This window comes from Oncorhynchus nerka, linkage group LG12 (assembly GCF_034236695.1).
Source record: "Oncorhynchus nerka isolate Pitt River linkage group LG12, Oner_Uvic_2.0, whole genome shotgun sequence".
Lineage (NCBI taxonomy): Eukaryota > Metazoa > Chordata > Actinopteri > Salmoniformes > Salmonidae > Oncorhynchus > Oncorhynchus nerka.
Window position 1 is genome coordinate 52,312,395 of NC_088407.1, and position 72,089 is coordinate 52,384,483.

General features: G+C 44.5%; 1 protein-coding gene across 2 annotated transcripts; it reads right to left on the reverse strand.

The window, feature by feature from the left end:
- Nucleotides 1-2,848: 2,848 nt before the first annotated feature.
- spata17 (spermatogenesis associated 17) lies at nt 2,849-58,477 on the reverse strand. Of its 2 annotated transcripts, none has more exons than XM_029675123.1 (10): nt 58,238-58,477; nt 57,843-57,927; nt 56,816-56,897; nt 55,488-55,538; nt 52,057-52,160; nt 46,690-46,813; nt 44,609-44,818; nt 38,262-38,410; nt 28,412-28,547; nt 2,849-3,102 (listed from the first exon to the last, which is right to left on the reverse strand). In XM_029675123.1, the coding sequence occupies exons 1-10, from the start codon at nt 58,278-58,280 to the stop codon at nt 3,022-3,024; spliced, it is 1,065 nt and encodes a 354-aa protein (XP_029530983.1). In that variant the 5' UTR covers nt 58,281-58,477; the 3' UTR covers nt 2,849-3,021. The 2 variants fall into 2 exon arrangements, with proteins under 2 accessions (XP_029530983.1, XP_029530982.1); XM_029675122.1 differs by having other exon boundaries at nt 57,843-57,932.
- Nucleotides 58,478-72,089: the final 13,612 nt, after the last annotated feature.

The following is a 72,089-nucleotide window of genomic DNA, read 5'->3' on the forward strand; positions in this document are numbered from 1 at the left end:
TACCCACCCTAATGTTTCTGTCTACACGTCCATTAAGAGACCATTACAAAACGCTCCATCTCTCCCCTCACAGTCTACCACAGACCCAAGGGACTGGGAGGGACTTGGGAGAGAGAAGAAGGGAAAGAGAAGAGAGAGGGAGGGAGAGAGAGAGAGAGAGAGAGAGAGAGGGAGGGAGGGAGGGAGGGAGGGAGGGAAGGAAAGATAGAGAGAGGAGAGAGAGACTTTTAAAAACGGTCCAAAGTCATTCACATTGCTCCACACAAACATGCTAAGTGCTTTCTATGGAGACTGAGACGCTGGGGCCTGAATGCTGTCTGATCAGCACCCATCCATTAGCTGCTTTATAATAAGCCAGACTGGGGTCAAATACACACACTGTCACATATACAAATCTCAAAAACATGTCCACCTGGATTAAGATAAATGTACAGGTCATTTCTGCTTGGATTTCAAGATGGGATTTGACTGAGTGTGTGTCAGTGTGTCAGGGAATGTGAATGTGTGTGTTGGTGTGTGTGTGTGAGCGTGCTGCGCCTCCTATCTGCCAGGTCTGGCAGCTGTTACTGACAGCTCGATGGAGACCAGAGGAGGGCATGCAAATGACCCAGCCTGACAATGATCTCATCCCCTCCTCGACCCGCCCTTTACCCTCCTCGACCCAGCCAGATCACCGAAAATAGACTTGGATTCCGGAAGTTTGAAAAGATCCTGAGAACGTGGATATATCCACTTCCTCTGCACTCACAGAACAATAATAAAGACTCATACCCAGCACCGGGCGTGAACTGGTGATGTTCAGAGCCAAAGCCTGCTGCTCAGACCACTGCACCCCCACTGGTGGCAACACTCGAGTAATGACGTGAGAATAATTGATGATACTCGTTGGTAAGAGCGAGTCATTTTTAAATTATTTTGTTTTAAGCGTTTCTCAAACCATAGCCCTAACCCTAACCACGCTGAAACGATGCCTAAACTCTTAACCTTTGAGTTGTTTATGTTATAAACCTGTAACCACACGGAATTAAATAGATGTTCATCTATTTTTTTTTGCCTTTACCTCCCTTATCTTACCTTATTTGCTCACATCCAGTGTTAATCTGCAAAATTGTAATTATTCGCCTACTTCCTCATGCCTTTTGCACACAATGTATATAGACTCTCTTTTTTTCTACTGTGTTATTGACTTGTTAATTGTTTACTCCATGTGTAACTCTGTGTTGTCTGTTCATACTGCTATGCTTTATCTTGGCCAGGTCGCAGTTGCAAATGAGAACTTGTTCTCAACTAGCCTACCTGGTTAAATAAAGGTAAAAAAAAAAACATCGTATATAGACTTGTTTATACTGTATTATTGACTGTATGTTTGTTTTACTCCATGTGTAACTCTGTGTCGTTGTATGTGTCGAACTGCTTTGCTTTATCTTGGCTAGGTCGCAATTGTAAATGAGAACTTGTTCTCAATTTACCTACCTGGTTAAATAAAGGTGAAATAAAAAAATAAAAAAATAAAAATACGGAACCTAAGAGATCGTGTTGCCTCACCCCGACTCAGCCTGACAATGATGTTTTCCCTTCTCACCCTCTTTAACCCTCCCTTACTCAACCCATCTCTCTCGCTCCACAATCAACAGATCATCAACAGATTATTAACAGATTATTAACAGATTATCAACAGATTATTAACAGATTATCAACAGATTATCAACAGATTATTAACAGATTATTAACAGATTATCAACAGATTATTAACAGATTATTAACAGATTACAAACGCTTAAAGATGATTTTACACACAACAAATGAATAACATATTGCATGAATTGGATTCATAACATATCGTACAGATTGCACAACATCAACAAGAACGGATATGACGTAGTACAGCATTGGATGACGTAGCACACTAAAAACGGGGTGCCCGTTTTGGCTCGTGAGCACCACTTTTAAAACTACCGGCTGAAATTACACAAACGTTCTGGAGCATCACTTTAACAAACACTTTAGAAACTGAATGTGTCCGACAGGTGAGACGGGCAGGTGGGGTGGTGGGCAGGAAGGGTGTGTGCATGTGTGTGGACTGGAAGGTCAGGTGTGTCAGGAACGTGTGTGTGTGTGTGTCTCTGACGTTCTCCTGCTGTGAGGCTGCAGTGTGCTGAGACAGCCCGTCACTCCCCTGTCACACCCCTGACCCCGTATCCCTACACCCCCCTCCCTGAAACACACACACAGAAAATAGACCCCCCCCCCCCCAAACCAGCGTGCTTGGACTACACACTCGTGTGCGTGCACATCCACATATAAAGACACACACACACACACACACACACACACACACACACACACACACACAGTCAGCACAGGCTGAGTTATTGGGAAGTGATGGACTAGGCCAGAGCACAACAATCCCTCTACTGAATCTCCAGATTACACACTGGTGCCCTGGACTCATCACCAGACAACACACACCCGCCCAGACAGAACAAAGCACTCAGTATGAGGTGTGGAAATGAAATCAGGGAGCTATAGGCAGATGAGTTGCTCCACTCTCTCAAATTAAAGCACATTTATTTTGGGCCGCCGAGTGTGGCCCCGCTCTGTGGGAAAGCGTCCCCATTAGCCTGATTCCAGGATGGGAAGAATGAGCAGAGGGATGAGGTAGTCGGCTTTATGTGCTCATGTGCTGTGTGTGTTTGTGTGTTGGGATGGCGGTTGACAGAATGAGGCGTTTCTTGGAAGAGAGAGGTGTGTGTGTGTGTGTGTGTGATTACATTGCTACTGTATAAAATGCATGGCATTATTATAGGTTAAGTTGAACTTGAACATAGGTTGAAGAAAATGCTCATCATAACATTATGGTACATTTCTTGTGACCGTGAATTTAATTAATTTTGTGAATTTCCGTCCATATACAGTAAGACACACAAACGAAAAGGGATACAAGGGAATACAGTTACCAATACAAGTCCACACTTCTCAGTGTGATAATGTTGAGTTGAATTTTATTACTGAACGATAGTTTCATACAATCTTCCCAGCGTTGGAGTAGAGGCGTCCAAATTTATCAAACACATGACAAGTGGTGAAGACTGTCTTGAATGGCTGGAGAGAGAGAGAGAGAGAGAGAGAGAGATAGAGAGAGATAGAGAGAGTGAGAGAGAGAGATGGAGAGAGAGAGAGAGATGGGGAGAGAGATAGATGGGGAGAGAGAGAGAGAGCGAGAGAGAGAGCGAGAGAGAGAGAGAGCGAGAGGAAACACAAAGTTACTCACTTCCGGTTTTAGCGGTCGTCATCGAGGAGTAGCTATAAGAGATGTCAAAGTGGGAAATAAACATAAATCTGTCATTATTCAGAAACATATTCAATGAAGCATTAAGTCCCCATACAGCATGTTCTCCTCATAAAGCCTGTGTGTGTTCCTGTGTGTGTGTGTGTGTGTGTGTGTGTGTCTTCGGCAGTGAATGCTCTTTTCATGAGTGATTGTGACAGGCCTGTCATCGGCCCCCCAAGCCTCTCACAGAGGGCATGGACGTACTGCTACAACACCCCAACAACCCAACACAGAACACAATAACTACACACACACAGACTCAGGAAAATAACTTCATGCACACACACATACAGGGTTGGGGAGTAATGGACTCCATGGAATCCGTGACATGTAATAGATTACAAAAAAACATAACTAAAATCTGCTACGTTACCAGCACCAATATTATAATCAGATTAAAAATACTTTTGAAAAAGTAGATGATTACTTCGACGATTACTTTTCAATTATTTTAAACTGCCCGTCATTGTTTTTGCGACCTGTGGACAGCCAGTGAAAAATGCGCTCTTGCAACAGCTGCATAGTACAGATCCCAGCCTATGGAATAAACGTTTGAGGGAGTTCCTCCCTTCTAAACTCTTCAGTGGTATTGTCCTCCATAACGTCAACAATATGTTTCATTTAAGACGGCCACGAGTGGGGCTTCGGTTGCTCAATCTCCTTCGTGCCGATAAAGAAAATGTCCATAGGCCTAACGGACATGCTCAAACTCGCACACTTTTGCTAGACTTCAACAGCTTATCGAGACATCAACGAGTCACCAAACACAAAGGTAAACAATAGGCCTGTTGTAAACGCAGCATTTGACCTGCAGTCTTCACATACGGCACTTTTTGAAAATAAAAGGTGCTATCTAGAACGTACTGTCAAAGGGTTCTTCAGCTGTCCCCATAGGAGAACCCTCTGAAGAACCCTTTTTGGTTCCAGGTAGAACCCCTTCCACAGAGGGTTCTATATGGAACCCAAAAAGGGTTCTACCTGGGACCAAAAAGAGGTTCTCCTGTGGGGACAGCCGAAGAATCCTTTTGGAACCAAATAAAGCAACACCTCACGGCACAACGCCTCTCCCCCATGTGACCAATTTGTTGTGTTTATGTAATGACATGTGTGGAACTGATAGATGCGCACACACACGTACACACACACACACACACACACACACACACACGTACACACACACACGCGTACACACACGCACGCACACGCACACACACACACACACGCACGCACACACACACACACACACGCACACACACACACACGTACACACACACCTGTTAATGTTTTTAAATGTATGTAAATTGTAAAGTGTTTTGTCTGTAATGTATTTTTAGTTATGTGTCGGACCCCGGTAAGACTAGTTGTCACTAATGGGGATCCTAATAAACCTAAATCAAATATAGCCTAATTGTATTATTCAATGTAGTAGAAAGCGATGGGTTAGAAGAAACCTACATAACCAACCCATAAAGTTAAATTGAACATCCATATATGGCTATGTAACCTTTAACATTGATCTTTTTCCTGCAATAGATGTCGTTCAAATGGTAATATTCATTTTTGTCTTCTTCTAATGCCTCTTAAGGGGAAAGTAATCTAAAAGTTACTGAAAGTAATTAAATTACGTTACTGAGCTTGGGTAATCCCAAAGTTGCGTCACTGATTATAATTTTGTAGTAACTGTAATGGATTACATTTAGAAAGTAACCTACCCAACCCAACCCTGCACACACAGACACTCACGCATACACATATATACACACACACACACACACACACACACACACACACACACGATACAATCTGTCTCTCGCTCTCTACATCTCTCTGACCATGCGACCGCTTGTTCCTGTAGGAGCAGAACCGTAACATGGCCGTAACCTCTGGCGGTCGATGGCGCTATGGTCGGTGCGGAACGGTAGCAGAGTGGAGCGGCTGCTGAAACTAACCGGGCCCTTAATCACGGCTGTAACGGGCGAATTACCGGCAGCGGCAGCCCGCTAATGATGAATGCAGAGTCTCCGCTCAAACCCTGACCTCCTTTTCTGCTGTGCTGCAGAAAAGGCTGCCGGGGTATTTATAGCTGGGCCTGAGCCCACTTTACAACTGGCCTACATGCTAGGGAACGCCACACTGCCAGGTAAGTGTGTGTATGTGTAGTTGTACGTGTCTGTAGGTGACTGTGAGAGTGTGTGTAGGTATATATATATATATAAATATATATATGTGTATGTGAGTTCCTGTGTAGTGACTGCGTGTGTGCATTTGTGTGTGTGTGGTCTGATGTCCATGCCATCCCCCGCCTCCACACACACACACACACACCAGAGAGTGACCTGGTGTGAACTCTGACCCCCTCGTCCAGGCCCTGTGATTACCCAGCAACCTTTGCAGTACGGCAGCGGCCACAACCCAGAACAAAGTGGCGCCTCGGAATTAGAGCTGGCCGCTAAGGGAAGGAGGGAGAGAGGGAGGGAAGGGGTTTAGTTATTTATTTCTATATGTAGTTAGTAGAAGTTGAGGAAGGACAAACTAATGTCAGAGACTGGGGCGCTGTGTACTTCCTGCTCTCGGGGTAAACATGTGATCGCCCTGTCACTCACACTCCATCGCCATGACAATCATCGCCATGCCGACCGACGCCTGGGGGACGGGGACAAGCATGTCCTTGTAAACAGGAGCCCCCCTCCGCACACTGACACTAACGACGGAAGAGCAGTGCGCACACACACAAACACACACACACATGTGCACACACACACGCGCGCGCATGCTGTCACCACCAAATACATATATCCTCTGCAAACTGATCATACAGTGAAAACATCTAAGACAGATCTATCAGTCAAAATCCCTTAGACATCAGAAACACACCCAAATATTGGCTAGTAGCACGATGTGATCTTTGACTAACTTAGGGCTCTGAAAGGTCAATCACTGGATTACTAAGTGGATTTTGTTCCCGTTACTTGTGATGTGTGAAGCTGACCAAAGTGGCCAGTTTGGTGTCACTACGGTAATGTGTTTAATGTGCGTGTGGATGGAGTGCAGTAGACTGCATGTCAGTGTGTGTGGAGATATGTGCCATGCGGATGCGTGCGTGTCGGTGGAGAGTGTGTGTCAGTGCGTGTGCGTGGCCCCATCTCTCTGTGGTGTGGTAACCTGTGGGTAGTAGGCAGGGACTTGTCAGGCTGAGGCAGAAGGCAGAGAGGACCATGACTGGAGCTTCGTGTGACAGCTTCCTTTGCACCCGGGTGCCCCGATCCCTCACGCACACGCACACGCACACACACACACACACACACACACACACACACACACACACACACACACACAGCCACCAGAGCTGTGAAAGTAGGAAGAGAGACACAGCAACGCTCCTGGAATGCAACACAAACATAGGGGGAGGGGGGGGGTCAAAGTGTCATATCAATTTGTGGCTGTGGTGGCATTTCTTGAAGAGGCTAACCACTGTCACTTCAGTTTAGTTTAGCTTGACACTGTCTGTCTGTCTGTCCAGCTGAAGAACTGACCGCACACTGGAACACAGCTGATAAATCACTACTACAAAAGGCTTTAGTATACGGCTTTAACTTGCATTGTCCTATTCTGGGTTGGGGCCATCCTCAATTCAAGGATAAAACACTTAAATATTCATTGAAAATGAATGACAGTTATCCTGAATTGGATTTCGATTCAACTCTTCAAGTCCCCGAATTTCAGTCATCTTGTCATTCACTGCCTGTACTTCTCTGTGTTGATTTTGGTTTGGCAGAGGATAGGTGGTGTAGCCTAATGAGGGCTAAATGCTAATACCATGGTAACAGCATATTTTGAAATGATGAATAATGAGTATTTATTGTTTTTCAAAGGACTTCACGTTCGTGTGAGCCTGAGGTAAAGCCCTGACGTACTGGAACGGAAACCCGTAGGTTTAGGTCACCTCATCAGTCCAGAGCACTTTAACCAGACCCCTCCATTAACACCCTAGATATTGTTACCTCACGGGACCAGTGCTCTAACCAAGCATTTATCCTCTCTTTCACTCGATCCCTCCCGAGCTCCCTCCCCCTCCTCTCTCCCTCCAACTCAATGAGAAAAGACAGGGGAAAAAATATGAGATTGATTTATTTGCTTCAGTGTTCTTTGGGTTGAAGTTTTTTTCTCTCTCTCCCTTTCCACAAACTGAAACCAATTAGTGGGTCTAGCACTTGTAGTGTGGAATGTAGGTCGACCTGAGGAGTAATAAAAAACTATTGACTTTCGGTGACTGTAAGCGGCGTGAAAGGGGTGCCGCGGCCTTGTCCAACATGAAAAGAGCTCCATTAATTTCACTTATTTCACGAAGGGCCCTGTCAAGTCCTAATGCGTTCCGCACACTTCTAGCATTCAGACACCCTGACACCAGCCCCGGCCCAGCCAAAATGAGTTACTTTACTTCAACCACTCAGAGAGAGAGAGAGAGAGAGAGAGAGAGAGAGAGAGAGGGAGGGAGAGAGAGAGGGAGAGAGAGAGAGTTGACAGAGTAATTTCTAATTTCCTGGTTGAGGCTGGAACTGAGGCCTTTCATACATGGCTAATTCTGCCTCAACCTCTCCCTCTTCATCCCTCTCTTCTCTCTCTCTTTCTCTCTACATCTCTCTCTTTCTTTCTCTCTCTCTCTGTCTGATTGCCAAGCATGTCCAGGACACTGTGAGACAATACAGAAAAGACAACACATTATTTTGAGTATAACGCACGGGGCGTTCTCAGAACATTTCTCCTTTAAGCAGTGACATAACACACCTCTCGGATCGACCGCAGAATGTTGAGGCCTTAAAACAAAATGAACGTCTGGACGGAAAAACGGATCAAGTTCAGTTCAGTGCATGACAATGGTTCCTATGTGGCCATCAAATGTGTACAGTGTACGTGACTAAAATACAGGTCATTCTACCAAAACCAACCAGCTCCAGATTAAGGTCGCTCTTGCAGTAAATGGCTGATTTAATTTGGTTATCATGGACATGTGTTAACCTAGCATTGGATATAACTAAGGCTCATTTAACAAAAGTTCTCAGAGTGTGTAGTTCAGAGGGCTGTAATCCAAGATTAATCTATATCTCATCTCCTAGTCCCTGCTTAACTAAACCTGAATTAGGCCTTTCCCTGGATCTACATCTATCTAATCCGAGGCTGGGAGAGTGGGACGTCATTTCAGGGAAATGAGTCTATTTCACTGGCTTTAGCAAGTGTGTGTGTGTGTGTGTGTGTGTGTGTGTGTAGAGGAGGGTAGAGGCTATCTGCAGACAGAAACTAATCAGTGTGTATGAGATAAGAAAGCAGCCTTTATGGTGCATGGTAATCAGGCCTAACCCTGCCACGGCTATGCATAATCACTCACACGTATTCACATGATTGATGAAATATGCGTTTGTGAAATCCGAGCTGCCTTTGTTATCATCCTGCATTTTTCTCTCTCTTTTTTTTCCTCTCCCTCTCTCTCGTCCACACCAGAGGGTTTCGCAGAGGGCCGAGCGAGGCGAGGAGCGACACGACGGAGCGCCACAAAAAACAAGAAATTACACGCACAGCGAGGGGCCTTCGTAAAAATAACCAAAAAAACACACACACCCACTTGTTTTTTTTTGTTGGTATTCCGTAATATATGAGATGCATGAGAAAACAAAGTCCTCTGAAGAAGTGAAAGAAGAAGAAGAGAGAGGAAGAAGAAGAGAGAGGAAGAAGAAGAGAGATGAGAAGGCGAAGAAGGGCGGAAATAAAAAGAACATTAATTGTAATCCCCCCCCCAACAGAAGTGTAAGACGGATAAGAACCAGATGAGAGAGGGAGGAAGAGAGACGGATAGGATTGATAGAGTTGTGTTCACTGACACGCGATCACATTAATGAGCAGACTGAAACAGAATACTAAACTTAAGTTACCATCTCAGACCAAGACGCACGTCTACAAACACATTGCAAATAACAATCCCAGTCACATTAACCCCATTCCCTCATGGTAAAGCCTGTTCGCCCTTATTTCCACATGAAATGTGGTACTGATGTTTTAATAAAGATATCACTGGTTAATTCTTTGACAAGCCTAATTCCTCCACAAAATCAGGCCACTCTTTATGTTAGCTGTGTGGTCTAGATTAACACTGTGTTTTCCAATGTGAGCATCCCAGCTGATCTCAACATCGACAAACGTGCTTTACTGGTCTACTGAAGCTAAAGCTACACTCTTAGAGCAAAAGGTGCTATCTAGAACCTAAAAGGGCTCTTCAGGCTGTCCCCATTGAATAACTATTTTTGGTTCCAGGTAGAACCATTTTGGTTCCACGTAGAACCTTTTTGAGTTCCATGTACTGTAGACCCCTTCACACAGAGGGTTCTACCTGGAACCAAAAAGGGGTTCGCCTATGGGGACAGCCGAATAACCCTTCCGGAAACCTATTTTCTAAGGGTGTACCCTCCGTGATGTGTGGCTGGTTGCTGGGGCGTTATTAGGGACAGATCCACAGACAGACAGTTAGCGCTGTAATGAGAAACAGAGAGACGGCTTGGTCTGGGCGCAACACGCCTGTCTACCCGCCCGTCCGCAACACACAGACTAAATATGCACAATTCCCATGCAAAGCAGGCGGCAGCGGAGGCGATGGGATTAGATGGAGACGGCTGATCACAACGCTGGGCTCTCTCAGCCAGGGTTAGCGGCCTCATTCGTCAACACACCTTTTAGCATGACACAATGGCCATTTGCAGCTGTAAGTGTTTGCGATTGCTTCCCCCCTAGTGCCGTGTGTCAGTGTGTGTGTGTGTGTGTGATCAGATCTCATTCCACTCTACCATACGGAAGACACAGGTTCAACAGGATTCTGGTCACATACTAAAACAACAGCAATGTTTACCAGGCTGGGAATTACCAGGGATATCACAATACTTACTGCATTACGATTCTCACAATTCTATATGTACAGTATTGTGAGTTGATACTGCGATTTTATTGCGATTCGATGTTCCAATAATTATTGCTCACCATATGTCTGCTGCGGAAGGAAAAGAGAGAGAGAGCATGAGAAAACGAGTGTTGATCAGTCATGGAAATAACTGGTGAAAACTAATGGCCTCCCTTTTTAACAAGAAGATGGAGAACATGCTGTGTAGTTTTCATGCAGGTGCAAAAATAATATCCCGAAATGTAAATCGCATCAATTTTTCCCCCATCATTAATAATAGTACATTTATTGCAATATCTAAAAGTGGGAAATATAGGATGCCACAATGATAGCAACACGCTCATCTTGTGCCCTTATGACACAGGAAAAAATGGACACAATTAATGAGTGCTTTAAAAGAGAACAAATACGCAAGCAACGCAGCAAATACATGAAACATGGTTTGTTTTCTGTTTATTGTGACATGGATGTACTGTCTTTTCTCCTTGAGTGTTCAGAAGTGTGTACGTGTGTGTGTACCTGCATAGACTTGCTTAATATGTGTGCGAATGCATGCTTGTGTATTTAATGGGCGTGTGTGTATGCATATGTGTATCCTGTCCACAACATCCTGCATGTCTAGAACTAAAACAGCATCTACATTTTCTCTCTCTCTCTGTCTCTCTCCCCTCTCTCTGTCTCTCTCTCTGTCTCTCTCTCTCTCTCTCTGTCTCTCTCTCTCCCTCTCTGTGTCTCTGTCTCTCTCCCTCTCTCTCTCTGCTGAACTCTGATCATAGACACAGTCCATATGAAGGCTGTCATGTTGCTGTTCTAGTGATGTGTCTGCTGCAGCAGAATGTGTGTCAGGGCCGGCCAGGGAGAGGGGATACAGACAGGCTAGTATTGTATGCTTCACTGGAGCATAGCCCCTCTCACAGGCCTGCTGGCTCAATTAAAACACACCTAGTCTTATCCTTATGGCTCTGTTTTGAATCTACACTGGGTGAGATATCTCCCATATCTAAATATACCTCCAACATCAAGTATATGACTTCCCCTCCAACAACCTGCTTTTATTCAGGAATTCACAGGTTATTCTACAGCTAGTTTTGCGTATTTCGTACCATAGTATACGTAGCCATTTGGATTTCCATAGAATATGGGGTAAATTGCTTTTATGTACACTGAACAGAAACATAAACACAACACGTAAAGTGTTGGTCCCGTGTTTCATTAGCGGAAAATAAAAGATTCCAGAAATGTTCCATATGCACAAAAAGCCCAATTGTTTCCATCCCTGTTAGTGAGCATTTCTCCTTTGTCAAGATAATTCATCCACCTGACAGGTGTGGCATTTCAAGAAGCTGTTTAAACAGCGTGTGATCATTACACAGGTGCACCTTGTACTTGGGACAATAAAAGGCCGCTTTAAAATGTGCCGTTTTGTCACACAAAGAGAGAGCGCGCAATTGGCATGCTGTCTTCAGGAATGTCCACCAGAGCTGTTGCCAGAGAATGTAATGTTAATTTCTCTACCATAAGCCGCCTCCAACATTGTTTTAGAAAATTTGTCAGTGACGTACAGTGACGAACCAGCCTCACAACCGCAGTTTGCTGATGTCAACGTTGTGAACAGTTCCTCGTGGTGGCGGTGGGGTTATGGTATGGGCAGGCATAAAGATACGGACAACGAACACAATTGCATTTTATCGATGGCAGTTTGAATACACAGAAGTACCTTGAATAGATCCTGAGGCCCATTGTGAGGCCCAGTGTGAGGCCCACTTTGAAGCGACATTGTGAGTCCCATTTATTAAAGTTATCAACGAACAACAGATGCATATCTGTATTCCCAGTCATGTGAAATCCCTAGATTAGGGCCTAATTCATTTATTTCATTTGACTGATTTCCTCAGTAACTTAGTAAGATCTTTGAAACTGTTGCATGTTGGGTTTATACTTTTGTTCAGTAAACAAAATGCTTCACCTTGAAAATAAATGTTGAGGGTGAATCTTCTCCGCGTCTATTAGTATATTACCGTGACGTGCTGAGTAAGGGCTATAAATTATTAAAACATTTTAATTGCAGCAAAAACACCATGCCTAAATATATGTTAATATTATGATGAAATTATTATCAACAAAATGTAAACAAGTGCATTCTAAAAATATATATATTTGGTAATGGTAGATATGGTAGTGATTTTTGATCAGATTTCACAATGCAGATGATATTCTCAGCACAGATTGACAATGTTAGCTCTGTTTTTACATGGACCCATTTTAATATGACAGTGAAAGCTGTGATATCTATTCTACATGCTGCTGATGGCGGATCACTGCGTGTATAAAAGCTGCATCCCGTGTCAGAGAGGGACCCCTTTTAAAGCACCAGGCAGCTATAACGCCTCTGGCCTCTCCTCGTCTCCTCTCCTCGTCTCCTGTCTCTGCCTGGTTACTCAGTATGCAAGTCTGGAGGGGGAAATGCTGACATAATGGAGAAACGTGTGGGGTTAATTGATAAATATACGGGGAAGAGAAGGAAGGAACATGTCAGGGGAATGGTTTATTACACTGCCAATGAAGGAGTAGGGGAGTTTTACGCCGCAGTAAAACCGTTATGGTGAATTAGCCCTCTTTCGTCTGCCCGGATGCTAATGTACATGGAGAGGCTGGAGAGAGGACTGGGGACGGATGGGATGGATGGGACAGAGACACCGTCTCACACACGCACGCTCACAAACTTGGGCTGGACGATATGGCCAAAATATCATACCACGGTATTTAAAAGAAATTGGACAGTAAAGACAGTATTTGACGGTATTGTGTTTTTTAATAATAAAAGTTTGCTTTAAAGATTTGCTTTATGAGTAGTGCGTGAGCCAAGGGTGGCAACACATACAAGTGATTTCAATGGATATTCCGCCATTCTGACAACAAATGAAAATGCCAGGGAGGACTTACTGTGACAGGGTAGGAACCAAAGTGTTGATAAGTGTTTCCTAGGGGACCCTATAATCTTTGGCTTTATTTAATATTTTCTCTTAGCTACTTCATGTAGCTAACATATTCATGCTTTGCATATTACTCTTTAATTTAGAATATACTGTTGCACAAATAACATGCTGATTTAGGTCTACACCATCACTGGTATTATCAGGCTGTATAGCTAATTACGTTTGCTCTGACTCAGTACATTTATTAGCTAGCTAGCTAGCCAGCTAACTAGCGATTAACATTAGTGGCTAACTAGATTTATGCCCAACTTGCTAAGAAAAGACAAACTAGCTGTTTGCTGATGTAACACAAGCTAATAGTGTCATTATAGAACGAGCAAAGTGAAAACAGCATTGTTGTCATCAACATTGTTGTATGTGCTGCATTGACCATGCAGACTGAACCCAAGAGTCTCATGGTCGAGGAACAAACAAATGCGCTCCTTAAGTGACAGGGGGCGTGGCTTGTTCTGTGTGGAAAGCCGCATGGAGAGAGAGAGAGAGCGGAGAGAGATGAGAAGTAAACTATAAAAATGGACGTTACACACGGCGTATCACATTTAACAAAACAAACATTCAAATACCGTTATAGAAGGTAAATTCAAATCAATACCGGTATATAGTAAAATACGGTGTACCGCGCTGCCCAAAGCTCACACACACACACACACACACACACACACACACTGCCCCCTCCCCGCCTCCCCATCCTTACCAGTGGCCTACTTTATTTTACTTATTAATGGCTCATAATGAATATCATTGGTATTTAAACACAGCTCGTGTATCACACACGTCACGTTGATGCATTACGCCCAGGATAATTAACAAGAGGAGGCCGCAGCAAATCGTCATCTTCAGATGAAACATTTTTCCCCCTGTCCTGTCCTGTCCTGTCCTGCCACAAGCCTGGAGCCTGGCTCCACAATTATGACCCTAATAAAATGTGTGGCTGGGAGGGTGGGGGCGCAAGAGGAGTGGGGTTGGAGGGGGACTAGAAAGGATAGAGGAGTAAAACAAGCAATTACTGAAGCAACGTTAACAACGGTGTGTGTGTGTGTGTGTGTGTGTGTGAGAAAGTGTGTGCGTGTGCATATGAGAGCATTTGTATGTGCCAGGTTGTTTGTGTGTGTGTGAATGTGTATTTCTGTCTTTATATCAGCGCACGTGCGTTTGTGTGCGCATGCATGTGTGCAAATGTTTGTGTCTAGCACTAGGCAGTGGGTCTAGGCAGTGGTGTAGAGGCATCAGTTGAGCGGGCTGATGGATGAAAGCCTAATGCGAGGGGAAGGAGAGGAGAGGCGGCCAGACGTGCCCACTACGTGCACTTCATTAGACACTGTAATTAGCCACCGTCCACCATTAGACAGCACTGGTGGTAAGAACGCTAGCTACCGTTAGCTTAATGTCACAACATCAAAGGCCAGGGAGAGGGCTGGGGATTGGGCTTGGGGATGCATTGGGTTAGAGGTAGGATATGAGCCTGGGCTAGAGGTTGGAAACAGGAGCTGGGGCAAGGACAGGGGGACCCGGACAGGGAATGGAAGTTGGGCTGGGGATAGGATGTATGAGGCTGAGTACGCATTGGTATGAGGCTGGGTACGCAGTGCTATGAGGCTGGGTACGCAGTGCTATGAGGCTGGGTACTCATTAGTATGAGGCTGGGTACGCAGTGCTATGAGGCTGGGTACGCATTGGTATGAGGCTGGGTACGCATTGGTATGAGGCTGGGTACGCAGTGCTATGAGGCTGGGTACGCAGTGCTATGAGGCTGGGTACTCATTAGTATGAGGCTGGGTAAGCAGTGCTATGAGGCTGGGTTCTCATTCGTATGAGGCTGGGTACGCAGTGCTATGAGGCTGGGTACGCAGTGCTATGAGGCTTGGTACGCAGTGCTATGAGGCTGGGTACGCAGTGCTATGAGGCTGGGTACTCATTAGTATGAGGCTGGGTACGCAGTGCTATGAGGCTGGGTACACATTGGTATGAGGCTGGGTACGCAGTGCTATGAGGCTGGGTACGCAGTGCTATGAGGCTGGGTACTCATTAGTATGAGGCTGGGTACGCAGTGCTATGAGGCTGGGTACTCATTAGTATGAGGCTGGGTACACAGTGCTATGAGGCTGGGTACTCATTAGTATGAGACTGGGGATATACAGGACTTTAACGGCAATATATATACATTTAGGAAAATACTAGACATACATTTTAATGATGTGATAGATGGGAAAAAGGGAAAATACTACTAATGCTGAGAGGGAAAACATATCAGGAATAGCTAATGAATCAGGAAAGATGAAATCTGAGTTACAGTGATGAGCAAGGGGGAAGGGGGGCTTGGTGAGGGCTGAAGGGGTGAGGGCGATTTGGGGAGACACCAGGGTTGAGGTTGTCCACTCTAGCAGCCCTCTGAGCCTGATACAGGGGTTGTGCTCTCTGTTTGCTGCCGGTGACACACGCGGTAAGCAAACACACTAATTACCAGAGAGAGAGAGAGAAAGCAAAAGAGAGAGAGAGCGAGAGAAAGAGAGAGGGGACTTTCTATCCGTATCTCATATCGGTGACAGCAGCCTGACGTGGCAGAGCTGGGGACCTTCACTGACGGTGACAGGAAATAATCATCATCCTCCTCATCATCATCATCACCCTCCTCCTCATCATCATGGCTAGCATCACCAGGGGGATGAGAGGTCATTAGGTGAACTGAGTGCTGTCACTGCAGAGCAGCAATCAACAGTGAGACAGCCACATGAGAGAGGGTAGAGATTGCGCTCACTGACACACACACACACACACACACACAACCTCCACCGCAGGCAACAGAGACATGGAGTGTCTTGCCCTTTTAATTGTAGGAGTGCAGTGGTGCCGTCTGTAGATTATGGAGTGTGTTGCCCTTTTAATTGTAGGAGTGCAGTGGTGCCGTCTGTAGATTATGGAGTGTGTTGCCCTTTTAATTGTAGGAGTGCAGTGGTGCCGTCTGTAGATTATGGAGTGTGTTGCCCTTTTAATTACAGTGTGTTTTGCCGTATACAGATGTAAGATCTAAATTGGAGCCAATTCGCTACAGCAGGAACATCAAATCAAATCAAATTGGTCACATACACATGGTTAGCAGATGTTATTGCGAGTGTAGTGAAATGCTTGTGCTTCTAGTTCCGACAGTGCAGTAATATCTAACAAGTAATCTAACAATTCTACAACAACTATCTAATTCACACACATCTAAAGGGGTGAATGAGAATATGTACATATAAATATATGGATGAGCGATGGCCGAGCGGCATAGACAAGGCGCAATAGATGGTATAAAATATAGTATATACATGTGATATGAGTAATGTAAGATATGTAAACATTAAAGTGGCATTGTTTAAAGTGACTAGTGATCTATTTATTAAAGTGGCCAGTGATTGGGTCTGAATGTAGACAATGACTAAGAAGAGTGCAGGAAAGTTCTCCTGCAACAGAGTGATCAAATGAAGATCCTACTGGAGAAGAGATGGGAGAAATGGCACCCACACAACCTCTCTGACCCAGACTAGGAGGGTTTGGGAAAAAGTAGAAGATTTCATGGACTGTAAGGAATATGGATCAATAAAGTACTCTTCCTTTTCTTTTGATAGCAGAAACAAATGAATATATGGCAAAACATGGAGGGCTTGGGATAGCTCCCTTAAAATAACAATAACTTTTATACAAGACTGTTGAATGAGTTCAAATGGGTTTTTGACATAGAAATACCACATTTCTGTTTTATTTTGAAGAATCGGCTTCAGTCAGTCTAGGCAAACTACACCTATGTTAAAAAAAATAGAGCCCAACAAAAGAGTAGCTTCAATCCAACAGGGTCATTTCCTCAGCCCTGGTTGCTCTCAGAACAGTTGAGTTAGTGGGGTGATTTAGTGGTATGAGTTAGTGGGGTGAGTTAGTGGGGTGAGTTAGTGATATGAGTTAGTAGGGTGAGTTAGTAGGGTGAGTTAGTACTGTGAGTTAGTAGGGTGAGTTAGTAGGGTGAGTTTGTGGGGTGAGTTAGTGGGGTGAGTGCTGTAGAATGTGTAGGTGTAAAGGTCACTAGCCATGTATCAGAGATACTGTAGACAGAGCCACAGTGGATCTGCTGTAATCCTGCTGCATCTCCTCTTTTATCTACCTGCTGAATTCAGATAAATCACCCTGCCTGCCTGCTCCCTGGGTTAACGCATGCTAATCTGGGGAAATAACACTGATCGAGGTCTGTGTGTGTCACACACACGCACAAATACACACACAAAGAGAGACGTGCGAATGCATGCACGCACGTGCAAGCAAACACACACACACACACACAGAGAGAAGAGGTAGTAAGAATAAAGAGAGAGCGAGAGAGAGAGAATAGAAAAATGGGTATAATTTAATCAGAAATGCACTTGAAAATCACCATATCCATCATTATCTTCTCCTCAGTCAATGGGAGAGGAGCGCAGGCCGATAGAGATTCATTAGACAGCCAGGTAGGTGTGTGTGTGTGTGTGTGTGCGTGCGAGTGTCTGTTTCACTGTGTGTATGAAAGCATCACTGTGTGTGTGTGCGCGCAGGCTCTCTCTGACGCCACCTCATTGGTAAGCAGGAGAGGTAGGCAAAAAGCAGGACATTCATCACACGCCAGACGAATGACAGAGGATTACTAGTTAGACAGTGTAATAAGCACCATCTAATTTCCTCTTTAGAATCAATTTATGTTTCCCAGCTTGGGATCATCATCATCATGGGAAAAAAGCTTCCCTGCTGAGAAATGAAGGAGTCAAAAAAAGCCCTTTTCCATAAGAGGTAGAAGTAGAGGCAGACTGGAGTGAGGTAATGACTTGGTGGTTTCTGATGAAACTGTGAGTGGTATCTTCACTTCCTCTGTCTGGGTGAAATAGGACTGTTGAGTTTTCCTCAGAGAGTATCAGAGAACACAATCTGACCAGAGTAGGCCTCCGATGGCCAGACCAAAGGGACAAGTGTGAGCCATGTGTTTCTATGATAGCTTCATACTGTATGTTCACTTGAGTCATACACTGTCTGTACATTCACATTGAGTACTTACCATGATTCTACCCGTGTTTTTGGGGAAACAGGATTTCGTTGCAACACAACTGAAGTGAGAGACAGTGTGACTAGAATATTACAAGCTAGACCTCCAAGTAGCCAGCTATGTGGTCACATTCACAACAAACGCAGTCTGTCGAACAGTGGTCTGTGGTTGTGCTCACTTACAAAACCTCCCAAAAAAAGTCTGAATTCAAAAAGTGTGTGCGTGCGTCCGCGTGTGCGTGTCCGCGTGTACGTGCGTCCGCGTGTGTGTCCGCGTGTGCGTGCGTGTCCGCGTGTGTGTCCGCGTGTGCGTGCGTGTCCGCGTGTGCATGCGTGTGTGCTCCCTGATCCAGTCAAAGCGCAGCGTCTCCTCCATGCCGTGTGTTAGTGTATGTTAATCAGCGGTGGGGTGCTAGCTCTCCAGCAGGCTAACTGATCGGGCCAGCCTGTGGGCTCACAATAACAACAACAACGACAAAACAACAAACAGAAACACACACTCCCCCAGTCACCTCTAAAGTTAGAGAGAACAGACCGAGCGAGAGGGAGATAGAGAGAGAGAATATTGTTTATTTCACTTGTGTTTATCCATTTCACTTGCTTTGGCAATGTAAACATGTTTCCCATGCCAATAAAGGCAATTTAATTGAATTGAGATAGAGAGAGAGAGAAACAGAGAGAGAGAGAGACAGAGAGGACAGAGAGAGAAACAGAGAGGACAGAGAGAGAGACAGAGAGAGAGAGAGAGGACCGAGAGAGAGACAGTGGGAGAGACAGAGAGGACAGAGAGAGACAGAGTGAGAGTGAGAGACAGAGTGAGAGAGACAGAGAGAGAGACAGAGAGTGAGAGAGAATTAGACCAGTCCCCTGAACCATAAAATACACCCACATCAAAACATATTCCCAAAATGCCTTTTAACCTACACCAGGTGTTTGTTACCAAACTTTTTGGCCCACGACCCCATTTTGATATCGGACAGTTCGCGCGACACAACCCACGTGAAAATAATCATGTCATTAATGTTTAAAAAAAAATGTTATACGGGGGCTATGGCAGTCAATTGAAAAACATTCCAGCAGTATTTCTGATGTCTTCTCAACTCACCATCAAATACTTTTAATGTGGGTCTATGGAGCTCTAGAAAGGAATTCCGAGTTGGATGACCATTCAAAACCATTTTTCCCAGTCAGAGCCTGTTTTTTTCCCAGTTGTCTTGAACGCACTGAAGTCGGAAGTCAAGAGTTTTCCGAGCGCCCAGGTCCTAGTTGTTTTGAAAGCGGCATTAAGGTTCAGAGGGAGATGGCAGGGTATTTATTCCCTTTATTGATGGCAGGGTATTTATTCCCAAAACTCCTCCGTAGTGACCCGGGAATGCGTTGTCTGCAGAATTTCGGTCACATGACAGCTCGATCAGCTGTTCGATTTCACTTACTGGCATGTCAACTGAGCCAGGATCACAGTCAAGGGGATTGGGAAGTAGGCCCCAAAGTCCTCTTCCAAGCGCTGAAGGTGAGCAGTCGTCACTCGTGTGGGACACGTACTGATGCTGTTTTCTGTTAGAAACATGCACAGCCGAGGGAAAGGGGGGCATTGTTCGCTTTTGAAAGACTCTCTCTCCAATAAATCTAATCAAATTGTATTAGTCACATGCGCTGAATACAACAGGTGCAGACACTGCAATGAAATGCTTACTTTACAAGCCCCGAACCGACAGTGCAGTTAAAAAAAATATGGATAAGAATAAGAGATAAAAGTAACAAGTAATTAAAGAGGAGCAGTAAAAAATAACAATATACAGTTGAAGTTGGAAGTTTACATACACTTAGGTTGGAGTCATTAAAACTCGTTTTTCAACCACTCCACAAATGTTTTGTTAACAAACTATAGTTTTGGCAAGTTGTTTAGGACATCTACTTGTGCATGACACAAGTAATTTTTCCAACAATTGTTTACAGACAGATTATTTCACTTATAATTCACTGTATCACAATTCCATTGGGTCAGAAGTTCACATACACTAAGTTGACTGTGCCTTTAAACAGCTTGGAAAATTCCATAAAATGATGTCATGACTTTAGAAGCTTCTAATAGGCTAATTGATATAATTTGAGTCAATTGGAGGTGTACCTGTGGATGTATGTCAAGGCCTACCTTCAAACTCAGTGCCTCTTTGCTTGACATCATGGGAAAATCAAAAGAAATCAGCCAAGACCTCAGAAAAAAAATTGTAGACCTCCACAAGTCTGGTTCATCCTTGGGAGCAATTTCCAAACGCATGAAGGTACCACGTTAATCTGTGCAAACAATAGTATGCAAGTATAAACACCTTGGTACCACGCAGCCGTCATACCGCTCAGGAAGGAGACTGTGCTGTCTCCTAGAGATGAATGTACTTTGGTGCTAAGTGCAAATCAATCCCAGAGCAACAGCAAAGGACCTTGTGAAGATGCTGGAGGAAACAGGTACAACAATATCTATATCCACATTAAACGAGTCCAAAATCGACATAACCTGAGAGGCCACTCAGCAAGGAAGAAGCCACTGCTCCAAAACCGCCATAAAAAAGCCAGACTACGGTTTACAACTGCACATGGGGACAAAGATCGTACTTTTTGGAGAAATGTCGTCTGGTCTGATGAAACAAAAATAGAACTGTTTGGCCATAATGACCATCATTATGTTTGGAGGAAAAAGGGGAAGGCTTGCAAGCCGAAGAAAACCATCCCAACCGTGAAGCACAGGGGTGGCAGCATCATGTTGTGGGGGTGCTTTGCTGCAGGAGGGACTGGTGCACTTCATAAAATAAATGGCATCATGAGGGAGGAAAATGATGTGGATATATTGAAGCAACATCTCAAGACATCAGTCAGGAAGTTAAAGCTTGGTCGCAAATGACCCCAAGCATACTTCCAAAGTTGTGGCAAAATGGTTTAAGGACAACAAAGTCAAGGTATTGGAGTGGCCATCACAAAGCCCTGACCTCAATCCCATAGAAAATTTGTGGGAAGAACTGAAAAAGCATGTGTGAGCAAGGAGGCCTACAAACCTGACCAGCTCTGTCAGGAGGAATGGGCCAAAATTCACCCAACTTATTGTGGGAAGCTTGTGGAAGGCTACCAGACACATTTGACCCAAGTTAAACAATTTATAGGCAATGCTACCAAACACTAATTGAGTGTATGTGAACTTCTGACCCACTGGGAATGTGATGTAAAAAAAAGAAAAAGAAAAGCTGAAATAAATCATTCTCTCTACTATTATTCTGACATTTCACATTCTTAAAATAAAGTGGTGATCCTAACTGACCTAAGACAGGGAATTTTTATTAGGATTACATTTCAGGAATTGTGAATAACTGAGTTTAAATGTATTTGGCTAAGGTGTATGTACATTTCCGACTTCAACTGTATACAGCGGGGTGCCGGTACAGAGTCAATGGGGCACCGGTTAGTTGAGGTAGTATGTACATGTAGGTAGAGTTAATTAATTAAAGTGACTATGCATAGATGACAATAGAGAGTGGCAGTGGGGTGGAGAGGGGAGGGGGGAGCAATGCGAATAGTTTGGGTAGCCATTTGACTAGATGTTCAGGAGTCTTATGGATTGGGGGTAGAAACTGTTTAGAAGCCTCCTGGACCTCGACTTGGCACTCCAGTACCGCTTGCCGTGTGGTAGCAGAGAGAACAGTCTATGACTAGGGTGGCTGGAGTCTTTGACATTTTTTAGGGCCTTCCTCTGACACCGCCTGGTTCCTGGATGGCAGGAAGCTTGGCCCCAGTGATGTACTGGGTTGTTCGCACTACCCTCTGTAGTGCCTTGCGGTCGGAGGTTGAGCAGTTGTCATACCAGGCAGTGATGCAACCAGTCAGGCTGCTCTCGATGGTGCAGCTGTAGAACCTTTTGAGGACCTGAGGACCCATGCCAAATATTTTCAGTCTCCTGAGGGGGAATAGGTTTTGTTGGGCCCGCTTCACGACTGTCATGGTGTGCTTGGACCATGTTAGTTTGTTGGTGATGTGGACACCAAGGAACTTGAAGCTCTCAACCTGCTCTACTGCATCCCCATCGATGGGTGAGAGTTTTCTTGTTTGCTTAAACTCTACCTCAGGCGAGCAGTAGCTCGAGACTTCCTTAGATACTGTGCACCAGCTGTTGTTTACAAAAATACATAGACCGCCGTGCCACCCCTTGTCTTACCAGCCGCCGCTGTTCTATCCTGCCGGTACATCGTATAACCAGCCAGCTGTATGTTGATATCCTCCGCCCCGGGCTCGTCAGAGTCGTGAAATAATTCTTTCCTCTCAATCCACTGATTCGGTCACTCATCTGTAGAATGTTTTTGTATTTCCCCTGCATGCAGCTCGTCTAGTTTCCCAAATATGTCTGTTACATAGGCAAACAGACATTTTCTTTCCATTACACAGAAATTCAACCAAGTCTGTTTTTTTTTTCATCCATTTGGAATGACAACAGTTCCTCTCTCAATGCAAAAAATCTTTCCAACACCCCCTGGATAACCACCAAGCCTCGGTGTGAAATAGAAAGTTGGCATGCTTTGATCCCATATCCCCACATAGTTTTGTGAACAGGTGTGTGCAGTGGATGTGGTTTGATGTGGTTTACAATGGAAGTTGCAGTATATCTCTGAGTTCTGTGCTCAGCTCTTTTGCCACCAGTTGCTCTCACACATTCATAACAAGAGTGCAGAGGCCTGCCCGCCATCCCGCTTTAGATAGAGCCTCATCTGTGTAAAAGCCCACCATTCGATCCTATGGAATCTGTTTTTTTTGCCAATATAGCCAGGGAGCACACTGAACATCTCCTGTGCCTTTTCATGCTCGGGAATCGTGAGGCAGAACCATATAGCATGTGTAGCAAACAAAGGTCTATCCATGGGCATAACGTCCATTTGGAGAGCATAAGCTGGGGAGTTCTTGAGTCGTTCTGTCAGAGATTCCTCTTGATTGCTATCAATCGCATACATTCTTTGTTTAACAGTGTCATCTGACACTGTGAGTTTCTGTGCCTCTGCCTTGTTTTTACCATGTCAATTGTGGCCAGTTACACCAAAGTCTCAGCAATACCGTGTGGTTTCATAGCGTAGCAGGTCTAGCCATTCACCATGGGAATGATTCAAGTGCAACGGTCAAGTGTGGCCTTTTCCCATGATCTCTCTAATCATGTCCCTTTAGGTTTTTACGGTTAACCACATCACAACAATTTTGAGATACAAAGACGATGTTGTAATATATTTATTTAAAAGCAATGTTACTCTGCATCCTGATCTATCTTTTGACGAACATGCAAAAAATATTTCAAGAGCAGCCTTTTTTCAATCTTCGTAACATTGCAAAAATCTGAAAGTTTTTATGAAAAAAAATTGCAGAAAAGCTAAACCATGACTTTTTTCAAAGTTTTACTGCTAACCTACAAAGCATTACATGGATTTGCTCCTACCTCTCTCTCCGAATTGGTCTGCCGTACATACCTACACCTACGCTACGGTCACAAGATCCAGGCTTTTTGGAGGCAGGGCTTTCTCCTACAGAGCTCCATTTTTATGGAATGGTCTGCCGATCCATGTGAGAGACGCAGACTCTGTCTCGATCTTTAAGTCTTTACTGAATGAAGACTGATCTCTTCAGTAGGTCCTACGATTGAGGAGTGTGAAGGTGAACGGCAAGGCACTGGAGTGACAAACCACCCTTGCTGTCTCTGCCTGGCCGGCTCGCCTCGCTCCACTGGGATTTCTGCCTCTGACCCTATAACGGGGGCTGAGTCACTGGCTTGCTCGCGCTCTCCCATGCCGTCCCTAGGAGGTGTGTATCACGTCGTGCCAGGCTTTTCGCTATACTCGACCTGGTTGAGTCACTGCCTTTCTGTCCTCGGGCTCATGCGGTGGGGGAGATCTTTGTGGGCAATATTCTGTTGAAATCCCTTTGGTGGTGTGGAGGCTGTGCTTTGGCAAAGTGGGTGAGGTTATATCCTGCCTCGTTGGCCCTGTCCGGGGATAACTTTGGAAGGGCCCACAGTGTCCCCTGACCCCCCTGTCTCGGTCTCTAGCGTCCATGCTGCAATAGTCTGCCAGGGGGGTAGGGTCAGTCTGTCATATCTGGTATAATTCTCCTGTCTTATCTGGTGTTCCGTGTGATCTTAGGTATGCTCCCTCTAATTCTCCCATCTCTCTCTCACTCCCTCCCGGAAGACCTGAGGCTTAGGAACATGCCTCAGGGCTACCTGGCCTGACTACTCCTGGCTGTCCCCATCCCCAGTCCATCTGGTCGTGCTGATGATCCAGTTTCTGCTGTTCTGCCTGCGGCTATGGAACCCTGACCTGTTCATCAGTCATGCTACCTTGTCCCAGACCTGCTGTTTAGTCTCTCTCTCTCTCTCTCGCTCTCTCTCTCTCTCTCTCTCTCTCTCTCTCTCTCTCTCTCTCTCTCACTCTCACTCTCACTCACTCACACAACTGACATTTACTCCTGACTTGCTGTACCCTCTATAACCACTGTGATTATTATTTGACCCTGCAGGTCATCTATGAACGTTTGAACATCTTGAAGAACCATCTGGCCTTACTGGCCATGTACTCTTATAATCTTCACCCGGCACGGCCAGAAGAGGACTGGCCACCCCTCAGAGCCTGGATCCTCTCTAGGTTTCTAATCTTCACCCGGCACAGCCAGAAGAGGACTGGCCACCCCTCAGAGCCTGGTTCCTCTCTAGGTTTCTAATCTCCACAGGCACAGCCAGAAGAGGACTGGCCACCCCTCAGAGCCTGGTTCCTCTCTAGGTTTCTAATCTCCACCAGGCACAGCCAGAAGAGGACTGGCCACCCCTCAGAGCCTGGTTCCTCTCTAGGTTTCTAATCTCCACCAGGCACAGCCAGAAGAGGACTGGCCACCCCTCAGAGCCTGGTTCCTCTCTAGGTTTCTAATCTCCACCAGGCACAGCCAGAAGAGGACTGGCCACCCCTCAGAGCCTGGTTCCTCTCTAGGTTTCTTTCTAGGTTCCAGCCTCTCTAGAGTTTTACCTAGTCACCGTGCTAAAATAGCCGCATTGCTTGCTCTCTGGGGTTTCAGGCTTGGTTTCTGTATAAGCACTGCTAACTTAAAAAGGGGTTTCTAAATCAATTTGATTGATTATCCGTGAGAAAAAAAAAATCCCTTTTTTTAAGCCTATTAATTGATGGAAGTACCAGTCGTGTGTAAATACATTTGGCCGGTCATGCTTATTGGTCTATGGGTTCATTTGCATAATTTAGTGGAATTATATTGGCGTGTGTATATTCGTTATGTATCGTATTTATCACAAACGCACAGCATACAGGTCCAGAGCCTTTGAGTTGATAATCTGTCAGACAGCGCTTTTAAAAGCCCAATCACTGCGCAACAATTCAAAATGCAATCGTGTGTTAAAAAAAAGTTTGGACGGCCACGATTAAAAAAAGAGCTACGATTTCTAGGCCTATTTCTCAACTGGTAGCCTAATTGAAGCACGCTTCCCATTCACCATTCAAACGCATAGGCAATGGAAGGAAGGCTTCATCAGTACGTCACACACCAATTTGCAATGAGCTGGAGGCAGAATGCATTTTGAAAACATATACCGTAGCTACTTAATTGTTTGAAACCTGAATGTTTTACTACATATTGTGAAGCATGTTTTATGTTGCTTCAAAGTAGCCTAGTCAAAGTCCGACCATATCCGTGGAGGCAATTATAACCAGTAGCCTCTCTCTCAACTTCTATTGGTTATCAAATCAAATTCAAATGTATTCAAATCAAATGTATTTATATAGCCCTTCGTACATCAGCTGATATCTCAAAGTGCTGTACAGAAACTCAGCCTAAAACCCCAAACAGAAAGCAGGTGTTGAAGCACGTTGGCTAGGAAAAACTTCCTAGAAAGGACAAAACCTAGGAAGAAACCTAGAGAGGAACCAGGCTATGAGGGGTGGCCAGTACTCTTCTGGCTGTGCCGGGTGGAAGGGCGGTTCGTTGCTCCAGAACCTTTCCGTTCACCTTCACACTCCTGGGCCAGACTACACTCAATCATATGACCCACTGAAGAGATGAGTCTTCAGTAAAGACTTAAAGGTTGAGACCGAGTTTGCGTCTCTGACATGGGTAGGCAGACCATTCCATAAAAATGGAACTCTATAGGAGAAAGCCCTGCCTCCAGCTGTTTGCTTAGAAATTCTAAGGACAATTAGGAGGCCTGTGTCTTGTGACCGTAGCATACGTGTAGGTAGGACCAAATCAGAGAGATAGGTAGGAGCAAGCCCATGTAATGCTTTGTAGGTTAGCAGTAAAACCTTGAAATCAGCCCTTGCCTCGATAGGAAGCCAGTGTAGGGAGGCTAGCACTGTAGGTTCTAGTCAGGATTCTAGCAGCCGTATTTAGCACTAACTGAAGTTTATTTAGTGCTTTATCCGGGTAGCCGTAAAGTAGAGCATTGCAGTAGTCTAATCTAGAAGTAACAAAAGCATGGATTCATTTTTCTGCATCATTTTTGGAAAGTTTCACATTTTTGCAATGTTACGTAGATGGAAAAAAAGCTGTCCTTGAAACAGTCTTGATATGTTCGTCAAAAGAGAGATCAGAGATCAACTTTCCTTCAGTGTCCAGTAGCCAAAAGGCACACTCCTAGTCATATTAGCAATCCATAGTTCTTGCATCTTCAGATTTCCCCTCTTTCTAAATTTCTCATTTCGACAATGGTGTTTTCCGGCTAAATGTATTATGAAACAAACATTCGGGCGTAGCCTACGGTATGGTGCGCATTGCTGCGCTTATAATGTGAAGAAATAATCCTTTTGCAACATTTTAAGCTAAATGTTCTGATCTGTTGCATCAGAATCATTGCTTTTTAACTTTGTTATTTACTGTAGCCTGTTTCTATTGGTTGTACGCATTTGGGATCGATTGTTCCACAAATGTCCCAGAGTCTGTTTGGTATAGGCCATTTTTTCTCGACAAGCTGACCAATATAATAGGTTAACTTTTCTAGTATGGGGGATAGTAGATTAATATAGGCTTGGGATTTGCTGTTCGTTACTCATCTTGTTGGCTGAGGAAAAGTAAATGTGGAAAGTGAATCTAACATCATCAAAGTGCACATTGGAATTCGGTAAGAAGGACATACATAGTTGCATCCTAGACTTGCATGTTCTGTTAATATGAATTACCATAATCTACATGTGATTGTGATTTCTGTCACTCTGAGCAGCGTGGGTAGACGCCCTAATCAGGTTACGCACCCAATGCATTATGGGTCCGGTAAATTTCTTGATTGTCTGGTAAATTAAAATGCTGCCGGTCAAATGTCCGGCGCAACATTTTCATGACGGAAACCCTGCTTGACACATCTCAACACAAACATCCCCCTAGCAAAGTGTCCAGTGTTGCTGAGACACGCGACATATCCTGCCCCTGCCGTCAGCGGCGGGAGACCCTGTGGCGTGCCGCCTTGTTTATCTCATTCTGGGCAAAGTGTTCTCTCATTTGCCTCGTTTCCAGGCAATTGGTGTGTGTGTGTGTGTGTGTGTGTGTGTGTGTGTGTGCGCTGCGGGGCTGTGGCTGCTGGGAACAGAGCTAATAAAAAACCCTGATCCATGAAAGGCCTTGAGCAAAGACACACTCAATTACCTAATGCCTGGGGCCGGGGGCCGACCACACTGCTGCTGCCACAGCCCACTCATTTACGTATGCATCCCCGCAGGTGTGTGTGTGTGTGTGTGGGGGGGGTGGAATTTGACTGTGGCCAGGGTGATTGTGTGTGTGTGTGTGGTGTGCGTGCGTGCGTGCGCATTTGCGCGTGAGAGAGTGCATGGATTTATTAAATTGCTGTCAGGTTTGACAAATGTGTATAGCTGAAGTTGGGAGGTTGTGTTAGAGTGCTCTCCATGTGTAAAAGCGAGTGTTGTTTCTTAAACTGAGGCTGTGTGTTGAACGGACTCATATCTCAAATAACAACATAGTCAAAAAGATAGCGGTATGTTCAACAACAAAAAAGGTTGACTTGAATCATTCACAGAGGATGATGTGAGAGGAACAGGAATTCCCAGCGGGAAAACACACGCACAAAGAAAACAACATGGGTACCTGTTTCCCCTGCAGGTTCTCCTGGTGTTCCTCTCTGAAGTGTTTGGTCCCGTAGGGGACAGGCTGGAAGGAAGAGGAGGTGTGGAGCATCCTCTCATAACTCCTGTTCTGATGGGCCTTAGAGAACGGCTGGAACCTGGAGAGAAGGAGAGGAGAGGACCTATGAAGTCTCAGGTCAACAACGTCGACAGTAATGTCATGAGGTATCTACTTGTTTCGATAGAATCCAGTGCACCTTCAAGAAAATATACAGTCCGATCTCTGTAAACCGAAGCCCCATCTCTAAGACAATTCCTAGACACAACATTCAGTATGGGCCTCCGATTCGATCCCGCCTCCCTCCATCCCTCCCTTCATGATGGCAGGCTCCTCTCTTCATCTCCATCCCAGTCTGATATTACATGAATGCCTGCTGGTCCAGTCTAACGATGCAGGCCTTGTCTCATGTCTCTCTGCTTTTGACCACACAGTGGAAATGACCCAGGAAACACACCATCACTACTCCCTTTGAACACACACAGACACACACACACGTCTGATTTCCATCCAAATTCCCCCCACACACTCAAAGAGCCTCTACAGCAGGGGTGGGCAATTCCAGTCCTCGGGGGCCTGATTGGTGTCAGAGTTTTGCCCCAGCTAACACACCTGACCCCAATAATCACCTAATCATGATCTTCAGTTTAGAATGCAATTTGATGAATGAGCTGGGTTTGCTAGGGATGGAGAAAAAGTGGGACACCAAATCAGGCCCCCGAGGACTGGAGTTGCCCACCCCTGCTCTATAGTGTGTGTTTCTGCAGACTTTTTGTCTGCAGCGCTTATCACTACATATAAGAGTTAGGTGTGTGTGTGGTTGTTTTTCGTTGTTTGCTGGTGTTCAGGGTAAATCGCTATTGCTGAGGAGGAAAGCCAGCTGTTAATTTCCGTCAGGTTGATTTTGTAAATTACACCCTAGACACATTGCTTGGGGGAATATGTATCCTGTGCACTAGGTGTGTGTGTGTGTGGGGGGGTCAACTTGAGTACATCACTAAACAAACAAACAAACAAAAAAGCTACCTAGGCGCCACCCAGCTAGCACATAACATTCTGAGAATCATATGTTTCTTAGAGCTTGGTGAGAGTGTGGTTGTCCTATGGTTATTTTGCAAACATCTTTCCCACAAAGTTCTAGGAATCGTGCAGGATACCCAGCTAGCACATAACCATCTGAGAACCAATTTGAGGTGGTTTCAGTAATTCAGCATATCGTTTCATACAGGTTTCCTCATGGTTCTGTTTAAAGTAATGTTCTCAGAACACTTTCCATTAAAAGAAAACATTAGTAACGTTCAAATAACGTTATAAGACTGTTATTTGAAAAACATAGACATTCTGTTATCAGCACCAACAAACTCTCTATAGCCTCTATCTTGTTAAGTTTGTTCAGGTGTGTGCTTGTTGAGTGCTTGTTTCCTTTGAAATGGGGTCTGTTTGAATCGACTAAAACGAACAGCTTTGTATGATTTAAAAAAAAACATGGTATGCTAGACCCATCCTTTACAAACTCTCATAGTCTCACGTCAGAATTAGATTGTCACATCTGCCGCCGCTCCCCCTCTCTGGTGCTCGAGGTTGCCAGGCTGCTCATCATTACGCACACCTGTCACCATCATTACGCGCGCCAGTGCTTCATTGGACTCACCTGGACTCCATCACGTCATCGATTGCCTCCCCTCTATTTGTCACTCCCTCAGTTTCATTCCCATATCTGAATTGATGCTGTTTTGTTTCTCTTGTCCAGACACTGTTCTTGTTTAGTTTCATGTCTATTTATTATTAAATCCTCACCCTATACTTGCTTCCCTTCTCCCAGCGTCTGTAGTTACGGAATTGTTACAGAATGCAGACACCACAATTGGAAGCATCAGGGAGTTTTTTTTTTTTTTTTGAGATGTTGGGTCCCGCTGCCGAAGCAACCGGGGATGCCTCAGCTGGCTTGTCAGGCTCCCATGCCTCAGCTGGCTTGTCAGGCTCCCATGCCTCAGCTGGCTCGAGAGGCTCATAAGCCTCGGTTGGCTCGACAGGCTCCCACGTCACGCCTAGGTTGGCTCGACAGGCTCCCACGTCACCCCTCAGCCGACGTCTAATCATTACACACACCTGTCACCATGGTTAGTCGCACCAGCGCTTCACCGGACTCACCTGGACTCCATTACTCACTGTTGCCCCTATAGGTCAGTTTCCACATCATCTTCCGACGTCCTCAGACATGGATGGACACCAAATACTGACTTTTATTACAGGTGACCTGCCTGCCATCCTGGTGGCGCAGTGTACTAATTCTATGGATAAAGAGCAGAAGTTCAAAGGTTTGAATCTCACTGACGAAGTGCCAGAATAAAAAAATTAATTGGGTTTGCATGATTAATACCTAAGCAAATTAATTTCCAAGTGTCCTATCTGAGCTCAAAGCAGTTAACCTAAACTAACAATTTTATTCAACATTTTACTGAAAAATGTTCCCAGGGAACCATAGTAAAACGTTCTTAGAACCTCCCTGCAACCTAAAAATGTATGTTCCTAGAACAGGCAAAATAATCACTTCCGTTCTCAGAATGTTTAAAAACGTTACCGGTCAGGAAACTTATGGCTTCGTTCCCAGAACCAATGGGAAACCAAAATCTTACGTTCCCACAACTGTCAAGGAACCAAATGTGCTAGCTGGGTTTGTATTAAAACCCTACTTGTTGAGTTGGCGTATGTATAGTAGCGTTCGCGTATGTATAGTGGGCTCAAAAGTGGCACAGCGGTCTAAGGCACTGTATCTCAGTGCTAGAGGCGTCACTACAGACCCTGGTTCGATTCCAGTCTGTATCACAACCGGCTGTGATTGGGAGTCCCATAGGGCGGCGCACAATTGGCCCAGCGTCATCCAGGTTAGGGTTTGGCCGGGGTAGGCCGTCATTGTAAATAAGAATTTGTTCTTAAATGGCTTGCCTAGTTAAATGAAATAGCACTTACATTAACATCTCAGGCTGTGTGGAAATTGTGTTTGCCAATAATATAATGCATGTAGCAAATAAATAATCAGCATCTATCACTAGTCTGATGTATTCAAGAGCTAGTGAAGTCATTTCCTACTATACATAGTTATAGAGAGAGGGACGTGTACACCACACAAGGTGGCATGACAAACCTGGAATTGGTCAGTTTAAGAGATGGTCCTGCATGGCGCCCACGCACGCGCACACACACGTCTACACACAAACACAAACAAGGCGGCAAAGACACTCTATGGCCACCAGAGACCCTACAAGACAGATTACCCAGCAGTCCGAGCTAATGTGCACATGGGAGGGACATCAGCGGCGTGATATTAATGTGGCCCCAATGTCCCAGGCTGCACTGGGCCCGGGCATGCCTCGCCTCGCCGGCTGGTTCCACTCACAGCTCTTATTGCCTCCCGATTGCCTTTTAATAGGCTAGTTTTTATTCATTCAGGGCTATTAAGGAAAGTTTGACTCCTCACCAGGGATCTTTGGGCTGAGGCCGAGCTGCCGGGCCCGGTGACAACACACATACACATTTACACACACACAGGCACACACACATGGGCATATGAGCACAGACGCTGCCACCAAAAACCATGAGGGGGTGAGGAGAGAGAGAGAGAGAGAGAGAGAGAGAGAGAGAGAGAGGGGGGGAGCAGGGGGAGGTTGTTGAGTTGATCAGTCTCCCGTGTCCGTGTGTGACTACATAAGCTGTGTTGTTTCAGTCAACTGAGACAGATGTGTGTGAGTGCGTGCGTGCGTGCGTGCGTGTGTGCAGACTGTGCTGTTTAAGTCAACTGAGACAGACGTGTGTGTGTGTGTGTGAGTGCGTGCAGACTGTGTTGTTTCAGTCAACTGAGACTGATAATGTGCCTGTTAAACCTGGACTCTCAGATGCTTTAGGCTGTGTGTGACCAGGGTACGGAAGGACTGCATCACTTTCTTTCTCACATCTCCAGTCTCTTTGTCTTCTCTGGGTCTAGGCAGAGCTCACTTGTCCTGGCTTGTATTCAGTAGTCTTCATTTGGTAACATCCTGTTCAATAAGTGGCCATATGTATACACTTCCATCTGAGCATGTACTGAAGACAATGACCCACTAGCATTAGTGAAGATTTTTTTTGTGTCATGAATCTTGTTCTGGAGGAGGCTCTGCAGAGTGGTCACTAGCTTAAATTCATCAAAAAAGTTAGCTCATAACAGTGAACCTTTTCTGTGGGAAACATAGGGCAATTCTAGGTATTGTGGCATATTTTGGTTAAACTATCCCCAATTCAATGGAATTGCAAACCCTCTGCATGCACAGTGCATTCTTCCATCACATGTGCAGTGCACTCTTCCATCACATGTACAGCTGATTCTCAAGATCTCGCACACTAATGAGATGCTATTGAGCCCACACTACTACACTGTCTGAGCCAAGGACTACATGCTTTCTGGTAAGTTTTGATTACAATACTGGGTGGGGTGAATATATTTTATATGACCTACATTCTTTTTTGTTAACTAGTAAATAGTAGCTTACAGCAAAGTGTGTTTAAATCATTTTTAACTTAACAATTTCTGCTAGTTAGTTTTTGCTACCATGTGGGTTTTAGCTTGTGTCACGTTCTGACCTTTATTTCCTTTCTTTTGTATTTATTTAGTATGGTCAGGGCGTGAGTTGGGTGGGCAGTCTATGTTTGTTTTTCTAGGTTTTGGGTATTTCTATGTTTCGGCCTAGTATGGTTCTCAATCAGAGGCAGGTGTCATTAGTTGTCTCTGCTTGAGAATCATACTTAGGTAGCCTGGGTTTCATTCTGTGTGTTTGTGGGTGATTGTTCCTGTCTCTGTCTTTGCACCAGATAGGACTGTTTAGGTTTTCCATGTTTATTGTTTTGTAGTGTTCATGTGTACATTTACCTATTAAAAGAACCATGGACACTTACCATGCCACATATTGGTCCTCCGATCCTTCTCGCCTCTCCTCTTCGGAAGAAGAGGAGGAAATCCCTGACAGCTTGCTTGAGCCTGTTAACTGAGGAGTGTTAATTCACCTGTTTCCATACATGTTTCATTTTAACACATTTATCTCACAAAGGAGTTGTTAGATTAAACTGCTTAACTATTTATCTGTACATGAAATTGTATTTTATATTTTTTTTAACTAATTTTTTCTAATATTTACAGGAAAATGCCACGGGCACTATCTGATGTGTGAAGACATTTCACTGCAGCTAATGTAGAAGGAAAAGCTGTGTACTTTTGCAAATACTATGCCAAATCATATGTGAAGAATGCAACAAAGATGCAGAATCATCTGGCCGAGTGCCTAAAGTTCCCTCAGCGCTCACAACAAGCAACCTCTGACAAAAGTCCCTCTACTTCTAATTCGGGGTGAAAATTATGAATCAGACACCTTATCGATAGCAACAGCTCATGGTCCTCCTGGAATCAGAAGTTTTTTTTGACTCAATGGAGGAACGTAGTCAGAGAAATGCTGACGAATGTCTTACTCGAGCTGTGTATGCAGCTGGTTCACATCTGATGCTCACAGGCAATGTGTATTGGAAAAGATTTCTGAATGTTCTTCGCCCAGCATACACCCCTCCAACCAGACATGCTTTATCTACTCATTTGCTGGATGCAGAGTTCAACAGAGTTCAAGTGAATGTCAAGCAAATCATAGAGAAAGCAGATAGTATTGTAATCATCTCTGATGGGTGGTCAAATGTTTGTGGGCAATGAATAATTAACTATATCATCTCCACCCCTCAACCTGTATTCTACAAGAGCACAGACACACCGGTCTCTTCAATGCAGATGAGCTGAAGGCCCAAGTATGTTGGCAAGAGCATCCTGTTTGGTGTAGAGATCAACAAGGTCTATGGTGTCATCACTACCGTGTTTCGCCACCTTGGCCTAGATGAGGGCAAGGTTCTTGGCAGTCTGGCGAAGTACACTTCCAAGCAAGGGCTTTGGGATGGAGATGCAATATGGCAGTCGTGCCAACATATCTCATCAGCCACCTGGTAGCTCCAACTCCAAAAAGTTCTGGGACACTGAAGTCCATGGAGAACAAGAGCACCTCCTCCCAGCTGCCCACTGCACTGAGGCTAGGTAACACGGTCACCACCGATAAATCCATGATTATCGAAAACTTCAACAAGCATTTCTCAATGGCTGGCCATGCCTTCCGCCTGGCTACTCCAACCTCGGCCAACAGCTCCACCCCCCCCCCCCCCCCCGCAGCTACTCGCCCACGCCTCTCCAGGTTCTCCTTTACCCAAATCCAGATAGCAGATGTTCTGAAGGAGCGGCAAAACCTGGACCCGTACAAATCAGCTGGGCTTGACAATCTGGACCCTTTATTTCTGAAACTATCCGCCGCCATTGTCGCAACCCCTATTACCAGCCTGTTCAACCTCTCTTTCATATCGTCTGAGATCCCCAAGGACTGGAAAGCTGCCGCAGTCATCCCCCTCTTCAAAGGGGGAGACACCCTGGACCCAAACTGTTACAGACCTATATCCATCCTGCCCTGCCTATCTAAGGTCTTCGAAAGCCAAGTCAACAAACAGGTCACTGATCATCTCGAATCCCACCGTACCTTCTCCGCTGTGCAATCTGGTTTCCGAACCGGTCACGGGTGCACCTCAGCCACGCTCAGGGTACTAAACGATATCATAACCGCCATCGATAAAAGACAGTACTGTGCAGCCGTCTTCATCGACCTTGCCAAGGCTTTCGACTCGGTCAATCACCATATTCTTATCGGCAGACTCAGTAGCCTCGGTTTTTCGGATGACTGCCTTGCCTGGTTCACCAATTACTTTGCAGACAGAGTTCAGTGTGTCAAATCGGAGGGCATGCTGTCCGGTCCTCTGGAAGTCTCTATGGGGGTGCCACAGGGTTCAATCCTCGGGCCGACTCTTTTTTTCTGTATATATCAATGATGTTGCTCTTGCTGCGGGCGATTCCCTGATCCACCTCTATGCAGACGACACCATTCTTGGCCCGTCCTTGGACACTGTGCTATCTAACCTCCAAACGAGCTTCAATGCCATACAACACTCCTCCCTCCAACTGCTCTTAAACGCTAGTAAAACCAAATGCATGCTTTTCAACCGTTCGCTACCTGCACCCGCACGCCTGACCAGCATCACCACCCTGGATGGTTCCAACCTTGAATATGTGGACATCTATAAGTACCTAGGTGTCTGGCTAGACTGTAAACTCTCCTTCCAGACTCATATCAAACATCTCCAATCGAAAATCAAATCAAGAGTCAGCTTTCTATTCCGCAACAAAGCCTCCTTCACTCACGCCGCCAAACTTACCCTAGTAAAACTGACTATCCTACCGATCCTCGACTTCGGCGATGTCATCTACAAAATTGCTTCCAACACTCTACTCAGCAAACTGGATGCAGTTTATCACAGTGCCATCCGTTTTGTCACTAAAGCACCTTATACCACCCACCACCGCGACTTGTACGCTCTAGTCGGCTGGCCCTCGCTACATAATCGTCGCCAGACCCACTGGCTCCAGGTCATCTACAAGTCCATGCTAGGTAAAGTTCCGCCTTATCTCAGTTCACTGGTCACGATGGCAACACCCATCCGTAGCACGCGCTCCAGCAGGTGTATCTCACTGATCATCCCTAAAGCCAACACCTCATTTGGCCGCCTTTCGTTCCAGTTCTCTGCTGCCTGTGACTGGAACGAATTGCAAAAATCGCTTTTAAAAGAGACTTTTATCTCCCTCACCAACTTCAAACATAAATAGCCCACCCATTTTTACCTACCTCATCCCCATACTGTTTTTATTTATTTACTTTTCTGCTCTTTTGCACACCAATATCTCTACCTGTACATGACCATCTGATCATTTATCACTCCAGTGTTAATCTGCAAAATTGTAATTATTCGCCTACCTCATGCCTTTTGCACACAATGTATATAGACCTTTTTTTCTTCCTATTGTGTTATTGACTTGTTAATTGTTTACTCCATGTGTAACTCTGTGTTGTCTGCTCACACTGCTATGCTTTATCTTGATCAGGTCGCAGTTGCAAATGAGAACTTGTTCTCAACTAGCCTACCTGGTTAAATAAAGGTGAAATAAAAAAATAAAAATAAAAGAAGGGACTTTGTGGATCTGAGGCTCTTTCCCCTGTTGCCTCCATCCTCCAAATCCCACCAACATCAGCCGCATCAGAGCGCAACTGGTCCTTGTTTGGGAACACACACACCCAAGCACGCAACAGGCTGAGCAATAGGTTTGAAAAATTGGTGGCCATCTGGGCAAATTTGAGGCTTTTTGAGTCTGACAACGAGCCATCCTCAACAAGGTTGGAGAGTGACAGTGAAGATGAGGCCTCAGAGTCTGATGTTCAAGAGGTGGACATTGAGGAGGTCCAGGGAGAAGACATTGAAGCCTCAGAGGAAGATAACCAAAGCTTTAGTTTCTAGACTATCATATTACAGATGTATGTTGAAAACGTTTTTGGGAGATGTGATGGATCATTGGGGATCATTCAATATTCCCTTTCTTTTGTTGTTCAGTGAAATCATCCCATATGAAGAGTCTACTCATTTAATTAAAGTTCAATTCGTAAACTAAATAGTTTTTGGAAGGATTTAATCATTTGCAATTATGCCTACTTATGATAAGGTTTATGTTTGTCTCCATATGATATAGTAAATATATATAAAAAAACATCTACATTTAAATGGTATTAATATTAATTTGCATATATTTCCGTTAATTCCCACGGAAAGTTTCCACCTCTGAATATTCCCCAAAATGTGCAACCCTAACCCTAACATTAACCACACTGCTAACCCTAATGCCCAACCCTAACCTTAAATTAAGACCAAAAAGCACACACATTTTTACAATATAGCCAATTTTGACTAAAAGGGGAAATCGCTCAGTACTGTAACAGTGTTCTCTTCAGATGTGAAGTTGTCACCTCAGCCACTTTAACCCCACCCCCCCAAAACCATCATCATCACGCTACACTGGAGAGTCTGATAACTCATTAGAGACACATTCAACTGGAAAGGGAGAGAGAGTGGGGGTGACAAGGAGGGTACCCAGGCAAATTCAGTGTGGTCCCTTGAAATGTCTAGTTGAAATGAGTGTGGGTGTTGGCGGCTGGTGGATCAAACAGGGGGTTAATGGCGTTTCTCTTTGCCCACGAACAGACGCACACACAGACAGATACACATACACGCACACGCTCGCACACACATACCGAGAATAATCGGATTCCCACATGAACTATCTGTGGTGTTTCTGTGTGCATAGTGTGTGTGTAGGATCAGGCATTTATATGTGTGCGTGTGTGTGTTTGTGTGTGTGCGTGTGTGTGTGTGTGTGTGTGTGCGCTGTGGTAATGGGGTTGTGTATGAATATAGTCTGAATATAACAAAGTGAGCTGGTAATTAAACTACAGAGTTAAACAGCCATTCTAGTCTAAAGTGGGGTGATGATAATCCCCTGTTATACTGTGATTATGTTCTGTTGTGGAAGGAATGTGTTCTGATGTTTCAGATGTTGCTGTTGCTGTAGTGCTGCCGTTGCTGTAGTCCTGCTGTTGCTGTAGTGCTGCCGTTGCTGTAGTCCTGCTGTTGCTGTAGTGCTGCAGTTGTACTGTCAGTCTCCCCAAAAGGCTCAGGTGTGAGCCACACACACACACACAGGAGGTGGATGAAGTCCATTATCCACACACACACACACACTGTAAATCCCTTTTTCATGTGATGAAAAGTACCATATAACTGCTATCCATTACGACAAAAGGCTGCATCTGTGTTCGTGTGTACTTACATGGTCTCCATGGTGTGGTTCCTCCATTCTCCAGAGCGTAGCTGGTCCTGGGCCTGCTCCAGGTCAGAGATGGAGGTCTGGACTCTCAGAGATGGCTCGAGACCACGCTGTCTCTGAGCCCACACCTCCGCTGGCCCACGGAACGGACCCTAACACACAGGGGAAAGATGGGAAGCCATTATACAGACACTAGCGGGCATGACAAATACATCCCCAACATTCAAAACATTTTCCATTGATCAAACATGCTGTACTGTAAGTCAGAAGCCCTGCAGTGGTCTTTCCCGGTTTTCATCTGTTTGATATCACGTCTTAATCAGAGGCAAGTTTGTCTCTAGTCTCTCCCTCATTCTCTCCCTTTTCTCTGCATCTTTCTCCATCTCTTTCCCTCTATCCCTCTTTCTATTTCTCCAACTCTTTCTATCATTCTCTTTCTTTCTTTCTCCTCTCTCTCTGATCCGTCCCCCCACAGGTAGTTATGGCTTAGCCAATTTATTCTAATTCCTTCATCTAATTAGTAACTTTCCTTAGTCTTGGACTAGTTTAGTAACTTTCCTTGGTTACTAAAGCTTAGTAACTTTCCTTAGTCTACAGTAACTTTCTTTAGTTTAGTAACTATCTGTAGTCTACAGTATCTTTCCTTAGTAATTTAACTTTCCTTAGTCTACAGTAACTTTCCTTAATCTACAGTAACTTTCCTTAGTTTAGTTTACTAACTTTCCTTAGTCTATTTAAGCAACTTTCCTTAGTGTAGTTAAGTAGCTTTCTTTAGTTTGGCTAAGTAACTTTCCTTTGTGTAGTTTAGTAACTTTCCTTTGTGTAGTTAAGTAGCTTTCTTTATCCTAGTTAAGTAACTTTCCTTTGTGTAGTTTAGTAACTTTCCTTCGTCTAGTTAAGTAACTTTCCTTTGTGTAGTTTAGTAACTTTCCTTCGTCTAGTTAAGTAACTTTCCTTTGTATAGTTTAGTAACTTTCCTTCGTCTAGTTAAGTAACTTTCCTTTGTGTAGTTTAGTAACTTTCCTTCGTCTAGTTAAGTAACTTTCCTTTGTGTAGTTTAGTAACTTTCCTTCGTCTAGTTAAGTAACTTTCCTTTGTGTAGTTTAGTAACTTTCCTTCGTCTAGTTAAGTAACTTTCCTTTGTGTAGTTTAGTAACTTTCCTTCGTCTAGTTAAGTAACTTTCCTTCGTCTAGTTAAGTAACTTTCCTTTGTGTAGTTTAGTAACTTTCCTTCGTCTAGTTAAGTAACTTTCTTTAGTTTGGTTAAGTACCTTTTCTTTGTGTAGTTAAGTAACTTTCCTCAGTCTAGTTTAGTAACTTCCCCTTGTCTCCACTAACTTCCCTTAGTCCTGTAACTTCTCTCAATGTGGTTGTGCTGTTCGGTAGCTGTTGTTTAGTGGAGTGACCTTCAGCTTTTGTTGCTGTTGGTTGGTTGGGGAGAGTAGCTAGCAGGGAGCCCCTGTCCTTGGTCCTATCACCACAGGATCAGCACCCTGGCCTGACCAGACCCAAACACTTCCCAAACAACCACCTCCACCTATCCATCACCACTGATGTTATCACACTGGGGACAGGCCTGGACTCACACTACTGGAGAACACACACACCAAGAACACTGGGAAACACAGGGAGGGAAAGAAAGAGGAAGAGAGGGAGCGAGAGGGAGGGAGGGAGAGGAAGAGAGGGAGGGAGAGAAGTGGAGAGAAAAGGGGGACAATGAGACAAAGGGAGAGACTGGGAAAGATAAAGGGAAGGAGAGAAGAAGGAAGGGAGATAGAGAGGTTGGTAGAGGCAGTGGTAGGAAGTAATAGAAAGAGCGTGAGGGGGGAGGAGAAAGAGGGAGAGATAAAGAGAGGGATGAGGCGGAGGGAGGAGAGGAAATGGGGGTGAACCCTGTCCTTAGTGAGGGTAAAACACAGATAAATAATGTAGGCTCATCTCATCCATGGAGCAGTGTTAGACATCCCAGCCTTCTATAATGAATTCCTGTTAGTAAGAGCCAGATGGAGCCGGAGCAGGGTGTGTATAAGAGAGAGTGTGTGCGTGCATGTCTCTATGTATATGCGTGTGTGTGTGTGTGTGTGTGTGTGTGTGTGTGTGTGTGTGTGTGTGTGTGTGTGCACCATCTCAGTGCCCGGGGTGAGGGACTCTGGGCTAATAAAAAGAGATGATCCACGCCTCATTTCTGCTCACTTATGTTTTACATTAATAGAAACCAATAATAGGAACCAGTTACCATAAAAGCCTTGGACCGTAAATAACACAAATGGCAAACGCTTCTCATCAAATCTTTCTCACAGCTGGACGAGATGACACGCCGGAATCCAGGGGTACTTAAAGAATTCTTCATCAAGGCTGTTTTAAATGGCGGAGTATTCCCTGGCGGAGGCCTGGTTTGATAGGCTCACTTTAATAGCGGCAGCTTGGGCTGACAGGACCTGCTGATCTGCCTGGATCGGAGGGTCTAAACGTCTTCCAGTGGCCCCGCGAGAGACACGCCGCCATGTTTTAATGATATCATTCTTTTTTAAGGGGAGTTTAAAGAATCATCTCACGGCACCACGCGCCCCCTTTCATCATCCTCACCAGGGGGAGAGCTCCTCCAATAATTTCTATGACACTTTGTTATCCCCATCTCTGGAGCCTGATTGGACCAGTCAGAGGAAGTGAGTGAACACATCTGTTTCCTCTAAGAGGCCTGAGACTTTACAGATATACTGCTATACTAGTAGTAGTAGTACTGTTACTAAGTTCCTAGTAAGTCTTCTATACTAATACTGTTACTACTTCTATACAGATTTTGCCAGAGATAATTTTTTTGGTTGAGAAGTTTGCATATAACAGATTTATCAAATATCTTAACAAGGAAAGTCTGATATACAAACATCAGTATCGCTTCAGAAAATCTCACTCTCCCCTACATGGCTGTTACTTACTTCATTGACGAAATACAAGAGGCAAATGACCGCAAAGATCATACATTAGATTTTTGTTATATATATTCATTTCATAATTCAGACAGCTACGTCACCCATATTCAAGAACAAGTTACTAATACGATTACTATACTGCTACTAAGTTACTAATACGATTACTATACTGCTACTAAGTTACTAATACGCGTAATATACTGCTACAAAGTTACTAATATGATCACTACACTGATACTAATACTGTTACTGCTAAGATTGCTATAACAGTACTAATGCTGTTACTAATAAGACTGATATACTGGTAGTAATACTGTTACTAGTAAGACTGCTATACTGCTACTAAGTTACTAATACGATTACTATACTGCTACTAATACTGTTACTGCTAAGATTGCTATAACAGTACTGATACCGTTACTAATAAGACTGATATACTGATACTAAAACTGTTACGACTAAGACTGATATACTGATACTAATACTGTTACTAGTAAGAATGATATACTGGCACGAATACTGTTACTAGTAAGACTGATATACTGGTACTAATACTGTTACTAATAAGAATGATATACTGGTACTAAGATACTAATACAAGTACTATACTGGTACCATACTGCTATTAATCTAACTAGTGTTTTGCTCGTTACTGCTATACTGTTAGTATAATGATACTAATAAGACAACTATACTGGTACTATACTTGTACTATAACAATATTAATAAGACAAATATACTGGTACTATACTGGTACAATACTGGTGCTATAATGATACTAATAAGACAACTATACTGGTACTATATGGGTACTATAATGATACTAACAAGACAACTATACTGGTACTATACTGGTACTAATACTGTTACTAGTAAGACTGACATACTGGTACTAATACTGTTACTAGTAAGACTGCTATACTGCTACTAAGTTACTAATACGATTACTATACTGCTACTAATACTGTTACTGCTAAGATTGCTACAACAGTACTAATAATGTTACTAATTAGAACGATATACTGATACTAATATTGTTACTAATAAGACTGATATACTGGTACTAATAGTGTTACTAGTAAGACTGATATACTGGTACTAATACTGTTACTAGCAAGACTGATATACTGGTACTAATACTGTTACTAATAAGAATGATATACTGGTACTAATAATGTTACTAATAAGACTGCTATACTGATACTAAGATACTAAAACGATTACTATACTGGTACCAATACTGTTATTCATCTAACTAGTGTTTTGCTCGTTACTGCTATACTGTTACTATAACGATACGAATAAGACAACTATACTGGTACTATACTTGTTCTATAACGATACTAATAAGACAACTATACTGGTACTATACTGGTACAATACTGGTGCTATAATGGTACTAATAGGTCAACAATACTGGTACTATAATGATACTAATAAGACAACTATACCGGTACTATATACTGGTACTATAATGATACTAATAAGACACCTTTACTGGAACTATACTGGTACTATACTGGTACTATAATGATACTAATAAGACAACTATACTGGTACTATAATGATACTAATAAGACAGCTATACCGGCACTATACTGGTACTATAATGGTACTAATAAGACAGCTATACTGGTACTATACTGATACTAATACTGTTACTAGTAAGACTGATATACTAGTACTAATAATGTTACTAGTAAGACTGCTATACTGCTACTAAGTTACTAATACGATTACTATACTGCTACTAAGTTACTAATCCGATTACTATACTGCCTCTAATACTGTTTCTGCTAAGATTGCTATAACAGTACTAATAATGTTACTAATAAGACTGATATACTGGTACTAATACTGTTACTAGTAAGAATGATATACTGGTACTAATACTGTTACTAGTAAGACTGATATACTGGTACTAATACTGTTACTAATAAGAATGATATACTGGTACTAATACTGTTACTTGTAAGACTGATATACTACTACTAAGTTACTAATACGATTACTATACTGCAACTAAGTTACTAATACGATTACTATACTGCTACTAAGTTACTAATACGCTTACTATACTGCTACTAAGTTACTAATATGATTACTATACTGCTACTAAGTTACTAATACGATCACTATACTGCTACTAATACTGTTACTGCTAAGATTGCTATGACAGTACTAATACTGTTACTAATAAGACTGATATACTGATACTAATATTGTTACTAATAAGACTGATATACTGGTACTAATACTGTTACTAGTAAGAATGATATACTGGTACTAATACTGTTATTAGTAAGACTGATATACTGGTACTAATACTGTTACTAGTAAGACTGATATACTGCTACTAAGTTACTAATATGATTACTATACTGCTACTAAGTTACTAATACGATTACTATACTGCTACTAATACTGTTAGCGCTAAGATTGCTATAACAGTACTTATACTGTTACTAATAAGACTGATATACTGATACTAATATTGTTACTAATAAGACTGATATACTGGTACTAATACTGTTACTAGTAAGAATGATATACTGGTACTAATACTGTTATTAGTAAGACTGATATACTGGTAGTAATACTGTTACTAGTAAGACTGATATACTGGTACTAATACTGTTACTAATAAGAATGATATACTGGTACTAATAATGTTACTAGTAAGACTGCTATACTGATACTAAGATACTAATATGATTACTATACTGGTACCACTACTGTTATTAATCTAACTAGTGTTTTGCTCGTTACTGCTATACTGCTACTATAACGATACTAATAAGACAACTATACTGTTACTATAAAAATACGAATAAGACAACTATACTGGTGCTATAACGATACTAATAAGACAACTATACTGGTACTATACTGTTACTAATAAGACTGCTATACTGATACTAAGATACTAATACGAGTACTATACTGGTACCATACTGTTATTCATCTAACTAGTGTTTTGCTCGTTACTGCTATACTGTTACTATAACGATACTAATAAGACAACTATACTGGTACTATACTTGTTCTATAACGATACTAATAAGACAACTATAATGGTACTATACTGATGCTACAATGGTACTAATAGGTCAACAATACTGGTACTATACTGGTACTATAATGATACTAATAAGACAACTCTACTGGTACTATACTGGTACTATAATGATACTAATAAAACACCTTTACTGGAACTATACTGGTACTATACTGGTACTATAATGATACTAATAAGACAACTATACTGGTACTATAATGATACTAATAAGACAGCTATACTGGTACTATAATGATACTAATAAGACAGCTATACCGGCACTATACTGGTACTATAATGGTACTAATAAGACAGCTATACAATTATATTTCTCTTTCCTTTCATTGCTGAGTATGTCTCACCTGTGGTTTCTTGCTGGGAATGGGAGGCAGGGGCTTGGCTCCAAAGACTCTAGGGACTCCCGGAATGGAGGGGGATGAGGGGCTGGTGTTACCCAGGAGAGAGGCTCTGTCCCTGGGAATGTTTCTGGGTGGCAGGGGTTTGGTCCTCCGGAGCCTCAGCTCCATCTCATCTGGCCCAGGTCTGAATGGAGAGTTGAATACTCCAGGGCACTGCAGAGGCAGAACAGGATAGAATGAAGGGAAAGACAGGGAATGTACAGTATCGTGTAACCAATGCATTATCTACAAATACAGCATGGGAGAATAAACAGGAACTTTTTTTTAACACTTTGCCATACACCAGCCATTACTTACGCTTTACAGTAGTTGTACCAGTTACACTGGACATATGAGGAAAAGAGAGAATTACCCAAGTGATTAAATGTTTTGTAAAAAATGACTGTTTGCTAGTGCGTTAGTGCTGAGCAAGAACAAAAGCCTGCACGCACAGTGTCCCTCCGGGATTAGAGTTGGCCACTCCAGCTATAACTCCGACACAGGGCCAATGTAAATTCACACAGACTAAAAACGTATTGTCCAAGCCTCAGACTTGCATCCCTTCAAATAGAGAGATTGGTCACAGACAGACAGACAGGCCGGGAAATAATAATTATTTCACATCGGACTGATCCACTGCTCTGCTTTAATTAGGAGACCAAAGCTTTGAGGAGCTCTGCTAGCTAACTACTATATATGCTAATAACTTCCTTTTTTAGGCCAGACTAGGAGTGGGACTGCCTTGGTGCTACTACTGTTGCCTGGCCACTGAAGAGGGACAGGGCAGGGTGGAATGTGTGTGTGTGTGTCTGTGCTTGCATGTAGCTGCTAGTTCCTGGCCACTGTGGGTAGAGGGACTTGAAGGGTGGTGTAGCATCGTAGCAGGGGGTAACACACTGTGAACCCACCCCGACTGGCCACCGCGCTGCGCTGGGGAAGAGCAATGATGTTGACCCCCTGAACAGGGGAAGTAAATCTATGTCAGAGCGGCCACTTGTGTCCAGCGGAGTGGCTGGCGTTAAGGATGAACTGTGGGAGACCCATCCATTTCCTGGTGACAAGGTCAGACAGTGGAGAGGAAAGGAGTCCCGCAAACATATGCACAGCCCACTACCACCCAGAGACACTTAACATTCTCTCTTCACTCTCATTTTCTTATAGCTATTTCCTTCTACTCTCTCTCTTCCCTCTCATTTTCTTATAGCTATTTCCTTCTACTCTCTCTCTTCACTCTCATTTTCTTATAGCTATTTCCTTCTACTCTCTCTCTTCCCTCTCATTTTCTTATAGCTATTTCCTTCTACTCTCTCTCTCCCACCGTGTCCACAGCGCAGTGCCACAGAGAGACTTTTTTTTATACTCTTGCACTTTTTTGTTGATCTCTCTTCCACTCTCTTTCCTTCTCCTCTCTTCTCTCCCGCCATACGCACAGCCCAGCGCCATCCTCTCGTTCACCATCTCTCTCACAATCAGCCTCTTTTATGGCCCATCTTTAACAGCTTCGGTCAAATGTCACAGTTCCGGTCCTTTTCAAACCCAATGATTCCCGGGCAACGTTTGTCATGACGCCCGTGTGAACATCGCTTTACCGGAGTGGGGGTGATTATGGAAGCAGGACCGGTAAGTGGACAGGCGGACGGACACAGACATCAGAATCTGCTGGAAAGATGATGACGACGAAAAGAGTGTACAGGCACCAAGGAAATGACTACCTGGTGGAAACACACCCACCACATCCACACCCACACACACTGACCAGCAACACACTACTTCATCTTCATTATGAGCACACCGGGGTGCCAGGAGAAAGAGCAGCCGTGTAAACCTCCCACTCAGCAGATACCTACAGCCGCCTACAACACACACACACACACACACACACACACACACACACACACACAACACACAACTGGACGTGCCCCCTAAATTATACATCCCCTTCTCAATTACTGCCAATGCCACCGCCACTAAAAGGAACATGAAGGCTTGTCAGTGGCAGTGGCTGTCCGCATGACTCTCTGAATCCAGTGTGTGTGTGTGTGTACCTGCTTTGTGCTGAGTAGGAAGTGCATCCTCTGAGCCTGGACAGTCTTCTCCTGCTCCTCTCTCTCCATGGCCATACGCTCCCTCTCTCTCCTCTGGAACTCTGAAAACTCCTCCAGATCCCTCCTACACACACACACACACACACACACACACACAGAGAAAATATTGTTTGCAGTTTGTTTAGTGACCATTTACCCGCTTGAGTGTGTGTGTGTTTTGTGTGTGTGTGTGCGTGCGTGCGTGCGCAGATGTGTGTGAGGGAGAAAGACTGAGTACACAGTGATCAGGGATCAGGGAGTTTCTTGCTACAAGTGAATCCCTGATCTCTCCTCTAGCAGGAAACACATGCTTAATGACTCCAATCAGGGCTGAGAGAGAGAGAGAGAGGGGGCCGGGGGGGAGAGTAAGAGAGAGAGAGGGGTAGAGAGAGTAAGAGAAAGAGAGGGAGAGAGAGAGGGAGGGAGCGAGAGAGATGAAGAGAGAGAGAGAGAGTGAAGCCTTCAGCGTGCCAGGCCGTGGGATGATGAATATATTCCATCAGTATAGCCAGGGCGCTCCATGACATCTGCTATCCGAGCTGTCTAAATGGGACACATTAAAAGCCCATACGCAATCTCATTTTACAATCACACACTGTTACTGTGTGGGGTAATAACTTAAGGGGAATCGGAAACAATTACTAAAACATACACACGCGCGCACACAAACACAACGCACAGCGCAGTCAAACAGGCGCACACACAAAACGGACATGACAATGCGCGCCCACACACACACACACACGCAAACGCACAAAGACATTAGACTAAAAGAAAAGCCCATCCAATTCATCAGAAAGCGCGCAAGAAAAAAAAAAGGTAACCATTGCTCATCAGGCTTTCGTTCCCAAGCTGCTCTCAGTTTTCAATTATGTGCTCACAAAGGAGAATATTCATACCGTCCTAACGTAAGGTTACACACACCGCCGTATTGACATTTAAAAATCACCACCATTTCCTTGTGCGTCGCAGCATTTTCATTCCTCCCTCCACACAAGATTAAATGACAAAATAAATGAAATATGCAGAGTAGCGTGGCCCCCATTTGGCCACCTGGTGAAGGGGAAATTGCTTATTAATGTGAAAAGATGAAGTTGTGGGACAGTCTGTTTCAGGTTTCTCTCCCCTCTCTTTTTCCGCCGTCTCCGGCCACCGGTGTGTGTGTGTGTGTGTGTGTGTGTGTGCGCGCATCGCTGTATGCTGGTGGCTGTGTCGGTGACCTTTGTCTCCCTATATCCCAGGTTTATTATTAATTGCGGTGTAGTGGACAAAAGCCAAACAGATTTGTAACGGCTGAAGGGACCTCGATCTGTGTCACGGCTGAGCAGGAGAACATACAACCCTCATTACTTCTGATGGTCATGGGGAGGTGGGTGGGGGGGGGGGGTTGGGAGGAGCACGGGAGCAGCCCAACACGCGTGACCTTTCCGTGTCCTCAACACTCCACTCACACAGGAGAGAAGTTCAGTCAAAGCTGGGCAGAAGTTAGGCGGAACACTTTTCTAGGGGTTGACCTCTCTTTTAGGAAAGTTGTCTCGTGCTCAACTTAAACTGTCGAAGCACATTAATGATAGTTAGCAATTAAGGAAAGCAAAATCAGATAGGAGAGAAATATTACAGTGGTCAGAGTGTACAATAACGTAGTTGTACTAGATGTTCTAGATATCTGTGATATATTCTTACAAATCTGTCTTTTATGAGAATTTGTTTTTGTATGTCTTGTGTACGTGTCGAGACTGTTAAATCTGCTTTAAATAAAGCTTGACGTGATTTGATGAAACGGGGAACATTCCCATTGTAAAATCATATAGGCCTCTTCGTATATGTATATAAATTACAAAGCATATAAACAAAAAACAGGTAATTAAATATAACATATGAGTATACATACAACTCGTTTACAAAATACTGCTAACAACATTTAACCTGTTTAAAGGGTCCAATAGGATGTCAAGGAAATACTACTTCAATGAAAACATTTCTAAATCAACAGTGTTGGATCCGTATTGGAACACAAATCTCCTTTTCATGTTGTACACGTGAACCGTCAGATCCCAGCAGCTGTTCTGTTGCCCCTGTTGAAACTATGATGATGACAGTGTATTACAGGATAAAGACATGCATACGGCTGCTTTACCTATATTTAAAATCTTGGGGCATAGAGCTGGGTACGGGTAGAGTGGGGTGATGGGGAAATCATAGCCTGGTGCATTGTGGGGTAGCGGGGTGGGGTAGCAGGCCGGCCCGTCCGGCCTCCAGGCTAACACCGGAGCAGCTAATTGGCTCTCCTAAATATTTAATGACCGTACAAGCCGATTGGCTGTTTTAATTGTTCCAATTAAATAATTCAATAGCTGGCAGGGAGGGAATATTCAGCAGTCCATTAACTTCCAGTGTCTGACTCGATATATTGACCTCTGACCTATGACCTCTAATAGAGCAGGCCTCAACCCTGACCAACCTTTAACCCTACCACGGCAGAGGACACACAACATCATCACCATCAACAGGACAAGTTTACTACAATTATATACAATTATATAGACTCCCAAAACAGAAGTTAACCAGGTTTGTTTATTCAACAGATTCCCTTCTGTAACAAGAAGAAACAGAGGATTTCCAGGATGAGGTGTCAACTTCAACAAAAATACCAAACCCCCCAAAAAACTGAAAAAACACAAAAAAGTGATGACAACCAAAAGCAATATTTTTTTCATCACTTTCCTTCCTGTAAGCGAGGTACTTCCTAACGAGTCAGTGGCTGAACTGGAGAGCAACAGACTTTTCACACGGAGACAAAACCCTCCAATCAAAGCCAGTGTGTATGTGACCTCCTCTACACCCCTGGTGTAGAGTCAGGAAGTGTGTATGAGCTAACTGGAGGACCGGTTCTCCCAGATCTCCTTTCATGGATGTCCTTGAGCCGAGAACCGGGACGCCACACAGAGAGTAAAATCCCTCAGCCTCACCACTCCGAGTCCATAAATTTTCCACAGCCCGCGATGAGTTAAAAGATTTTGCCACGTTAGAACATTACAGAGAGAATTTATCTGATTATGGCAGTAATAATTACCCAGCTGTTTATTGCAGATAGAATAATAATTCATGCAGGCAACAGGCCGTGGTGGCAATGACACTCCGCATTTAGTAAATATGCAAACGGCTCCCTCCTAATTGCCCAGGCTCGCAGGATGCCCTTATTAAGCAGCACAACTTTAAGTGTCTTCCTGACAAGTGATAAATTGTTGTGTTGCACCAACTCTAGTCGCTTGAATTACAGTGGTGCCGAGAGGTCCTGACTTCATTAGGCTATGCAGGAGGGGACAGCTCCATGAAGATGGACACGCTAACATGGTGAACCCCGGCCAGGGGGAGAGCGGGAAGGAGGGAGAGAGAGAGCGCGTCGGGCGGTGCGGTTAATGAAATGACACAGATGGTTTTGTATGGGGAGATCCGTCAGTGAAGAGCAGGAAGAAAGAGAGAGAGAGAGAGAAAGAGAGAGAGAGAAAGAGATGGTCCTCCCGTCGGGCCGTCTCCCGTCATTGGCATGCCAGGCCAGTCGGCCTGCACTAAATGGGAGCCATTAGTAAACTTTGAATAATTTATGCAGCGGACAGACAGAGGGGTGGAGGGATGGTGGGAGGGAGGGAGAGGCGGATTAAAAAGCGGCCCTTTGCGGGGTGAGTGATCGGGCAGTGTGAGATCCGAGGGGCCCTGGCGAACATAGAAAGGATATTTTAAATAAACGTGGCGCTGCGTTAATTGATCGCGCCCCAGAAGCACTAAATAAACAAGTGATTAACTGGCGAGAGGACGACCTCTCCATGGAGAGGAGCAGCCAGAGAGGAGGGGCTCAATGGCCGTGTGTGTGTGTGTGTGTGTGTGTGTGTGTGTGTGTGTGTGTGTGTGTGTGTGTGTGTGTGTGTCTCTCTGGGAATGATAGACAGGAAAACATTGAGATGGCAACATTGTCCTGACTCTCACCGATATCTCCCACATTACCCACAACCATCTCATCCACTCTCACCCACAGCCAGTTTATCACAACACATAGTCTGCCTCCCAACAACCTATCTGGTCTACTAATCAGATCATATTTGGCCTATGAGTCCAGATAAATACTGGTAAATACCGAGGCTGAATATAGGGGAACAGGCCTAATTGAAATCTCTACGTATTTGGCGATTTTGTGTGTCCTATACCTTAAACGGGGAAGCAGGCTTCCAGGTTAAACGTCACAACTGTCACCTATCTGGTGTTTGTGTTACCCTCTCAACACCACAGAACCACTGTGTTTGAGGACTAACAAATGCTCATAAAGATGACAGGTGACGTGTGGGTTGTCGTGCTAGAATCTTACAGAGACGTCATGAAAATGCAAATGTACCCAGGTTCTATCGTAACCCATCATGTCCCTGGCTATCCCGCTGCACACATACCAGTATAACCTATAGGTCTGCTGTAGCTGTGCAGGTGTCTGAGGTGACACAACGCAGAGGTGACAAACCTCATTACTTCTCACCAGGCCTGCCTACCTCTGGAGGGAGGGGGGAGTCAGTGATCCGACGAGCACTTAACAAATTTACATTTAATTTTAGCTGAAGCCTTAAGATATTTTTACCCCCCCCCCCACGAAAATATATTAGCGACATAAAAAATGTGACTTAAACGTACATTTTTTTTTTTTTTTACTGTATAAAATAAACGATGGCATCTTTTTCGGCCCCTGGAGCCTAGCATGTTTTATTAATGACAGAGCTCTCGCTGAAAAAAAAAATCACAGGAACATTTTTTGTTATTTCTTCACGTCGTTCGCTGGCCACCCAAGGCACTTCTGAATACTTTTTTTTCTCCTTCAGGTTACCGGTACACATGTATAGCGATCATACTCTCCGCCTCTAGATTAATCAGATCAATTCATCTCTGCCCAAGCACCCAGAGTGAATTCCCGTTAAGCATAAAGTCTGCTCCATGTTAACTAATAGGAGTCTCTTGGTGCCACGATACACATTAACATAACACCCAGACCTTCTCAGACTTTCTTTCACACCACAAAGACTGGCCAATAGGAAGAGTGATGTAGCACTATGTAAAGGAAACACATCTATTCCAATACCCTACAACTTATCCTCCGAAATAAATATACAAACTGGAATAATGAATACATAATTGGGTATGTACTGAATCGACTGAAAAAGGGATAGAGAACTCACCAGAGACATTTGTATAGTACATAGCTCGACACGGACTATTTATCTCTGTTAATATCTCTGGTATGTTACCTACTATAGACTATAGGCTTCTATCAGTCCTCTTAATGTATAGTACCTAATCTGTTTGTTTTTGCGGGCCAGTCCCTCCATGTATCGCTTGCGTGCGTAGTAGTTATGGCTGTATTTCCTCACGCAGTAACCTCTCCACCTCTGCTGTATCTGTCGGAGAAAAACACAGCAACACACATCTATAGTTAACTTAACAATCCACCAGTTAGATGGGATCACTACAACGGTTGATCTTCAAAAAAACATGTTTTTTTTTTTAATTTTATAAAATACAACTTTATGCAAACTGGACTGGCAACACTTGCTTTAGAGGTCCCTTGTATTTATGTCAGTTTGACTTGACACACACACACACACACACACACACACACACACACACACACACACACGGTATGGACGCACACACGCAAACACCCACACACAACGAGTGTGCCCCTAAGCTGGGGCCAGATCTCTAAACAGAGGGGAGTGGATGTCCTTCACTCTAATTAAAAGATTAAACAATAGCAGGTAGAAGAATTATCAGAAGAGGGGAGCCAGGAGAAAAATAAATAAGACCAAAATGAGAATTGCGATTGATCCGCAGTCAATAGATCATTTTAAATAAAGTAATTGCCCGGCTCGCAACTCAAAGTTCTTGTTGACCTTTTTTTGACTAGTGAAATCAATGATGCATATTGGCCGGGTTAAATCTAATCAAAAGTCTCGGGCCTCTTGTAAACACTGTTTTCTATTAACGTGCTAATACATTAGCCTCCGCTAGAGCGACGATGATAAAGACATCGGAGGAAGAGGAAGAAAAAGGACTAGAATAAAAATTGATTGAAAAGGAAGTGCCACAAGGGGATTCAGAGATGATTGTATCTTTTTTTCTGGTCAATGAGAGGCGGTGGGTGGATATGTCCTTCACACACACACACACACACACACACACACACACACACACACACACACACACACACACACACACACACACACACACACACACACACACACACACACACACACACACACACACACACGAGTGAGAGACTGAGTTTATCACACACAACATACTCTGCGCTGGTCCAAAGTTTACTACACTTGTGCATGCAGCTTTTTCAGTGGGCCCTTTTAAAAATTGCGTCTACACTCCGGTGGGTTGGACACACTACCCAACATTTTCAATGTAGATGATTCTAAAACAGCATCTCAGTAAACATGATTGTACTACATGTTGGTGTAACTGTCGCCTGTTTCTTCTAGATCCCTCTCATCAGTTGGTGGGCTGGTGATTCACTGCATTGATTCGACCAGGTTTAAACCCGACTTCATCGTGATGTAAGAAGGTGGAGAAGAAAACAAGTCAAATATGAGAGTTGCTCATATGGTCAGCAGTGTACAGTACATGTAAGTTGAAATCTTCCCACTTACAAATACAATCGTGTAGTTACGTAAAACATATATTTTTTGAAAGAAATGAATATAAATTAAAACCAAAACATTAGCACGAGGCCCTATTTGTTTCATTTGAGGATAACATTTAGTATAATTTGAATGACTAGTGCACGCACACACACTTAGGCCTTTCAAGACCCCCCAGCATTTTACAACAACCATTTTTACAATAATCCTTCCTTTTTAAAAATGTTTTATTTGATCAGATTTTGACATCCATTCAGATTCCTGAACGAATTACATGTTTTACAGGAGTAGTAAAGCAGGTCTATCCTGCTGCGAAGCTTCTGTTCTCCTCTAAGTGCCGACATGACCTTTAACCTTTGGCCCCGTGACCTCAGGCACTTGGTCAGACCCAGATGGCTGCATGTAACATGAGCCTGACTAAAACACTGGGCCTGGACTTCTTTATGTGTTTGGATAACTGTCTGTCATAAAACTTTTCCTCAAATTTCAGTGGTTTCAGCGAATGTCCAAACAACTCACTGGTAATATGCCCTTGTTCAATAAAGCATAGAATTTTGTGGGCTTATAAAAAAATCTTTAACAATTTCACTTGGGGTGGAAAAGAGCGGCTATATGGAATTGTAAAATATAAGGTTTCAATGCGATATCCTCGCATAAAAGTGCCAAAGCGTCACTCAAATGCAAAGGCTTTTGATTTATAGGTTGTGTGGTAGGAGTTGTTAAACTGGTCAAATGGGACTTATGACGATATGGGCCGTGACAGAGAGATCTGCTCTAGAGGAAAAGCCAGCGGAAAAGTTTTTAAATCAGATATTTGTCACAGCTTAGCTTAAAATGCTAATAATAAGGTTTAACATGCTAACTTCTCTCCTGACTGGTTTAGCATAACTGAGTACAACTATTCCATTTAGTTTCAACATAAATGCCTGTACAAAAGGGTATAATATAATTTCAGAGATTTTTCTGCCATTGAAATCCTTGGACCTAAGTGTTTTTTTGGGTCGCCCATGTCCAAACAGTGTTAATTCATTTTCGGGATGGAAAAATGCTTTCAACGTTAACTTAAACGACTGAAACCACATATAAAGTATGTAGAAAAGATAATGGACCTATATATTTTTTAAGTATATAATCTTTGATAAGTAACAATTACCAAGATAAAAGCTAAACAGTCAGGGACAATTGAAAATTCCAAAAACAATGAATTTAGCCGTATAGATTTTCTTATTATGTTTGAGCAAAATAACACATAATTGCTGGAAATAAGCTTTAGAGCCACAACATTTTCTCTCAGCTGCATGGCAAAATAGAATTGCGGGAAATTTGCTTTAAAACTTCTCAAATTTGTCTCAGCTTAATGGTAGACTCAGCGAAATGACGTTGCCACGGCTCCCATAGAGTCACACAGTATCTGTGGTTGTGCACAAGTTCGCTTCATGTTGTTCACAGCGTGGTAAGCAGGGCACCAAAACAGCAGAGAAGTTGAGCCTCGCGCTTCGACGCTCTTAGTTGTTTGCGTAAATTGACCCACTATACCCGTTTACTTTCTGCATCTACGTCAAAATCGCTGAGTCTACCTTTAGTAGAGAAATGTGTCGAATTGCAGTGAATCGACTCAAAAATGCTAAAATGTCGCTGCACCGCTAAAATGGAGGTGTCCAAAATGTTCTCTTAAGATTCAGCAGTGCCGACAGGACGACCGCGTCCCCTGCCACGCCCCTGCCACACCCCTGCCACACCCCTGCCACGCCCACCACCTAAGACCCTTTTTGATCCGGAAAAAGACCTGAATTTAATTGAAATAGGATTGTCTGATCAAAACTGCGTATTAAAATCTAGACTAAATGTAATAAGAATTTTGCCCATCCAATGCAAATGAATACTGATAACATTCCATTAGAATCAATTCCTGTATGGTATATAGGTAGAAGTACCCTCCCCCCCCCCCCCACACACACATAGGGACAGAGACACTGGTGGTAAAATGAAGCAGCACTGCAGAACTATTCGTGGGGATCACATTGTGAGACCAGGGGACTCTCCATTTGCTAAAACAGACTGTGTGATATTTACCCTGACGGACATCTCGTGGTAGAAATTCATCTTCATGATAAAATATGCGGCCTGGGAACAAAAGGAGAGACAGCGTTACATCTCTGTCGCCTTATCCAGGCTCTCTGATCTGTCCTGAGCAGCCCGGAGATAAAGAAGTCTTTATACCTTATACATAATAAGTCTCATAGACACCACGGAGGGAGAGAGAGAGAGAGAGAGAGAGAGAGAGAGAGAGAGAGAGAGGGAGGGAGGGAGGGAGGGAGGGAGGGAGGGAAAGAGTGTGTGTGTGTGCACATGCAAGCTTGTGTCTGTGTGTGTGTGTGTCGACGGAGAGGGAGGTATAAGTCAGACTTTGTATTGAGGGGACGGGGCTCCTCTCTTAATACATAATGCAGACAAGGCCAAGAAAATGTATGGTAGTCAAGCTGGGAGCTAATGGAGATGTATGATGGTCCAGCGCTCTCCGCTGGGTTTGATAACCAATGACGCTCCAGCCAGGATAGACTAACAAAGGCCAGAATATTCACACGGCTCGCCTCACGCCTCGTTCCACTGTGCCCAGACCACTGGGGGCACATTGACAGGAGCAAACTTGAGAGAACTATATAAAAGGAATTCATATCTCAAACATGTCTCTTTTTAATAACGACATAAGAAAGAGGGAACGCTCAGGGAGGAAGACAAAGACGTGAAAGATGAGAGGAAGTTTGGCCTAATGCGGAGATGAGAGTTCAGAGGGAAAAATAAGGGTGTTGGTTTTGAGTCATGTATAATAACTCTGCAAAGTCTGAACTCATAAAACGTTGTTTTGGTAATTCTGAGAGATTCAATGAGATTCTGTTTTTTTTTCAGATACTGTGTGTGTCTGGTGACATGTCCTTTACCTAACATTAAATCAGGGTTTATCCCCAGATTCCAGCTTGTGAAAGCTTCCCAAATGTGCCTGGCAGTTATGCTTTACCAAACAGTCAATTTAGGAGGTGATAAATAGCTGTTGTGATTTGTTTACAAAACTCAATCCAGAGAAAATTATTCGTGAGAGCAGTGGGGATTGGATTTTGTATCAACAATCTGTTCAATTAAGAAGCAGTTGGAGCTAATCTAAACCCTCCCACCATCCCTCCCTCTTTACCCTCTTCCTCTCTCGTTTATGCATTCCAGAAGCGATAGAGTCGCAATTCCATACCATATGACTTCGTATTCCTAAGTGCTAATTTCCAAATGTGTAATAGGTGAATTATATGTCTTCAGGTCAGAGTTGCGGCTTCTGAATATAGCAATTGAATTTTAATGTATGCTATCATAACATAATCAATATATCCGTAGCATTTCAGCGGCTAACGTACCTTCACCATTTGTCTGAAATGTGCCCTTGCTGTGAATCCTCGCCATATCTTCTGAATAATGGTGGCCTTCCTGTGTAGGTGACTGGGAGAAATGGTCATGAAAACATATGCTTTTACAAAGAAGAAATAGGAAGAGATTAATGTATTGGTATAAGACAATATGGGATATACTATGTACAGTATGTGGACTAGTATTTCGACTTGCCGATAATCTGCAGAAAAAAAGGAAAGGGAAAGAAACATGTAAAAATCTGTATTTTGGTTGAGTTGAAAGGTCACGATAAGAGATAGTCCACCCCCCTGCACACAGGACAATGCACAGCAACCTTTACTTAAGGCTTTTCAATTATGTCCAGCGATCATGGCTCCCGGAGCAAGCGGACATTTGTATTCATCATCAAACATACTCTAAATACAAGTCTACTGCGATTCCAGCCTCAACGAGGCCATCAATTTCCAAAAGGCCATTTATATGCCCAGAAAATCAATGCTTATAGGGGGGATATGGTAACCCGGGAGTTGCACTTAAGAAGCTCAAAATGTGGCTAATTAGCCACTTAACACATTGATCAATTAACTAAAGTAATCTGAATTAACCTGCAGTCTGGAGGTTTGTCAGCTGACCCTGCAAAATGGTGTTAGGGTCACAGTACAAGGCAGAGAGTGGAATAGGCCTTTATTTCCCTCAGCCATTTGCACATCTCTATAACACCAAGAGGGGGTCATTTCATACTGTAAAGTGATCATTTAGGTTTTGGGGGGTGGGGGTTCTTCTCAGGGTTATGCGGCTGAAGGTCAATTTTTATTTTGGGGTGAGGAAAAGGTGCAGTGTTTTGATAAAGAATACTACAAATTAGGTGTGTATTCATTCTTTGAAATTGCACGCGTGATAATATGTATAGTTCGGGGGATGAAATTAGGAGTTTGTGTTATAATTATTGTTACAATGTCAAAGTTAATTTATGTACTAGGAAAAACCCTTTTGCAACAAAATGAGCTATTTTTAACTCCCACACACATCTCTTACCTGAGGTAGGCCCGCACCTGGCATCCCCTGAACCAACTCTGTAATAGGATGGCTGCTTCGTTCTCTCTCTGTCTGTTCTCCTCGGCTATCCTAGACGCACGCCAACACAGCAAATGCAGAAATGTACGAGCATGCATGGTTCAACCAAGTCAGATGTCTGTTCATCATACTATAAAAGGCATCCGCTGTTGTTGTTGTTGCTGTCAGCAAAGCTGCCTGACTAGCTAGCTGCCGGTACAGTAGCTAGCTAATGTAAGCTAGCTACAGTAGCTACTTTTTTTCCCCCTCTCAACTTTAAAACAGTTACGCCAGGGACTGTTAGAAATAGTTCACCGTGTTACAGGGTGTTGGTGACAAGTTAAATGTGCATGCTCCAACTGCTGCATGAACGTTACCTGTTTCTGGTGAAATATTCTTCTTTAATTCGTTCGATTTCATTCTGCAACCTGACCAAACTAGCCATGCTCTCTCCGGACCGAGACGCAAGAGTTTACATGTTCCCTTGACAACGAGACAACCGTGTTTCCTTATTTGTTTTGCGCGTCTCTACTATGGGGGTGGGAAAGTTATGGGCACCGGGCGATTGTCAAATGTTTTTCTCTTCTCGACAGAGGCCAACTTGTAAGGTAGTCTGGCCGTTGTTTGGCTGAATAAGCACAGGAAAAAAACATTCGTGGACCTGTGTATTACTAGAGGACGCTGTTGTGTGTGCATTTATTTTTCCACCCTTGCAATTTGCTCTGACTTGTAGCCTTTGCCCAGCGAATTGTATCAGATGGGGGAAGTGCATTTGAACGTTATATGAAAATGATAGTCATCTATTATCGGAATATTGCAAGCATTGTGTAGGTTACCTGTGTTTTTCAAATAATATGTTTTATCAATTATATTTACCGCAAGAAAAATGAAGGTAAATTGATGGATTATTTACTGTATCTGACTTAAATTACTAACATAATACTATATTATTATTATATAATACCTATATGTACCTGCTGTGAGAAAGTAACATGTCACATGGCAAAGGAAGGTGCTGGACAACATATTTTAGATGAAGTCAGGTGTTTTACATAGGTCTACAGCACGGTGATAGCTGTAGGCAGTTCAATTGACATTTTACAAAATGGATCCAGAAAAATAAGATGCATAAGAACAGCTGGAATACAAACTTTCTAGCAAAACACTCTTTAGTGAACTTCAACTATTTGCCATTGAGCTGCCTGCCTCACAACAAGCATTTAGGCCAACACTGAAAATGGAGGACTGCAGGCAGGTACGAAGTCATACTTATTCTGTTCTCTACAGTCTGTCAGTGCTCTGACGGTTTTCAATCACCACATTGAGCCACTGAACATCTACCTCTGTGGAGAGCGCCTCTTCTTGGTCACGTTCCCCTTCTCTCTCTCTCCCTCTCTCTCTCTCTCTCTCTCTCTCTCGGCTCCACTCTCTTTCCCTCGTTTTAAATGCTGACAGATTCCAGGATGCAGAATGTCGGAGTGACGATTGATCTGTCAGTGCTCACCAACTCTCAGCCTGCTCCCATCCCGACGTTATCGCCCCTCATCACAGAGTTATCAGTTTATTCTTCCCCCCCTTTCCATCCCTCCCTCCCCTCTTTCCCTCCTATCCACACGTCAAATATTCTGCCTTGGCAATAGAGGCAAGGTGTCCATCCGCCAGCTTCCTCCCTCACTCCCTCCCTCCCTTCCTGCAATACAGATAACCAGCGAGGACGGGCTCAGCAAGCGGAAAGACGCAGGCCAATTTGCTGTCCCTCCACTGTGGTGCTGGCCGGTAGAGTTATGGGGAGAAGGGTGACCCCATGGCAGCCAGGCCCATCCATCGGGGCTGCAGTGGGCTGGCCACCCTGGTAATTGCCCTGGAAGTGTTGTTTTGACAAGGCAGACGGGTGTAAGCCATCACTCCTGGCGCACGTTGATGAGGTGTCACCTGGAGAGGCTGTGGAGAGGCAGGCTGTTTACACGGCGCCAGGTGACCCACTTCTGCCCAGATTGAGACCGCCGGAGATGCAGACACACACCTCAACACCTCCCCAAACAGTGTGAATACAGCCATGTGCCCAATTACACACAGGCACACATATCTTTATATATTATATTGTTCTAACGTTATACAATTATTTTTCATATAACTTATCAACTAACCCATATACACTTTATTTTGCCCACTGTGCCGTAGGCCTGCATCAGGCCTGTGTGTGTAAGCCGTGGTCTTTACTGAGGTAAGGCAGATGAAATAGCCAGCTCCAGGCTAGGGCCACATTGTGCATGTCATTTACCAATCCTCTGGTCACCTCTCACAGCCAGAACACTCATCCTCCTTCCTGCCCATTGTCTCTTAATGAGGGCCACAAGGGCTGGGGCCAGGGTTGCTCATATAGCTGGTAAACACATGCAGGCATGCACACACACACACATAAGTGCACACATTCTCATATGCACCCACGCACAGACAGACACGGCGCACACACACGTTCACACACATAAACAAGTGTGTGCACGCATACACAGACACACGCGCGGCCAAACACTCTCACACAGCTCATTGCTTCCCCTCCCCACCCCAGCGCTCACTGTCTGTCTGCAGACTGTGTGTGTGTGTGTGTTCCAGGGGGCATGGGGTGTGGTGGATGGAGTGCTCTCTCCAGGACCAGACTACCATTATTAAACATCTGCCTGCAGCACATTAATCCATGTGGCTAGGCATCCCTCACATCCCAGGGATCACCTAATTGAAATCCATTATGACTTTTTTTTTTATACCTCTAGTTTTCCATTCTTTCCCAATGCTTTTAGACCAATTTGAACCTCTCTCTCTCTGTGTATCTCTCTTTCTCTCATCCCTCCCTTCAACTCACCCTAATATCCTACTAATGGATAAAAAGTGTGATTTTGCCGGCGGAGTAAAATCAAAATGATATCTTTATTAGCTCACCATTGCCCATAGAGGAGGTGGGAGGGGGTAATGAATTGGGTATTGTTTAAAATAGTTTAATGCTGGGGTGTTTTGTCATTATTTGTGGCGGAGTGCGTGCAGACAGGGGTGATCTGTTAAGATGGCCGCCACCATGCAGGTCTGATGATGATCCTCAGTGTGTGTGTGTGTGTGTCCCACTCAGAAGGACATTCGCTGCTGCCGGCCCCACCGTCACAGCGGGAAATTCATCACCACACACACACACACACAATTATTTCTCTGCCTCCTCCCCACTCGTGAACACCCCATCATCATCCAAGTGACTCTAGACATTCTCCCACCCTCCCTCCCTCCTTTTATTTTTCTTGGTAGCAATAATAGGAGATCGGGGGATCCTGCATTTGATGTCCGCAAAAAAAAGCTGTCGGCTTCTGATTGAGGTTTCCCCGAGCTGAGGGGTCACACTGTATCACTGTGTCACTCACTGGATCAAATTTAACAGAGGAGCGGATGGGAGAGCAGAGCCAAGCAGAGAGAGGAGAGACGCATGACTGCTGTCTAAGTCTCCCTCCAGTCTCCACTGACCCTCTATCCCCCTCATGCTTCCCTCCCTCCCTCTCTTCATCACAAGCAGACTGGCTTTATGAGGCCAAAATAATACCCTGGGTGGTTAATGGAAAAGAGATATTTGCGCGGCCTGACTCTGCAGCGGACCGAAGAGAAAATGAATAATCTTATCCTGCTCTGATCACCACCGGGCTTATAGCTTCCATCTGAGCCACCACTGCCTGCCTTCCCTCTATATCATTTTATGATTCAGAAATCAATTGTTCTCTCTTTTGATATTTTCTCTCTGTCTGTTCCTTCCACTCCCCTCTCTCATGCTCTCTATCTGCCTCCCTCTCTCTCTGCCCTCTCCTACTCTCTCACTCTATCTCTCTCTCTCTGCTCTCTCTCTCTATCTCTCTGTAATTGCAGGGTGTCTGTATTAGAGCATTAAAAGCCGGGGCCTGAACAAAGGCGGCAACACAGACAACAAAACACCAATAACAGTAGCCAGTCTACATGGCTACAGGGTTACGTGTCTCCCTCTTTTCTCTTCTCTTTTCCATCCCTTCATCCATCCATCCCCAGTGTAGCCGTGGCAGGCGGTTGGATCTCTCGTGGCAGCCCTCCATTTCTCTCTGCCAGGACTAATTGGGGATCATGGCAGCGACGACCATAGACCTGTGTGTGTGTGTGTGTGTGTGCTCCTGTGCCACCGCCCTGTCAGGTGAGGGGTTGGACGTCCTCTAGCGTAGCTGGGAAAGCTAATCATAACCGCGGTGCAGAGATTAATGAAGTCATGAGCAATCAGAACTGACACACACACAAGGACACACACACAAACAGGTTTGCATACATACACTCAAACACATACACACACACACACTGGCCTGTCTGTCTTCCTGTCTTGTTAGCTTGCTAAGAGAGCGCTGTTTGTCCATCAGTGTGCATATGTGTGTGTCCGTGTGCGTGCAGGCTTGCGTTCGTGTTTGTGTTGGCACTTTATGATTGTGTGTGTGTGTCACATCACTTCTAATTCAGTTTTCTTTAGATTGGCTTTATTTTATGTTATAATGTCAAATTCTATCATCTCAGATTATTTTCTCTAGTAACAGCAAAGTATTTTGAACTGGTGTGTATTAGCAGTTCTCAGAGCAGTATTAGCAGTTCATTTCCTGAAACAGACTATAATTGCTGGGAATTGAACCTAATCTGTGCGATCCCCAGTCAGCACTGCAATCCATCTTTTATGGCACAGAGAGAGAGAGTGTGTGTGTGTGTGTCTATATTTCAAAGCGGAGGTTTGGTTCCTCGTAAAGACCTTGACCCTTGCCCTCTCTAGGCCTCTGTGGATATGGTTCAGCCGTGAGGTACCTAGGCCCCTGATCCCATTTCTCTGTGTGTGTGTGGGTGTATATATGTGTTTTCAAGTGTGTGTAGGTGGGTGTATCTTTACCTCAACAGCGTTGTTACCCCAGCATATGTCTGTGATTGTTTTATCATGTGTAATGTGTGTGCAGGTGTTGTCCTGTGTATGTCCTGTTCGAGCACTTTCCAGAGAATTTGTCGTTCTGTCCGTCCCTCTCTGCTTTCCCTGATTTTCTCTCTCCCTCCCCCTTTCCCCCTCACTCTCCCTCCGTCCCCCCTCTCTCCTTTCCTCCCTCCCTCCGCTGGCCTGTAGGGAGTCTATTGCCCCTGATAGATTAGCTTTCTCAACCCCAATCACACCAGGCAGGCCTAACTAACACACACAGCATAAAACACCATTACCAGGGAAAACTTCTCCAATCTAACTATCAAATCAACTCAAATAAACTCACACAGTCACACTGCATAGCCCTTTCTGTTTCTGTAGGGAGGTTATTTACTTCCTATTTTTGGTGCTAAAGGGGTTTCTGTCCTCTGCCCTGGCCAAACAGTTTGTCATTATTTACCGTACGTTTTGCTTTAGAGAGCTCTGGGTTTCTCCATATTAGGCCAATGTGGCAGTGTTTTTTTGTCCTTTAATAATGTGTCTAGGTCTGGGGGACCCCTGGTCTTAATGTAATGGGCAATTCCTCCCATGAATGGCCATTATGAGATCCTCCATTGAGCATGCTTAGTTTAGTCCAGGAGTAGGTTTATTTATCTGGGTTCGGGAAACCAGTCCGAAATGTTTTGCTCCTCTCTTGCTCTCTTTCTGTGGGTTATACCTGGATTATTTGTCACCCTAGAAGGGTTCTGTATGGTATGTCCTATTTGAAATCGCTCTGCTCCTTTCTACAAGGCAAGGATCCTCTCTGAAATCCACGATGGTCAAAATGTTGCCACAAACAATTGACGGCAGCATCGAAAACAATGCGTAGCTATTGCATCTATACTGAAGGTTCTCTTTCAGAGCTGGTGTACAGACTAAAGACAAGCCTCTGTCGCAGAGAGTCACTGGAGGTCACAATGGTAGCCGTGTGAAGGATTGGCACCGCTACAGGGGCAGGAAAACAATAAACAACCCGAATCCTCACTTATTTACCGCATGGATGACTAAAAGCTACTTGAAGCCCCATAACATTAAAAAGGAGCGTGTCCCCGCCGGCGCGGAAAGGCAGGGAGATGGAGCCGCCAAAATAGCCAGGCAGAATGACATGTCAGAGCCCTTCTTTAGTTCTAGATGTATGGTTAACAGTGGCTGCCTCTGATTAATACATTCCATCTAAATCATCGGAGGTTCCTCTGCCGTTTGATCCATAAAACGCAATAGGGCACAAATCAGTTTTACTGTAGCTTGATAACAATCGGAAAATAATGCTTCTTCCCACCCAATAAATTGTTGCTTATACCTCCAACCAAAATCAATTCATCCTCCTCCCATTTATTAAAAAACGCTGGTAATAAATCTTCCCCAATGTTTGTTCATCTGTTTTTTGATACGTTTCTATCACTTGGGTTCTGCTCTAATGTTTTCCCTGTCTCTGCAGCGTTAAATGGGAAAATCTATTTTGGGCCAATTTAATAGTTAAAGGAGTGTCATGGCGGCGTTCGGGGTGTAAATGGAATCAATAAAAGTGGCAGTGTGTGGAGCAGATAGCACCTTTCCCCTTGCCTCTGTGATTAACCCATCGGACTAGCAGGAAGCTGGCAGCAATATAGCACCCTGTGTGGGGCTGGAATCCCCACAGGCCTCTCCATGTCTCTTCATAAACCCCTCACCACACATTGGAATCTATGTTTATTGGTATGAGTGTGCTCGTGGTTATGTGGCTCTGTGTGCGTGCGTGCGTGCATGTGCACGTTCAATAGTGTTTATCATTTTAACCGGGAAAATGCTTTTTTGACCTTTCCTCCCCTCTCCTAGCATTAGCATATTTAGCGGTTCTCTCACCTAAAAGTGTGTTTGTGACGAGGTGAGGGACAGACGGAGAAGGGAAGAGAGGAAAAAGAGGAGAAGACTTCGCTCTACCCCTCCATCCATCTGTTTTGTCTGACTAATGATCGGGGTGTGCTTCAGATGCAGGAATACAATACGGCTCATTGCGGTGCGTTGTCTCATTTGTTGTTGATCAATGAGCCTGTTCTCAGCAGACTGGGCCAGTGGTGAGAAAGATGCCCCGTGATTTATTCTAGGTGTTAAAAAATAATTTGTTTGGATTGATTAATGTTAATTAATTATGCTAATTGTGCAGGAAGAAAACAGATGTCGGCCCCCTCCCTCTAAGACCAGACCTTAATTACGGATGCTACAAATAAATAACACTACTAGTGCTGCTGGTTTACCTACAAATAAATAACACTACCAGTGCTGCTGGTTTACCTACAAATAAATAACACTACTAGTACTGCTGGTTTACCTACAAATAAACACTACCAGTGCTGCTGGTTTACCTACAAATAACTAACACTACTAGTACTGCTGGTTTACCTACAAATAAATAACACTACTAGTGCTGCTGGTTTACCTACAAATAAATAACACTACTAGTGCTGCTGGTTTACCTAAAATAAATAACACTACTAGTGCTGCTGGTTTACCTACAAATAAATAACACTACTAGTGCTGCTGGTTTACCTACAAATAGCACTCCACTCCACTCCACTCCACAAAAAGGTGCTATCTAGATCCTAAAATGGTTATTTGGCTGTCCCCATAGGACAACCCTTTGAAGATCCCTTTTTGGTTCCAGGTATAAAACTTTTGGTTCCAGGTAGAACTATTTTGGGTTTCCATGTGTCAAACTCATTCCACGGAGGGCCGAATCTGCTGGGATTTTACTCCACCTTTGTACTTGATTGGTGAATTAAGATCACTAATTAGTAAGGCACTCCCCTCACCTGGTTGTGTAGGTCTTAATTGAAAGGAAAAAATCAAAATTGTCAGACACTCAGCCCTCCGTGGAATGAGTTTGACACCCCTGCCCTATGGAGACAGCTGAAGAACCCTTTTGAAAACCTTTTTTCTGAAAGTGTACTAGTTCTACCAGTTTACCTTCAAATACATCACACAACTAGTATCAGTTTACTCCAGGGACAAGTTAAATCACTCTCCCCAAATCCTAACCTTAACCATTAGGAGGCAAACACAAACTGAGCTTATATCAGCGTCTATGATCAGCCTCACCTAATCTTGTACAAGGAGCTGACTGGGGCTGACGGGAGTGAGTTATGAGTGTTTAGGGAGGAGATGGGAGGGAATTAACACACATTATTGATCAGGAAGATTCATTTATTGAGACGAATCAACAGCGGAAGACTACCGGTAAAATAGAGTTGGTCTGCCATCTGTTGTGGTATTTATACTCCTTTGTCCTGCTGTCTGTCTGGCTGGCTGGCTGTCGATCTGTCTGTCTGGCTGGCTGTCTCTGGTACAGTAACTCTCCTGCTGTCTGTCTGTCAGTCTCTGGTACAGAAACTCTCCCGCTGTCTGTCTGTCAGTCTCTGGTACAGTAACTCTCCTGCTGTCTGTCTGTCAGTCTCTGGTACAGTAACTCTCCTGCTGTCTGTCTGTCAGTCTCTGGTACAGTAACTCTCCCGCTGTCTGTCTGTCAGTCTCTGGTACAGTAACTCTCCTGCTGTCTGTCTGTCAGTCTGTCTGTCTGTCAGTCTCTGGAACAGTAACTCTCCTGCTGTCTGTCTGTCAGTCTCTGGTACAGTACCTCTCCTGCTGTCTGTCTGTCAGTCTCTGGTACAGTAACTCTCCTGCTGTCTGTCAGTCTCTGGTACAGTAACTCGCCTGCTGTCAGTCTGTCTGTCTGTCTGTCTGTCAGTCTCTGGTACAGTAACTCTCCTGCTGTCTGTCATTCTGGCAGTCTCTGGTACAGTAACTCGACTGCTGTCTGTCTGTCAGTCTCTGGTACATTAACTCTCCTGCTGTCTCTGTCAGTCTCTGGTACATAACTCTCCTGCTGTCTGTCTGTCAGTCTCTGGTACAGTAACTCTCCTGCTGTCTGTCTGTCAGTCTCTGGTACAGTAACTCTCCTGCTGTCTGTCTGTCTGGTCAGTCTCCTGGTCTGTCAGTCTCTGGTAACTGTCCTGCTGTCTGTCTGTCAGTCTCTGGTACAGTAACTCTCCTGCTGTCTGTCTGTCAGTCTCTGGTACAGTAACTCTCCTGCTGTCTGTCTGTCAGTCTCTGGTACAGTAACTCTCCTGCTGTCTGTCTGTCAGTCTCTGGTACAGTAACTCTGGTACAGTAACTCCTGCTGTCTGTCTGTCAGTCTCTGGTACAGTAACTCTCCTGCTGTCTGTCTGTCAGTCTCTGGTACAGTAACTCTCCTGCTGTCTGTCTGTCAGTCTCTGGTACAGTAACTCTCCTGCTGTCTGTCTGTCAGTCTCTGGTACAGTAACTCTCCTGCTGTCTGTCTGTCAGTCTCTGGTACAGTAACTCTCCTGCTGTCTGTCTGTCAGTCTCTGGTACAGTAACTCTCCTGCTGTCTGTCTGTCAGTCTCTGGTACAGTAACTCTCCTGCTGTCTGTCTGTCAGTCTCTGGTACAGTAACTCTCCTGCTGTCTGTCTGTCAGTCTCTGGTACAGTAACTCTCCTGCTGTCTGTCTGTCTGTCTGTCTGTCTCTGGTACAGTAACTCTCCTGCTGTCTGTCTGTCAGTCTCTGGTACAGTAACTCTCCTGCTGTCTGTCTGTCAGTCTCTGGTACAGTAACTCTCCTGCTGTCTGTCTGTCAGTCTCTGGTACAGTAACTCTCCTGCTGTCTGTCTGTCAGTCTCTGGTACAGTAACTCTCCTGCTGTCTGTCTGTCAGTCTCTGGTACAGTAACTCTCCTGCTGTCTGTCTGTCAGTCTCTGGTACAGTAACTCTCCTGCTGTCTGTCTGTCAGTCTCTGGTACAGTAACTCTCCTGCTGTCTGTCTGTCAGTCTCTGGTACAGTAACTCTCCTGCTGTCTGTCTGTCAGTCTCTGGTACAGTAACTCTCCTGCTGTCTGTCTGTCAGTCTCTGGTACAGTAACTCTCCTGCTGTCTGTCTGTCAGTCTCTGGTACAGTAACTCTCCTGCTGTCTGTCTGTCAGTCTGTCTGTCTGTCAGTCTCTGGAACAGTAACTCTCCTGCTGTCTGTCTGTCAGTCTCTGGTACAGTAACTCTCCTGCTGTCTGTCTGTCAGTCTCTGGTACAGTAACTCTCCTGCTGTCTGTCTGTCAGTCTCTGGTACAGTAACTCTCCTGCTGTCTGTCTGTCAGTCTCTGGTACAGTAACTCTCCTGCTGTCTGTCAGTCTCTGGTACAGTAACTCGCCTGCTGTCAGTCTGTCTGTCTGTCTGTCTGTCAGTCTCTGGTACAGTAACTGTCCTGCTGTCTGTCTGTCAGTCTCTGGTCTGTCAGTCTCTGGTACAGTAACTCTCCTGCTGTCTGTCTGTCACAGTAACTCTCCTGCTGTCTGTCTGTCAGTCTCTGGTACAGTAACTCTCCTGCTGTCTGTCTGTCAGTCTCTGGTACAGTAACTCTCCTGCTGTCTGTCTGTCAGTCTCTGGTACAGTAACTCTCCTGCTGTCTGTCTGTCAGTCTCTGGTACAGTAACTCTCCTGCTGTCTGTCTGTGGTACAGTAACTCTGGTACAGTAACTCTCCTGCTGTCTGTCTGTCAGTCTCTGGTACAGTAACTCTCCTGCTGTCTGTCTGTCAGTCTCTGGTACAGTAACTCTCCTGCTGTCTGTCTGTCAGTCTCTGGTACAGTAACTCTCCTGCTGTCTGTCTGTCAGTCTCTGGTACAGTAACTGTCCTGCTGTCTGTCTGTCAGTCTCTGGTACAGTAACTCTCCTGCTGTCTGTCTGTCAGTCTCTGGTACAGTAACTCTCCTGCTGTCTGTCTGTCAGTCTCTGGTACAGTAACTCTCCTGCTGTCTGTCTGTCAGTCTCTGGTACAGTAACTCAGTCTCTGCTGTCTGTCTGTCAGTCTCTGGTACAGTAACTCTCCTGCTGTCTGTCTGTCAGTCTCTGGTACAGTAACTCTCCTGCTGTCTGTCTGTCAGTCTCTGGTCAGTCTCTGGTACAGTAACTGTCCTGCTGTCTGTCTCTCTGTCAGTCTCTGGTACAGTAACTCTCCTGCTGTCTGTCTGTCAGTCTCTGGTACAGTAACTCTCCTGCTGTCTGTCTGTCAGTCTCTGGTACAGTAACTCTCCTGCTGTCAGTCTCTGGTACAGTAACTCTCCTGCTGTCTGTCTGTCAGTCTCTGGTACAGTAACTCTCCTGCTGTCTGTCTGTCAGTCTCTGGTACAGTAACTCTCCTGCTGTCTGTCTGTCAGTCTCTGGTACAGTAACTCTCCTGCTGTCTGTCAGTCTCTGGTCAGTCTCTGGTACAGTAACTGTCCTGCTGTCTGTCTGTCAGTCTCTGGTACAGTAACTCTCCTGCTGTCTGTCTGTCAGTCTCTGGTACAGTAACTCTCCTGCTGTCTGTCTGTCAGTCTCTGGTACAGCTGTCTGTCTGTCAGTCTCTGGTACAGTAACTCCTGCTGTCTGTCTGTCAGTCTCTGGTACAGTAACTCTCCTGCTGTCTGTCTGTCAGTCTCTGGTACAGTAACTCTCCTGTCTGTCAGTCTCTGGTACAGTAACTGTCTGTCTGTCAGTCTCTGGTACAGTAACTCTCCTGCTGTCTGTCTGTCAGTCTCTGGTACAGTAACTCTCCTGTCTGTCTCAGTCTCTGGTACAGTCTCTCCTGCTGTCTGTCTGTCAGTCTCTGGTACAGTAACTCTCCTGCTGTCTGTCTGTCAGTCTCTGGTACAGTAACTCTCCTGCTGTCTGTCTGTCAGTCTCTGGTACAGTAACTCTCCTGCTGTCTGTCTGTCAGTCTCTGGTACAGTAACTCTCCTGCTGTCTGTCTGTCAGTCTCTGGTACAGTAACTCTCCTGCTGTCTGTCTGTCAGTCTCTGGTACAGTAACTCTCCTGCTGTCTGTCATTCTGGCAGTCTCTGGTACAGTAACTCGACTGCTGTCTGTCTGTCAGTCTCTGGTACATTAACTCTCCTGCTGTCTGTCTGTCAGTCTCTGGAACAGTAACTATCCTGCTGTCTGTCTGTCAGTCTCTGGTACAGTAACTCTCCTGCTGTCTGTCTATCAGTCTCTGGTACAGTAACTCTCCTGCTGTCTGTCTGTCAGTCTCTGGTACAGTAACTCTCCTGCTGTCTGTCTGTCAGTCTCTGGTACAGTAACTCTCCTGCTGTCTGTCTGTCAGTCTCTGGTACAGTAACTCTCCTGCTGTCTGTCTGTCAGTCTCTGGTACAGTAACTGTCCTGCTGTCTGTCTGTCAGTCTCTGGTACAGTAACTCTCCTGCTGTCTGTCTGTCAGTCTCTGGTACAGTAACTCTCCTGCTCCTGCTGTCTGTCTGTCAGTCTCTGGTACAGTAACTCTCCTGCTGTCTGTCTGTCAGTCTCTGGTACAGTAACTCTCCTGCTGTCTGTCTGTCAGTCTCTGGTACAGTAACTCTCCTGCTGTCTGTCTGTCAGTCTCTGGTACAGTAACTCTCCTGCTGTCTGTCTGTCAGTCTCTGGTACAGTAACTCTCCTGCTGTCTGTCTGTCAGTCTCTGGTACAGTAACTCTCCTGCTGTCTGTCTGTCTGTCAGTCTCTGGTACAGTAACTCTCCTGCTGTCTGTCTGTCAGTCTCTGGTACAGTAACTCTCCTGCTGTCTGTCTGTCAGTCTCTGGTACAGTAACTCTCCTGCTGTCTGTCTGTCAGTCTCTGGTACAGTAACTGTCCTGCTGTCTGTCTGTCAGTCTCTGGTACAGTAACTCTCCTGCTGTCTGTCTGTCAGTCTCTGGTACAGTAACTCCTGCTGTCTGTCTGTCAGTCTCTGGTACAGTAACTGTCCTGCTGTCTGTCTGTCAGTCTCTGGTACAGTAACTCTCCTGCTGTCTGTCTGTCAGTCTCTGGTACAGTAACTCTGTCTGTCAGTCTCTGGTACAGTGCTGTGCTGTCTGTCTGTCAGTCTCTGGTACAGTAACTGTCCTGCTGTCTGTCTGTCAGTCTCTGGTACAGTAACTCTCCTGCTGTCTGTCTGTCAGTCTCTGGTACAGTAACTCTCCTGCTGTCTGTCTGTCAGTCTCTGGTACAGTAACTCTCCTGCTGTCTGTCTGTCAGTCTCTGGTACAGTAACTCTCCTGCTGTCTGTCTGTCAGTCTCTGGTACAGTAACTCTCCTGCTGTCTGTCTGTCAGTCTCTGGTACAGTAACTCTCCTGCTGTCTGTCTGTCAGTCTCTGGTACAGTAACTCTCCTGCTGTCTGTCTGTCAGTCTCTGGTACAGTAACTCTCCTCCTGCTGTCTGTCTGTCAGTCTCTGGTACAGTAACTCTCCTGCTGTCTGTCTGTCAGTCTCTGGTACAGTAACTCTCCTGCTGTCTGTCTGTCAGTCTCTGGTACAGTAACTCTCCTGCTGTCTGTCTGTCAGTCTCTGGTACAGTAACTCTCCTGCTGTCTGTCTGTCAGTCTCTGGTACAGTAACTCTCCTGCTGTCTGTCTGTCAGTCTGTCTGTCTGTCAGTCAGTAACTCTCCTGCTGTCTGTCTGTCAGTCTCTGGTACAGTAACTCTCCTGCTGTCTGTCTGTCAGTCTCTGGTACAGTAACTCTCCTGCTGTCTGTCTGTCAGTCTCTGGTACAGTAACTCTCCTGCTGTCTGTCTGTCAGTCTCTGGTACAGTAACTAACTCCTGCTGTCTGTCTGTCAGTCTCTGGTACAGTAACTCTCCTGCTGTCTGTCTGTCAGTCTCTGGTACAGTCCTGCTGTCTGTCTGTCAGTCTCTGGTACAGTAACTCTCCTGCTGTCTGTCTGTCAGTCTCTGGTACAGTAACTCTCCTGCTGTCTGTCTGTCAGTCTCTGGTACAGTAACTCTCCTGCTGTCTGTCTGTCAGTCTCTGGTACAGTAACTCTCCTGCTGTCTGTCTGTCAGTCTCTGGTACAGTAACTCTCCTGCTGTCTGTCTGTCAGTCTCTGGTACAGTAACTCTCCTGCTGTCTGTCTGTCAGTCTCTGGTACATAACTGTCCTGCTGTCTGTCTGTCAGTCTCTGGTACAGTAACTCTCCTGCTGTCTGTCTGTCAGTCTCTGGTACAGTAACTCTCCTGCTGTCTGTCTGTCTGTCAGTCTCTGGTACATTAACTCTCCTGCTGTCTGTCTGTCAGTCTCTGGTACAGTAACTCTCCTGCTGTCTGTCTGTCAGTCTCTGGTACAGTAACTCTCCTGCTGTCTGTCTGTCAGTCTCTGGTACAGTAACTCTCCTGCTGTCTGTCTGTCAGTCTCTGGTACAGTAACTCTCCTGCTGTCTGTCTGTCAGTCTCTGGTACAGTAACTCTCCTGCTGT

Bases quoted from the DNA above. Each gene is read 5' to 3' on its own strand.
- spata17 (XM_029675122.1), bottom strand. From the start codon at position 58,305: ATGGCTAGTTTGGTCAGGTTGCAGAATGAAATCGAACGAATTAAAGAA. The intron at 56,898-57,842 runs GTAAGAGATGTG...CATTTCTCCCAG, and splicing joins CAGGTGCGGGCCTACCTCAG to TCACCTACACAGGAAGGCCA. The intron at 38,411-44,608 runs GTGAGACATACT...CCTGTGTGTTAG, and splicing joins TTCCCAGCAAGAAACCACAG to GGTCCGTTCCGTGGGCCAGC.